The sequence below is a fragment of the Drosophila ficusphila genome, unplaced genomic scaffold, assembly GCF_018152265.1.
Source record: "Drosophila ficusphila isolate 14025-0441.05 unplaced genomic scaffold, ASM1815226v1 contig_47, whole genome shotgun sequence".
NCBI classification, from domain to species: Eukaryota; Metazoa; Arthropoda; class Insecta; order Diptera; family Drosophilidae; genus Drosophila; species Drosophila ficusphila.
In genome coordinates this window covers 1,950,255-2,022,343 of record NW_025064388.1, presented here as the reverse complement: position 1 = coordinate 2,022,343, position 72,089 = coordinate 1,950,255, and the positions used below count along the sequence as shown (strand labels likewise).

General features: G+C 40.7%; 1 protein-coding gene across 1 annotated transcript in view; it reads left to right on the top strand.

Annotated features, from left to right (window-relative positions):
* The first annotated feature begins 71,816 nt into the window (after positions 1–71,816).
* LOC108101717 (thyrostimulin beta-5 subunit) overlaps positions 71,817–72,089 on the top strand; it is a 1,385-nt gene continuing 1,112 nt past the window's right edge. The window contains exon 1 of the mRNA XM_017206156.1: positions 71,817–71,862. Within this exon, the coding sequence (XP_017061645.1) occupies positions 71,843–71,862 (20 nt within the window). The 5' untranslated portion in view covers positions 71,817–71,842. The remainder of the gene's footprint in view (positions 71,863–72,089) is intronic.

The following is a 72,089-nucleotide window of genomic DNA, read 5'->3' as shown; positions in this document are numbered from 1 at the left end:
CCATTGGAGGAAGCAGCCCGATACCACCAATCGACGACAATGAGGATATACCACTACCTAGCCATGACGAGGTCCGAGTTGCTATAACGCGGCTCAAAAACAACAAAGCAGCCGGTGCTGATGGACTGCCTGCAGAGATGTTTAAGGCTGGCGGCGAAGAGCTGATAAGGTGCAAGCATCAGCTCTTGTGCAAAATATGGCTAGAAGAAAGCATGCCCAACGATTGGAATCTCAGCGTCCTTTGTCCTGTACTGAAGAAAGGTGACGACTATATGCGACGATATGCGCCAACTACCGGGGAATCAGCCTGATTACCATCTCATACAAGGTCCTATCGAGCGTAATATGTGAACGACTGAAGCCGTATACCAGCACACTGATTGGACCTATCAGTGCGGCTTCAGACCTGGTAAGTCCACCATAGACCAGATCTTCACATTACGCCAAATCCTGTAAAAAACCCACGAGAATATCATCGACACACACCATCTCTTTGTCGATTATAAAGCTGCTTTCGATAGCCCGACGAGGGATCGCCTATATGCCACCATGTCTGAGTTCGGTATTCCTGCAAAGCTAATACGGCTTTGCAGAATGACATTGAGCAGTACCATCAGCTCTGTCAAGGTAGGAACGTACCTCTCCGAACCTTTTAATACCGTTCGAGGTTTCATACAAGGCAACCCCCTGTCGTGCGATCTCTTCAACTTCGTGATGGAAGGGGTACTGCGGAAAGCCGGTATACAACGATCTGGCACTATTTTTTATAAAAGTGTCCAGCTTCTAGCGTATGCCGATGATATTGACATCATTGGCCGCAGCAAGCGTGATGTCACTGCTGCATTTTCGGCTATCGAAAAAGAGTCCGAAAAAGTGGGTTTGGCGGTGAACGAGGGCAAGACGAAGCAGGGAGGCGCGGCGCCTAGACTCCCATGTGGTAGCGGACAGCTATACCTTCGAAGTGGTCAAGGAGTTCCACGTACCTTGGCACTGCCATTTACACCGAAAATGACGTCAGCCTGGAGATCAAGCGAAGAATCACACTTGCCAATAGGTGCTACTTTGGTCTGAGTAAGCAAATGTGCAATAGAGACCTCTCTCGCCGTACAAAATTAACACTCTACAAGACACTCATCCTACCCGTGCTATTATATGGCGCAGAAGCATGGGTAATATCACTGACGGATGCAGCAGCGCTTGGAGTGTTCGAGAGAAAAATTCTTCGCAAGATCTTTGGTCCCGTTCGGATTGGGGACGACTTTCGCATTCGGATGAACCACGAGCTGTACGAGTTGTACGACGACGTGGACGTGGTCCGGCGCATCACAATACAACGTCTGCGCTGGCTCGGCCACGTTGTGCGTATGGATAAAGAATCTCCAGCTCAGATGGTTTTTGAAGCGAGGGTCGACTACGGGCGACGACGAAGGGGGCGGCCAAAGCTCCGATGGAAGGACCAAGTGGAGGAGAACCTGACTGCACTGGGTATTTCCGATTGGAGGAGGCGCGCGAGGAGCAGAGGCGCCTGGAGGGAGACGCTGAGGTCGGCCAAACCCCGAATCGGGTTGTAGTGCCACCTAATAATAATAATAATACATTCGCAGAAATGCGTCGATAATTTTAGCCTTTATGCAGTGTACAAACAGTGAGTTAAATTCATAAATAAACTTTAGGAACACAAAATAACTCTTGACTTTCGAGGCGAACGGTCGTGTTTTTTTTGTGCGCTCCGAATTTTTATTTGTTTTTGCTAAAGCCACCGGTGGTTTTAAATCAATTCATTAAAATTTCGGCTTTTAAACCAATATACCTTTAAACTCCGTTCGCTTCGCGAGTGAATCTGTTTTTGACTGGGTCTATTTCTATAAATAAATATTAATTTTTCTTGTGCTTCTTGTTTTTTTTTTATCTGTGCTTGCATTTCTCCCTATCCGCAGTGTTGTTGTTGTTGTTGTTAGTGCAAACTAACAGCGCTGTGTTCTCTCGCTTTCGCTCTTTCACAAAACATAAAGTTCCAAGCGTGCAGGCTGCGCTCTTGCGGTACTTTTAACTGCTCGCTTGAAAGTTTTTGTTTTGTTTTTCTTCATACAGTGGTAAGAAGTTAATTAATTATGGAACTAAATGTGGTCTGTTGCCATCAAAAATGTTGTCAGGTAATAAAGCCTGATCAACCAATAATGACTTGTTGGCTGTGTGATAAAATAGTGCACACTAAGTGCGCTGGTTTTAACGGCCGAACAAGTGATGACCTATCTAAGGGTCCAAACCTGAAGTACTTGTGTGATACATGTCTTGGGGTTGCGAACGAAATGAAATCGTTCATGCGCCAAACCAAAGGTGGCTTAAAGGAACCCCAAATTGTTTACCGCCAGAAGGGAACTTTGAGGCCGGTTTACCGGCTCAAGTTGGTGTTGCAGAAATACAAACTGTAGTGCCAAAACCCCTTTCAGTGGTTCCACTTAAGAAACAGATTTTCGTTTCTCGGCTTTCCCCTGATCAATCATCATCCGATGTACTGTCTTATATACAAGGCAAAACAAAGGCCGATACCATTAAAGTGGAAAAATTTAACTTTTCTTACGCTCGGGATATTTCATCTTTCAGGATCACTGTCCCGGACGAGCTTTTTTCAACCATATGTTCGGGCAATTTTTGGCCGGATAGTATGGTGGTAAAAGAGTTCGAAGCTGGGATCAAAAATAAAAAAAAGGCCCGTGGGAATAAAACTTCCTTCGAGTGGCCAGACCACTAAACCTTCATCTACATCTTCCTCTTCTTCCTCTTCCTCAAAAAACTAACATCAAGCCTTCTTCTTTCCTATCAAAATGCAAGGGGCTTGCGTAGCAAGCTAACTAAATTGCATTCTGATAGCTTTTCTTTTGCATCCCATATTATTGTGTTTACAGAAACGTGGTTAAAGTTGGAGATTCTTAACTCCGAAGTTTTTCCAGGTATGTACACAATATACAGGTATGACCGGCCTTCCAAGCGGGGTGGTGGAGTCTTAATTGCGGTTGAGTCCACCCTCACTTCGGAGGAGGTGCTTTTTGATGAGCTCAATAGCATAGAATTTATATGCGTAAAGCTGTCGCTTCCCGATAGTCTTATTTATATAACTTGCTCCTATATTCCGCCATCCTCTGAAACTTCAGTTTATGTTAATCATTTGTCTGTCATACAGTCTGTTTCGGATAAGCTTTCTGATAGGGATCAATTGGTAGTTCTAGGAGATTTTAATATTCCTGGAACTATTTGGTCCCCAGATGAAAGATCAAATGTCCTACTGCCTATAGCACAAAATGACTTTATTGGCGGCTTGCTTGACACTTCATTATCGCAAGTCAATCATATACGAAATTGTCTAGGTCGTTTACTGGACCTCTGTTTTGTATCTAATCCTGAAAATGTGTTTCTCTCCAGGGTAGCACCAATTACTCAACCTGAAGATCCATATCATCCTACTCTTGAGGTGACAATCGACACAGGTACCATAATAAAAGAGCAATCTGTCAAGTCTGCTAAACGATTTTACTGTTTTCGCAAGGCAGACTTTTTGAGGCTAAGAAATTTAATATCTTGCTATAATTGGTCCGATCTTTACACTTGCAATAATATGGCGGATGCCATAAATATATTTTATACTGTAATCCAGACTTTTTTTAATGCTTGTGTTCCGAAATACTATCCGTCTATCTCTAGCAAACCTCCTTGTTTCAATAAAGAGTTGACACACTTAAGAAATGTAAAATCCAGACTTTATAGGAAATTTAAAGATACCGGTTCTTACTCTATCTTTTCAAAATATTTAAAAGCTCGGTCAAATTTTACCGTGCTCAATGCTCAGTATTACAAAAACTATTTAAACCGTTGCAAGGTCCAGTTTGCGCAGGATCCGAAACAGTTTTATAATTTCGTTAATACTAAGCGTAAAACATATTCTCTCCCTTCCTCGTTATCATTTGAAAATACTACGGCAACATCGGATCAGGCAATAGCCGATTTATTTGCCCAGTTTTTTCAAACAACATACTCACCTCACTTACCTCACTATGATCAGCCCCATTCTTATGCTGTATCCAAGTCGAATCTAGTATTCTGTCCCACGTTAAGCGAGGGCTCCCTACTTTGTGATCTTCAGCGTGTTAAGCCTGTATATTCGCCAGGCCCCGATGGAATTCCTGGCTGTGTGCTTAAATATTGCGCGGAAGCCTTGTGCAAGCCGCTTCTCAAATTGTTTACCCTCTCTTTGGAAATGTCACAGTTTCCCCATATGTGGAAGGAGTCTTTGGTCATTCCTCTTCACAAAAAAGGTAACAAATCAGATGCAAGCAATTATAGAGGTATCTCTAAATTGTCTGCCATTCCTAAGCTTTTTGAAAAAGTTATCACCCCTCACTTGCAGCACCTGTGTAGGTCAATAATTTCACCGTGTCAACACGGTTTTATAAAACAAAGATCAACAACCACTAATCTCTTGGAGTTTACTTCATTCGTGATTAGGGGTTTTAAACACAATTTTCAAACAGATGTCATTTACACTGACTTTAGTAAAGCATTTGACTCTGTAAATCATTCACTTCTTATAAGGAAACTTGACTTATTAGGTTTCCCAGTTGATCTTCTAGAATGGATCTTAAGTTATCTGAATGGCAGGACACAAAGGGTCCTTTTTAAGAATTCACTTTCTTGTGTTCTCCGAGTCACCTCCGGCGTCCCTCAAGGGAGCCACCTTGGCCCGCTACTATTTACCTTATTTATTAATGACCTTCCATTAGTAATAACACACTCTCGTGTACTTATGTAAGCAGATGATGTTAAATTGTGCTTGCAGTATAAGGACATTTCTTGCCGTTCGAATTTACAATCCAATCTAGATAGCTTTCAAAAATGGTGCAGAGCTTACTCAACTTAAACGGCTCAAAGTGTAAGCTTATGACCTTTTGTCGAACTGACCCGATACGGGGGGCTTACACTTTAAGTGGATGCTCTTTGGACAGAATAACTCAGGTGGATAACCTTGGTGTTCTTCTGGACCCAAAATTAAAATTTTCTATCCATATTTCGTCTATGGTGAATAAAGCCAGGAGTGTGCTTGGATTTATAAAAAGGTGGTCAAAGGAATTTGACGACCCTTACATAACAAAAAATTTATTTATTTCGCTTGTCCGTCCAATTCTTGAATATGGATCACCGGTCTGGAGTCCCCAATATAGAGTTCATTCGGATCGTATTGAATCGGTCCAAACAAAATTTTTTACTTTTTGCCCTACGGCGCCTAAATTGGGATGCAAACCTTTTATAACCCTCCTACTCTAGTAGACTACTTATAATTAATTTACCCTCCCTAGCCAACCGTAGAACGATGCTTGGAACAGTTTTTATGTTTAATCTTATTTGTGGTATCTTATTCGGGGCTATCAACCCGACTTAGTTAGCAGGCTAAACTTTTCTGTTCCATTTTCCTCGGCCTTTTTCTTATTTTTCTAAGTCGCGACTCTTCTCTCGTGAACCGAGCCGTACGATACACGGCAGCGCCCCTCTGTCGGTTGAGCGGGAGGTGTGGCCGTGGGACACGCGCGTCGTATTTTATTTTAAATTTAAAATTAAAATAAAATTTAACATAACTTAACTTTTCTTTCCTTAATTTTTTTCTTTTAAAAAACGCGTCAAAATTATCGCGAATCGTGCCGTACGATACACGGCGGTCGCCCCTCGGTCGGTTGGGCGGGTAAGTGGGCCGTGGGACTACGCGCAAAAAAAAAAAAAAAAAAAAAATATTTTGTGATAAATTTTAAAGTCGTCCTGTACTAAGCAGTTACTAGAAGTAAGTAATATATCTGTTATCTTTTTGTTTATTTACAATTTTAAGGCTAATTGTTTTGAAGGTTAGGTAGTTCTAATATTAGGTTGTTTGGTAATGACATACCAGTTTCTTTATTGATTTTTGCCGACGATTTTAACATAGTTAGCATTGTCCGATTTAAGTGCTATATGTATCGTTGTCTTCTATGATTTTCTGCCATTTTGATGGTAATTTTTGTCCACCGAAAACATTTTGCATGGCCAAAAACAGATGGTAATCGCTTGGGGCAATGTCCGAACTATAAGGTGGATGCATTAACACTTACCAACCAAGCTCCCGTAGCTTGAGACGCGTCACCAAAGATGTATGGGGCCTGGCGTTGTCATGATGGAACACAACGCCCTTACGATTCACCATGGCTGGCCGCTTCTGTTCAAGTGCAATCTTCAATCGCTCCAGTTGTTCACAGTAGAGGTTAGAATTGATGGTTTGGCCATAGGGCAACACTTCATAATGGATAATTCCTCTGATATCCCACCATCCACTCAGCAACACCTTCTGAGCCGTCAGTCCTGGCTTTGCCACCGTTTGAGACGACTCACCGTGCTTCGACCAGAATCTTTTACGCTTTATGTTGTCATATGTGATCCATTTTTCATCACCAGAAATGAGTCGAGTTTATTACGGTACAACAAAGATTCGCAGATTGATACACGATCGAAAAGGTTTTTGGGATAACTCATGAGGCACCCATACATAGAGATTTTTTGTTAAATTTTTTGACTTTAAATGCCTATGGACGGTTTCCGTGCTTAGTTGCAGCTCCTCTGCGATGGTTCTAATAGTCACATGACGATCTTGATCCACTATTTCCATGATTTTATCCGTATCAAGTATCTATATTAAAATCTTTAATATTCTTATCATATTTATTTTTTCTCTTATCCTTACTGTGTTCAAGCATTTTCCGTGCTCTGTTATATGCTATTTCTAATCTGTATTTTGCTTCTTTAGCGTAATCGTCTACGTTATACATTGGATCTACACTATCTTTATTAATTAAATTTGAAAATTTGTTTGGAGTTCGACTATATATCAACTCACACGGACAATATCCGTGTGTGGTTGAAGGTGTCGTATTGTAACAGTAAGTATAATACTTTATCCAGACATCCCAGTCGACGATCGAATATATTCAATGAGAGTTCTATGGCTTCGTTCAATCGTTCCCATAGACTGATGCTGATGTGCTGTTGTAGTCACCTTCTCAATATTCATGTACTTGCATAGGTCTCTCATTAAAGAATTCTCGTACTCTGTCCCCATGTCACTGATGAACGTCTTCATCGGACTAATGGTGAGTATAACATTTGCGAAAATTGCTTTCGCCAGTGTGTGAGCAATTTTATTTGGGATTGGTATTGCGATTAAATACTTTGTTAGGTCGCAGATTAGTGTAACTGCATATTCATTACCGCTTTCGCTTTTTGGTAATGCACCAATAGTATCAATTAATACTCTTTCAAAGGCTGTCAATGGTGTTGGTGTCTTTGTCAGTGGAGTTTTGGTATGAATTGTTGTTTTCTTCAATTGGCAATGCGCGCATTTTTTAACATACCTTTTTATGTCTCTTGTCATGTTTGTCCAGTAGTAATAACATTTAATCTTAGCTATTGTTCTTGAGATTCCTGCATGACCGCCCTCGACTGGGTCGTCATGATGTCTCAATAATACGGCATCTATTTCTGCAGAATTTTTAGAATCAATTTTGGTCACCTTTGGGAGTAGCGCTACTCGTAAATTCCTAAGAATTTTATTGCCCTGTTTTTTAAATTGATTTAGCGATATATATTTGAAAATGTGTTCGCAGGGTGACATCTTTAGTTGTTTAATCTTGTGAACTCCGGCTCTGTATTAAGCTTTTGGAAAAATTGATCTAAGTCAAATGTTCCATTAGAGTAAATATAATCTACTTTAATTTCGTACTAACATCTTTTTCCCATGTTTCAAGAAACATTTTGAATTAGACAATATTATTTTAACGAATTTTTTCGCATCATCACTAGTGATGACGTCATAGTCTGTGTGTTCTTTTTATACTCTGCGCAGAGTTTTTCTTTCGTTTGGGATAACGTTGTTACTTTCAATATTGAGCACATTTTTATGCTCATGTCTTTTAATTCCTCAATTGTCACAAAGTTATCTTTACCCTTAAGATACTCAACAGTGAAGTCATACTCCTCCAAGTCAAGTCTCATTCTTGTTAATTTTGAGCTTGGATTCTTCATGGAGAACAGGTAGGTCAGGTGGTCTGTGGTCTGTTTTGACCAACAAATATTTGCCATAATTTCCCAATGTATGGCAGCTAGTACCTGCTCTGTAGTTGATTTATTTGATTCTTCCTTTGTGAAAGTTCTTGATGCATATGCAATGGGGAGTTGTTTGTTATTGTGCGTTTGAGTGAGTACCGCCCCATAAGCAAATTTACTTGCATCGCTTATTATCCAGAATTCTTTTTGAAAATCATTTTTTCTTTAAATATTTAAAAGCCGCTTCGCACTCAGAAGCCCATTCGAACACTACATTCTTCTTACAAAGCCTTGTCAAATGTCGCGAATAATCGGAAAATTTTTTTATAGTAACGTCTATAGTAATTGCAAAATGCAACGAATCTTCGTACACTATCAGCGTCAGTTGGCCTTGGGTAATTCTTTACTGCATAGTATTTCATTTCGTCAGGTAAGATTCCTTTGTGTCGTTCATAAAAAATGAACATTTTTCAGGATGTAGGTTCAAACAGTGCTTGCGGCACAATTCAAACACATTCGTTAGGTTTTTAATCATATGTTTCTCGGAACAACCGAACACCACTAAATCGTCCTGTCACGATCGCCATGTGGTGAAAGGCCCAGACCAGTAAAAAATACAACCGTTTATGTTCTCCGTTGAATTGAAACTGCTGTCCCCTTTATTATTTTGATTCAACTTCGCTTATCAACTTATGATATACATAAACTTATTTACTGAAAGTGTAGCGGACATGCACTTGTGTATTTATGCTGATGCGTCCAAACGGCGTCAATGAAGACGAGCGGTGTGGGACCGCAGCTACGCTGCCAAAGTAGCTAGCGGTGGTCTCCTATGTCATTGTATAAACATACAAGACACGAGGACGTGTCGGAGAAGAGGTAATTCAGTCTCTTGTTAGACATGAAACTCTAAGGTATGACCACAGGTCGTGCTGGGATATACCAGTTCTGATATGATGGGGACTCAATTTGCGAACTGAGGCCGTGTGTGGCTTCGTTGTGTTGCTGGTTCTGGTCTCTCTCTATCGTTCCGAGCTTTAGCGTGGTATTAAGTTGAGGGCTGATAAAAGAGTACTAATTATGAGCAACAAGAAAGGAAGCTAGCTTCGGCAAGCCGAACATCGAAGCTATGACAATTTTTCTTTTAATTTTCCACATTTTCGACTATAGTTCATATGGCAGCCTACATAGATTTTTTGATCTTTCCTATGGCAGCTATAAGTTATAGTTGTCCGATTTGTATGAACTTCAATTTAAGGGTTGTTAAAAAACTTGATATTCAAAAAATCATGCTCGTAGGATAAAAAACAACGGAGTTATCAATTTATTTCCATTAATTCTATATATATTTTTCGATCTCTCCTATGGCAGCTATATGATAGAGTTATCCGATTTTGATAAAACTTAATCCGAAATTCAAACGCCATCTGGAAGATCTGATCAAAAACAACGGTGTAAGAATTTTTTATTTCATTATCTCGTATGGGAGCTATCCGATAAAGTCGGCCGATTCGGCCCGTTCCGACTTACTCGTATATACTGCGCGCAATAACTACACACCTTTTGGGAAAGTTTCAGCAATATACCTTTAAAACTGAGAGACTAGTTTGCGTACGACGGACAGACGTATTTCGATTCAGATGGTGATGCTGATCAAGAATATATATAGGGGAGATGTGGGGGTTGTGGGCATAGTTTTGTTTTTGGCTTATAATTACCGAACTAGTGCATATTATTTGGACATATGGGTATCTGTGTAAAGCTAGAGACCTAAGCTAACTAGTTATGAAGAAACATACTTGACTTTGTCATGCGAAAAAATTTCATAAGGACTTTTGTTAAATCGTAATTTTTAGCTAAATTTTTTTTTTGGGGGGGTTGTGGGCACCCTGGGAAAAATGCTGCAAATGGAATAATATGGAAAAAAAAAACCGCAACCAATATCAACAAAAGGACAATTTATTTCTTTCACGATTATTCTGAAAGCCGAAATATAAAGAATAAAGCGTGGAATTCTTAGTGATAATCTATATCTTACGAATATTCTGGAAGCCGAAAAATGAAGAATAAAGTGTGAAAATCTTAGTGATAATCCCTCTCAGCGGAAGAGGATCCTTTTCCAAGAGCCTAAGATTTCTACAAGAATGTTCTAGAGGGTTCCAAACAAATTTTGAAAACAATTTTACAAGAAATTGTAGGTAATAAAAAAATTTGCCAAAAAAAAACGGGTGCCCACAACCCACCCAATTTTGGTGCCCACAACCAACTTTCGCAGGCATTTTAAGAAGTAATTAAAAAATGTGTTTGCATAAATTTTTTGGTTCAAATCGATATTGTTCCATTTAGTATATTGCTTTGACTAAATAAAAATTCATTACACTTACCTTTTTAATCGATTCACTTTAATTGATACACTATTGAAAATCTTTGAATAAAGTTTCACCACCTTTTCCAAGCACAAGAAAAACCAATTCGTTAATTTCAAAAAGCAAACGCGTTCGTTTACTTTGATATTTGGCACAAATCATACATAGGGTAATTGCTTGCGAATGACATTACCAAAAAAATTCAATCTTCATTTTGTGAAGATATACGTAGGGGTGCCCACAACCGACCCATGCCCACAACCCCCCACTTCTCCCCTACTTTATGGGGTCTGAGGTGTCTCCTTCATTGCGTTGCAAATTTCTGACTGAAATTGCAAATCTTCGTTGCCTTTGTTATACCCTTGCAGAGCAAAAGGGTAGCTCTGCAAGCAAAAGGGTAGCTCTGCAAGGGTATAACAAAGCCAACGAACCCTCGCAGTACCAGCCAGGACTCAATATAGAAGAACAACAAGCAATCGAACAAGCGGCTAATGCGAACTTGCGTGGAGAAGGCTTCACTTCTCCGACAAATATATATAATATATAAAAAATGGAAAAAAAAAGTTAAACAATCGTTGTTTTTAATCCCACAAGTATGATTTTCAAAAAATACATTTTTAAGGAGGTGTTTTTATAAAAAAAAAACTTTTAATTTTTGTTAATAATCTTTAATTTTAAGAGGTGGTCATACGATTTCTTTTTTTAAGCGTAAGGCTGGGAAGAGAGTCATTTTTTAAGGCGTGGTTTTTCACACGATTTATTTTAAAACTAAATTTGGGAAATTAAGTTGGTCAAAATTTTGGCAATAATTTTTTAACATTTTTTAAGGAAGTTTTTGAAAGTTCAACGATTTCGCTTTTTTTTATACCCTTGCAGAGCAAAGGGTATTATAATTTCAGTCAGAAGTTTGCAACGCAGTGAAGGAGACACCTCAGACCCAATAAAGTATACATATTCTTGATCAGTATCACGATCTGAATCAAAATACGTCTGTCCGTCTATTGTACTCCGTTGTTTTTGCTCAGATCGACTTGATTTCCAGACGACTTTTTCTAACTACTATTGAATTTCGGATTTAATTTTATCAAAATCGGATAACTTTCATAGGAAAACTTTTATATTTTTAGATATATATAAAAAATGGGAAAAAAGTTAAACCATCGTTGTTTTTAATCCCACGAGTATGATTTTCAAAATATTAAGTTTTCTAATAACCCTTAAACTGAGTAAAAAATTTCATTAAAATCTGACAAGGTGATCTTGTCTGCCATAGCCATAACGGAAATAAAATTATAATATCGTTGTTTTTTTTAAAGACAAGCATGATTTTTGGAATATAGAGTTTTCCAATGAGTCTTGAGCTACAAATTAAATTTCATCAAAATCGGACGACTATATCATATAGCTGTCATATGAACAATAGTCGAAAATATGGAAAATGAATACAAGGTGTGTGTCAAAAGTTTCCGAACTTTTCAAAAAGAAAAAAAACTACAAAATAGTTTGGAATGAAACTTTGCATTGGACTTTGGACCTTTTCAATGGACTTTATGTCATCAAAATATCTTCCTTTCATTGCCAATTTTAATTTTCCGAATAGGAAAAAGTCACACGGAGCTAAATCAGGTGAATATGGTGAGTGGTTGACGGTTCGTGCTTCAATAACGACGTCTTTCGAATGCTGAATGCGAAGCGCCTTTTCGTGCTCTTTGAGTGTGTGTGGAACAAACCGTGCACAAACCTTCCGCATACCCAAATGCTCAATCAAAATGCGATGAATAGACTTATAGGATATCTCCAACTCCATTTCCATGTATCTCAACGAAGATTTTGGTTCTTTTTTGACAAAATCACGAACAATTTGAATGTTTTCATCAATAACAGCACTTTTCGGACGGCCCGAACGTTCGTCGTCTTCCAGGCTTTCACGACCATTTTTAAAACGATTAAACCACTCGTAAGTTGAGGTACGGGATAGACAATCATCACCATAAACTTGTTTCATCAATTTATGAGTCTCGGTGAAAGTTTTACCGAGTTTAAAACAAAACTTAATAACCGCTCTTTGCTCCATGATTTTTCGTCGACCAACTAACATAAGGTACTGTCACTTAAAATGCAATAATTCCAATTCCACTGTTCCAAATGTCTTGAAATTTGGAGGGAAAATCGGTGAATAATTTATCTTTCAAACGCATATACTCACACAAAGATGGCGGCACCAGAAAATGCCCTGCCAGAAAAGTTCGGAAACTTTTGACACACACCTTGTAGTAAAATCGTCATAGCTTCGATTTTGTTTAGCCTTTAAGTATTTTGTTCGACATATCTGAAGTCTGCAAGGGTATGCCGAAGCTAGCTTCCTTTCTTGTTAAATTTAAAAAACAACAAAAATTTTATTGTACACAAATTCATTAAACTTCTAAAAAAAATAAGCTTGTATAAATAATAATATATAATAATCTATATATATAAAAGCAAGTTGTGTTAGTTACACCACTTATAACTTAAGAACGGCTGAACAGATTTGGCTGAAAATTGGTAGGAAGGTAGCTTAGAGCCCGGAATAGGACTTAGGGTACTTTTTATTCCGTTCGACATACCAAAAATCGCATATAAACTGAGTTATTACCTCATCACACTGACAAGCACACACTACCATAGCATTTTAACTCAATTTTTTTGAAGTGAATTGAAGTTATTTGTGATTTTGGTGAATTGAATTGAAGTGAAGTTTTTCGTGCTTTTTGTGAATTGAAGTGAAGGGAAGTTTAATAAATAATGCCGCGACCAAGACGATCGAATCTTTCCCGACAAAGCCGTAATGCAAGAAGACTACGAAATACTGCAAATGGAAGGTCTGAAGAAGAACAAAACAATGAACGTGAACAGAACCGCGTTAGTATGGGTCGACGTCGTGCTTCTCAATCAGCAGAGCAAAGAGAGGCAATCCGTAATACGGCTCGGTTGACAATGCAGAATCGTCGAGCTTACAACAGAGGTCAAGAAATAGATCATTTGCGACGCAGAAGAAATTTATCAAGTGCTGATTTGAATCGAGCAGCGTTTCAATACGATTGCATCACTGATTACAGCTTGCATCCTAGCGTTTGCATTGGGCAAATGGACGTTGTTTGCGAGTATTGCGGTGCACTGAAGTTTTCCGGAGAAACGCCTGGATTATGCTGCTTTAATGGTAAAGTTAAATTGCCATTGTTGACTCCGCCACCTGAGCCATTGTATTCGTTGCTTTGTGGTGAAACACAAGAATCACGCCACTTTCTTGCAAATACCCGAAAATACAATGGTTGTTTCCAAATGACGTCATTTGGGGCAGATATTATCGAAGAACGAGGATTTAATCCGACTTTTAAGGTTTTTTTTGGTATTACATAGAATTTAGTTAAAGAATAACTTACTTTATCTTAGATACAAGGGCAGATTCACCATCGAATTGGATCATTACTTCCTTTCGAAGATACACAAAAAAAATTTAAAAATATACACGTATTTCATGGGCAACATGGAAGAATGCGATCAATGAAGGGATGAAACGAGCAATTCTTCAAGACTTGCAGTGTCTGCTTCATGAACATCAGGTTGTTTAAGAGTGCTTTAGAGCGCATGCCAAATGATGACTATAAAGTTGTCATAAAAGCAGATAAACGACCATCTGGAACACACAAAAGGACATTTAATGCTCCAACAATAGACGAAGTCGCCATCCTGATTGTGAACAATTTGATGAATGAGGAGATACATTATCGGGTTTTACTCTTGATCGAAGATAAGTGTTACCTCATGTGCGGTAATATATTAATCAGGTTAGAATGCCAGCGCCAAATCGTGAAATGAATGAGGCATTTAATCGAGAATTAGAACGGGAACGTGAATATGATCACCAGGAATTAAATTTATTAGTTCAAACGAATGTACCCCTGTTGAATTCCCAACAGAAGAAAGTTTATGATACTTTAATGAAGGCAATCGATGAAGAAAATGGTGGTTTATATTTCCTAGATGCCCCTGGTGGTACTGACAAGACATTCCTCATGTCATTAGCTTTAGCAACTGTTCGGGCGAGATCCAACATAGCTGTTGCAGTTGCTTCTTCGGGAATAGCAGCCATATTGTTAGAAAGATGCCAAACGGCTCATTCAGCATTAAAATTACCGTTAAATCTTCAAATTATTGAGGAACCAACGTGTAATATTGCAAAACACTCGGAAATGGCCAAAGTTTTAATGGTATCGAAATAAAATTTTTCCTTTTCATATATAAAACAAAAAAAAATTTTCTTTATCTTTTAAACACCAAACGAAGTTTTACCTAAAACTATCGCCATCTGGTGGCGGAACGGAGTTCGCTGGGTTTACTAGTATTAGTATAGAAGTATAGATGAATTAAACAATTACGACAGTAACACTATTAAACAATATCAGTAAGAATTTATGTGGTTCATTTGGCATTGGCAGCAGTGAACATGTCTATAGGAAATTTGCCATTACCAATGTCAATGAGTTGTTTAGAAAAGATGTTTCCAGATTGGTAAATGAAGTACTTTGACATGTTTCCACAAATTGGAGGACTTTAGACATGCATTGAGTCCATCAGCTGGCGTTGATCGTGGAACCACTGGCAATGTTTGACGAAAATCTCCTGCTAATAAAATCATTGCACCACCAAATCGGTTATTATTGCTCCGTAGATCTTTTAAGGTTCTGTTTAAAGCCTTCAAAGATTTTTTATTTGCCATCGTGCATTCATCCCAAACAATCAATTTACATTGCTGCAAAACCTTTGCCATTGCAGAGTTCTTCGAAACGTTGCAGGTTGGAGTTTCATTGCTTTGCATATTTAATGGCAATTTTAGTGCTGAATGGGCTGTTCGACCACCTTCAAGCAAAGTTGCTGCGATTCCCGCTTCGCCACCAGATGGCAACGTACTCTTCTAAAATTCACTGTACTACGGTGAAGATTCACAATAGTTTTTGTGAGACGATAATATTTAAACACTGCCAAATTTATAAAACAAATGACACGAGTTAAACGGGAGAAATATGACAAAGTTTATTATCTATACTAATATTATAAAGAGGTAAAATTTGTTTGTTTGTTTGTTTGTTTGTTTGTTTGTTTGTTTGTTTGTTTGTTTGTTTGTTTGTTTGCAGCGAATAGGCTCCGGAACTACTGGTCCGATTTAAAAAATTCTTTCACCGATAGAAAGCTATATTATCGTGGAGTTAAATAGGCTATAATTTATTTTGAAAAAAGTTAGGGATCCGTAAGAAAATTGCAATATTGTCGCATATAAAGTGAGTTGCTACCTCATCACACTGACAAACACGCTCCCATAGCATTTTAACTCAATTTTTGTGTTCACTGTGAAATTGTGAATAAAAAGAGTTTTTATTCAATTTAAGTTGAACTGTGAAAATTATGTGGATCGTGCATTTGAGGATAAATTCACCACTCTGTCCATAGTCCAAAATGCTTAGAGGAGGACGTGAAAACATTGGCCGCAGACATCCAAGCCAGCAACAAGTATATTCACAATATTTAAGCGAAGAAAGAAAAATGAGCACATGGAGATTATTGGCATCATTCAATCGCTTGGCATTCCAATATGACCCCATTGCGAACTACGTGAAAACATTGGCCGCAGACATCCAAGCCAGCAACAAGAATATTCACAAAATTTAAGCGAAGAAAGACAAATGAGCACATGGAGATTATTGGCATCATTCAATCGCTTGGCATTCCAATATGACCCCACTGCGAACTACAGGGATATTGAAAATTTAGATATTGGACCAATGGCGACTATATACCGATATTGCAGTGCGTTAAAGTTTAAAATATAAACGGCTGGATTGTGCTGCGCAAGTGGAAAAGTCAAACTGGAAAAGTGTTAAATCACCATCTATCTATACTTCCATATATTTGAAAAATGTTGCAACATTGACTATTATGTTGTTAAATTGTGTTGACCAGCGAAGCGGACACAGGACCTCTAGTATAATATAAATATCAATGCTTCTAATTGATTTCTTTGTTCAGATTTGCGATACCCAAAGTACCGATAGTATCCACAAGTAAAATGTCGAAGGCTATTAATGGGATTTTAGGTTAACGGAGACTTCGTATGTTTAGTCGTTTTTGAATTTTAGACACTTTCTTAAGATACACGAAATTTAATAATCGCTTTTTGTTTTTGCTTATGTACTACCTGTATTACCTCCTTGAACTTAATCGTCATGGAATGTAAACAGTATTTACCGCTAGGCGCCGCTTTGCAAAGATACTTTGATACCGTCTTCAAAGAGCGAAGATCTGTTCTGGGAAAGTGGTGGCGGACTAAAAAGGCGTAGTCAACAAAGGCTATTGTAAATTTGCGTACCCAACCCGAAGCGGCATTAAGCTACAGACGTAACACGTTGTTTTTAATTTTGGCAATCGTAAGCAAGTTGTGTTTTTCTAAATACAATATAAAATTTCTTCGCAAAGCATTAGTAATTCTAATTAGTCGCTGCCAAGTGTGATTTTTATATCCAAAGAAAACCATTTTTTTTAAACAGCGCTGATAAGTTCGCACGGCTGCATTGAAAAAAGAGAGGAAAGTGCCTGGTTGATGTTACAAATGCTGGTAGTGCGGACGGATTGAGTTGTGCGAAAACCAATGTTTACTATGGCCACATTCCAAGACACCCTTTGAGAAAAGATGGACTAAAGGGAAAAGCAATAAGTAAGGAAGCTATATAGAGTATGTCGAACAAAATACAAGTTAACAGTGCAGTTATCTCCCCTACCCTTGTCGCCCTTTCGACGATCTAAAACTGCACACGCGCATCTGGTTACAGCCCCACGTTCACACGTACCCTGCGCCGAGTCAGCGCTCTTAGGTGGCGCCGAAGCAGCGTTTCCGTATTCGCTGCCCTGTTGCCTAATATCAACAAGTTCGAGGCCAGTTCGAGGACATTTCTCGGGCGCCGTTGACTTGGCTGGAACGGCGGCACAACAAGAGCCGTCAGAGACGGTCGAAACGCCGCAATGTATAGACGTGTTTTTCAATCGCTCAGTGAAAACTCCTCTTTTACCAGCATCCAACAGCGAAATTATAGGCTCACTAGTGCACCCAACAAACCCCATCGAAAAGACGCTTTCCCATATAAAAAACCCTTGTGTTTACCTTATTATACCTAACATAAACAAATAATCAATCCTCAAGCAAAAATGAGTGAGCGTTGCACTCAAACTCAGAGTGCGCGCCCTCGCTCAAGCATCAACAACGCTTACTTTACAATAAAGTCAAGCGCCGATAACAACAGTGCACATATCACCCTCTCTATGCAGCCTCAGAGAGCACGCTCTTGCTCTCCCGCGCATTTACAAGCAACGCCTAACAATAACAATCACAATCAAAACGGTACCACAAAAACACTAGCCGCTCTCCCTAAGGAGAAATTATCTTGCAGCGAGCAATGCACCTCACCGTTGCCCACGCTCTCTACTCTCCCGCCAACACCAACGTCAACACAACCCACAAATTTGTCAACAATGATTTCCAGTAACGCAGCAAGTACCACACTAATAAACTACAATCTACTAACATCGTATCTGCCACTCTCCACAACATCTGAAACAACTACAACAACGACAGCACCCCTAACAACAACAACTGCAACAAGCTACTCATCCGGATCGTCGTGTACTATTACAACAACTACCAAGCAAGTGGATAATATAATTACCGAACGAACTGAGCCGCAACTGAATCAACAAAGCCTTAAACGGACTCGTGATAGGCAGTCGCCTGGACAAGAAAACGAACACACCAACTCAAGCAAAAAACAACGGAGCAAAAACCAAAGATCCACTGAAAAAAACACTTAAAGAGTACTGGCTGGCAGAATCACGCTCAAACAACCGCTTTGAGTTGCTGGCACATGAGCAAAACGATGAAGCTTAAAGCGACAATGGACAGACCGGAACCTAACCGCGCAAATACCACAGCGAAAACCCAAACCTCCACCGATCTACGTACAAAATGTGGAAAATATCTACGCACTAACAACTGCGACAAAGTTCGAACTAAAAGCACTCTCAACGAACGAAATAAAAATACAACCACAAGAAAGTATACACTACACAAACATCCTAAAGTTACTTAAAGACAAAGAGACCAAATTTTACACGTACAGACCGAAAGATCAGAGAGGATTTAAAGTAATACTCCGCCACGTACATCATGCTACCGAAAAAAAAACGAAATAATTAACGAACTAGCCGACCTTGGGCACACAGTACTATACATCCACAACATTCAACGAAATGACACAAAAAGGCCACTCCCCCTCTTCTAAAGTGAACTTAAAACGCAAGACAACAATAAAGACATATACAAAATAAGCCATTTACTACACTGCAAAGTTGTTTTTGAGCCACCGCACCAAAAACGTATAATACCCCAATGTACAAACTGCCAAAAATACGGGCACACAAGAAACTACTGTACGAGAGATCCCATTTGCGTAAAATGATTAATTATGAAACAACTGATTGCACAGATGTCAAGCATGATGAACATAGTTACTATACTTGTATCCAAACTTGACAAACAATAATTTGACTATCGCAATCTGGAATGCAAATGGACTATCGCGCCATATCCTAGAAATAAAGAACTTCCTACAAGAATACCAGATTGAGATAATGCTCATCTCAGAGACCCACGCCACAGACAAAACATACATCAGCATTCTTGACTATACCATATTCTACACAAACCACCCAGACAACTAAGCCCATGAAGGCATCAAAAATGACCTAAAATGTGTAGAGGAAGAATGCTATAAGGCTGCAAACATACAAACAACGACAATATCAATCTTGGACCAATCGGGACAACTAAACATATCGGCTGTTTACTGCCCACCCAAATTTAATAACACGAAAGAACAATACCTTGACTACCTAAAATCGCTTGGGAATCGATACCTGGCGGGAGGAGACTATAACGCCAAGAATGCCATGTGGGGATCGCGTCTGACAAGTGCAAAGGGAAGACAACTATACGAAGCTATCAAAGCCAATAATAGCCGTACAATAAGCACAGGAGAAACAACTTACTGGCCATCTGACACAAAAAAACTTCCCGACTTGATTGACTTCTGCATTACCAAAAACTTGACACACCAAAACATAATAATAAAGTCAAGCCTGGACCTATCATCAGACCACTCACCAATCTTAGTAACCATATAAAGCACACTAGACCTGACAAGCAACACTCGGAGCCACAACCACAAAACGAACTGGAACCTATTCCGGGAAATATTACTTGACAACATGGATACTATGGCCTCCCTAAAAACAAACGAAGAACTAGACTCTGCTATAATGCACTTAAACGACAACATAATCAAAGCTCTATGGCAATCGACGCCGGCTCTGATCCCCGTAATAACCAAAAGGACTCAATCACACATTAAAGACAAAGTCAAACATAAACGCCAACTAAGAAAAATATGGCAGTCCACCAAGCACCCAAATGACAAGACCAAGCTAAACCGTGCAATAAAAGATCTCAAACAAACGCTACAAGAGTACAACGAAAGCCAAATCAGGAGACAGCTGGAAAATCGGGGAACAACGACATCCACAAACTACTCCAAACTACTCAAGAAAGAAAATAACTACCCCAACAAGAATTAAAATAGATGACGAAATCCTGAAACTAAGTACAAGCGCCAAATACCTGGGACTCACTATTGACTCAAAACTCACGTGGAAAAAACATATAATAAACAAACGAAGCGAAGTAAAAAACAAATTTCGACAACTCCATTGGCTTCTGGTGAGACAATCAAACCTAAACGTATCCAACAAGTTACTAATCTATAAAACAATAACAAGACCAATCTGGACATATGGAATAGAATTATGGGGAACAGCCAGCAAATCCAACCTCATCATAATACAAAGAGCCCAGTCGAAATTAAGAATAATAACTAACTCAGTCAGATACACAACAAATGACCACATCCACAGAGAGCTAAGCACACAGACGATCCCCGAGATAATAAAGCAGAGTTGCATAACCCACATCCAAAAATTACTTGCACACCAGAATCAAAGCCTAAGAGACATTCCGAGAAGAGAAACACAACCAAGAAGACTAAAAGGGAGAACTCCCACAGCACTAGCGCATCAATAACTTACCTATACCAATACAATGGTGTTGGTAATAAGCGCGTCGGGATGTGCAAGGACTTAACTGGCGCCCGAGCAGGGACCCATCGAAAAAAAACGATGGGGATTCCCGAAACAAAATGAGAAGGAAAATATATTCGTGAAATTAAGAAGTTGTGTGAAAAAGTAAAAAAAAATGGAGAAAACAGAAAAAAAAATATTAAAAAATGAAAAAAGTGGAGAAAATATAAAATTACTCGTGAAAAGTAAAATTATATAAATGTAAGGAAGAGTTGGTTGCGATCAGGTTGGCAACCCCACACAGCGGAAAGGAGAACGGATAATAAGGAAAGAGAATCTCAGTCAAGAAGAAGGAGTCAAGTCGTCAAGTCGCAAAAAGTTGCCAGTTGCTGAATATCTAATTAATCAAGTCCAGAGTATACAAAAATCAGTCGAAAAGTTGTTATATGTCGCGGAGGGTTAAAAAGAACATGTGAAACACAATAACTTTATAATATTAATATCTTGCTCAATAAAACTATATTACATTTGGGGGCTCAACCTAAAAACCAAACAAAAAAAAAAAAAAAAAAAAAATTGCGCAGTTGCGAAATTTGCAAAAAAATTTCATCATCAAGTGAATACGAGAGTATGAGCGACGAAGAAGAAGGAGGACGAAAGAGTGGTGTCATAACACGAGCGCAAACTAAGAAGAACCAATCATTTAGCCTTGATATCGTCGAAGAGGAACAGCAACAAGGAGAATCGAGTGACCTGGAAAGCGAATTTTCCACAAGTGAGCTGAAAATGGCCGAGATCAACAACCAGAGCTTGCAACAAATAATTGAGTTGCTGTCTCTTAAAATCCAAGCGGATGAAATAAATCAAAGATCGCAAAATGAACCAAAGATTACTGCAGAAAATTTTTCTCAAATTGTGCCAAACTTTGACGGTGAAACAATTCCAGTAGAGCAGTGGTTCTCAAACTTTGAACAAATTGCGGACGCCTATGAGTTAAGCGAAAAACAGAGATACGTACAGGCGCGAGGGAAAATGACGAAAATGGCAAAACTGTTCCTAGAGTCGGTTCTGGTTAGCAATTACTCTCAACTTAAAAGTGCTCTCACTGCTGAATTTAAACGCACGCTAAGAAGTGCCGATATTCATGCAAAGTTGGCAGAGAGAAAGAAAAAGATCGACGAAAACTTTCATGAATATATTTTGAACATGAAGAAGATAGCTGCTATGGGACAGGTGGATGAGGAGTCGGTGATTGGTTATATAGTGGACGGATTGGACATAAAGAATGAATATAAGTTCAATATGTATGACTGCAAATCTTACCAGGAATTAAAAGATAAATTTGACGTGTATGAACGCAAGTGTGGAAAGGAAAGAGAAGAACGACGCTACACCAAAGGTCAAAAAATCGTGTCCACCGACAAAAAAGTTGCCAGATGCTTTAACTGCGGATCAACAGAGCACATGCGAAAAGATTGCAACACGCAGACAAAGTGTTTCAAATGCGATGGTGTTGGGCATATATCTACCAATTGTCCACAGGCAGTCAAGAAAGTAAACCTTATCAAGGATACCAAACGCTGTAAGGAAATATTGCTCAACGGAATTAAAGTAGCCGGTCTTGTTGACACTGGCTCGGATGTTTCAATTGTCGGCCAATCCATTTTCAAATGTTTGGAAAACGTGGATATCCAAAGTAGCAATTCAACTCTTCGTGGACTTGGAAATCGCAAGGTAGAACCTTTGGGCGCTTTCATAGGGACGGTTCTCATCGATGGAAACGTAGCTGAGCAGTTTTTCCTTGTTGTACCCGATGGAAACATGGAAAACGACGTCCTACTTGGTTTTGACTTTGTATCAAAATTCAGCGTTTCTCTAAACGAGGGTGGATTCACATTCCAGAAGTCGTCAGCGGAGCCAGTTAACGCTGAAAAAAACGAGCTAAGTATTTACAATATAGTTGACGCTAAACCTGATATCGATGTTCCCCATCAGTTCCAGCCTCTCATCAAGTCGATGATTGAGGAGTACAAGCCGGCAAACCCATCTTCGATAAGTCCTGTTCAGATGAAGATAATACCCGATGAGCAAATGAAGCCTTTCCGACACCAGCCAAGTCGTTATTCTCCTCTGGAGTGCGATGCGATCAGGAAGCAGATCGATGAGTGGCTTTTAGAGGGAGTCATCCGAAAGTCAACCTCTAACTTTGCAAGCAGAGTGGTGCTGGTGAAGAAAAGGAATGGAGCATACAGAACCTGCGTGGACTTTCGCCAACTGAACAGCATGGTATTAAGAGACTGCTTTCCCGTTCCACTGATCGATGACGTTTTGGAAAAACTACAAAAAGCAGCAGTTTTCATTGTCATGGATTTGGAAAATAGCTTTCTTCACGTGCCCATCGACGAATCCAGCAGAAAATTTACCGCATTCATCACCAGAGAGGGGTTGTTTGAATTTTGCCGAGCGCCATACGGTTTCTGCAACTCGCCAGCCGTGTTCAATCGGTTTGTTAACAGCGTGTTTCAGGAGTTGATCACTAACGATGTTATGCAAATGTACGGTGATGATATCATCATATATGGACAGACCAACGATGAATGCATTGCCAAGCTGAAAACGGTGCTACACGAAGCTGCTAAATACGCCTTAAAGATAAAATGGGAAAAATGTCATTTTCTTCAAAGCAAGATACACTTCTTGGGACACACTGTGAGCGAAGGCAAAGTTTGGCCAGGAGAAGAAAAAACTAAAGCCGTTAAAAAATTTGCCTATCCGAAAAACATAAAGGTCGTTCAGTCTTTTTTGGGTCTCACAGGATTTTTCCGAAAGTTTGTCAAGGGCTATGCCAACATCGCTCGACCGTTGACGGACCTTTTAAAGAAAGGCGCAGAGTTCAAATTCGAGGCTTCGGAAAAAAATGCAATGAACCAGCTGAAGGATATTTTGTCTACAGAACCAGTATTACGTTTATACCGCAGAGAGGCCCAAACAGAGCTCCACACAGACGCTTCAAAAGATGGTTTCGGTGCTGTGCTTATGCAGAAGGTTGACGAAGAGCTGCATCCAGTCGCTTTTTGGAGCAAGAGGACATCCGAAGCAGATGCCAAACGACACAGCTACATATTGGAAGTAAAAACTGCGTACCTCGCTCTTAACAAGTTTCGGCATTACCTCTTAGGTGTTCCATTTAAATTGGTCACAGATTGCGCCGCCTTCTCTATGACAGTGCAGAAAAAGGACGTGCCCCGCGAAGTCGCTCAGTGGATACTGCAGTTACAAGACTTCGAGTTCCAAGTAGAACATCGAACTGCCGATAGAATGAAGCATGTTGACAGCCTCAGCCGCTATCCTCAAGACGTCTTCAACATCACCTCGGAGATTTCAGCTCGCATCGAAAAAGCTCAGCAAAAGGATGAATTCATCGAGTCTATTATAGAACTTTTAAAATCTCGCCCCTATAAAGATTTCAAACTTAAAGGTAACATTTTGTTCAAGCATGTGGATGGAAATGATTTGCTGGTCGTGCCAAAATCAATGGAACACGAACTAATATCTGATGCACATAACATGGGACATTTTTCGATGCAAAAGACGTTACACTCATTGCGCCAACAGTTTTGGATCTCGCACATAGAAAGCAAGGTTGCACAAATTATTAAGTCTTGCATAAAGTGCATTATTTGCAACAAAAAGCTGGGAAAACAGGAAGGTCAGTTGTACTGCATTGGAAAAGGAGACTACCCACTGCACACGCTCCACATAGATCACTTGGGACCTATGGATGCAACCAGCAAACAGTACAAGTTTATTTTTGCCGTTGTTGATGCTTTCAGCAAATTTGTATGGCTGTTCGCAACTAAAACCACTAACTGCGAGGAAGTCTTAAGAAGTCTTACAGACTGGTCAGCTGTTTTCGGGTATCCATCCCGCATTGTTAGCGACAGAGGAGTTGCTTTCACCTCCAACCTATTTACCAACTTTGTGAAGGAAAACGGAATTGAACATGTGTGGACGACGACTGGTGTGGCTCGCGGTAATGGACAGATTGAACGGGTGAACAGATGCATTATTTCCATGATCTCGAAACTGTCCGCTGAGGATACCTCTAAGTGGTATAAGTTTGTAGCGCAAGTCCAGCGCGCCATTAACTCACATGTTCACTGCTCGACTAAGAAAACACCGTTTCAACTAATGTTCGGGGTTAAAATGCAGAACAAAGTCAGCGATAGTCTGGTGGCAATTCTGGAACAAGAGTTGTTGAATGACTTCGACAACGAAAGAGCAAAAGAACGCGAAGCAGCCAAAATAGAGATCCAGAAGGCACAGGCAAATTATAAAGCCAACTATGATAAAAACAGGAAGATAGAAAGCATCTACAAAGAAGGCGATTTAGTCGCAATTAAACGTACCCAATTCGTTGCTGGGAAAAAACTCGCCAGTACCTTTCTTGGACCGTACGAAGTCACAAAGGTTAAAAGAAATGGCCGGTACAATGTTAGGAAAGCTGCTCAAGTGGAAGGGCCAAATATTACAACAACGAGCTCAGACAATATGAAATTATGGAAATACGCCAATTGGAATGAGGATTGCTTGTCGTCTGGGACAGACTCCAGTAGCCAGGATGACCGAATGTAAGGAAGAGTTGGTTGCGATCAGGTTGGCAACCCCACACAGCGGAAAGGAGAACGGATAATAAGGAAAGAGAATCTCAGTCAAGAAGAAGGAGTCAAGTCGTCAAGTCGCAAAAAGTTGCCAGTTGCTGAATATCTAATTAATCAAGTCCGGAGTATACAAAAATCAGTCGAAAAGTTGTTATATGTCGCGGAGGGTTAAAAAGAACATGTGAAACACAATAACTTTATAATATTAATATCTTGCTCAATAAAACTATATTACATAAATGTTACAATAAAATAATAAAAGCATCAGACCCGCCGCGGTGATTTTTTTAAGAAATCACGGGCGCTAATTTTGCGTCACAGAAAATGTAATGTTCAGATAAACGACAACCAATGTTGTAACTTGTTTACGAGCGGCCCCTCATAAAAAATAAGTTTATAACGAAAAAAATAGTGGTGGTAGCTTACTAGATACGCTCAGAGTAACCAAGACAGTAAGGGCCGCCTAGTGAGCTGTGTGGTTAGCCGTACCTTAGTAGGCAGTATGCCAAATGGGAACAATACGGCCCACCGTGCCTAAAGCCTTCTAAAATGGAATTAGAAAAATGATTGTGAAATAAAAATGTCCACTGGGAAAAAATATTAAACCCCGAAAAATAAAAATTATTATGAAACAATTAAGGAAGCTAGCTTCGGGAAGCCGAAGCTTAGATACCCTTGCAGTCATTAAATATGTCTAAGAAAATGCATGGAATCTATGACGATTTCCATATTGTTCATATGACAGCTATATGATATAGTCGTCCGATTTTGATGAAATTTAATTTGTAACTCAAAGCTCATTGGAAAACTCTATATTCCAAAAATTATGATTGTCTGTAGTATTTAAAAAACTTGATGTTCCAAAAATCATGCTCGTGGCATCAAAAACAACGACATTATATTTTTTTTCCATTATTTATATACCTATTTATTTTTTGATCTCTCCTATGGCAGCTATATGATAGAGTTATCCGATTTTGATCAAATTTAATCCGAAATTCAAAAGTAGTTAGAAAACGCCATCTGGTAGAAATCAAGTCGATTTGATCAAAAACAACGGCGTGAGAATTTTTTATTTCATTCTCTCGTATGGGAGCTATCCGATATAGTCGCCCGATCCGGCCCGTTTCAATTTATATACTGCGTGCAATAACTACACATTTTTTTGGGAAAGTTTCAGCCAGATAGCTTTAAAACTGAGAGACTAGTTTACATAGAAACCGACAGGAGGACAGACGGACAGACGTACAAACATATTTGGATTCTGATCGTGATGCTGATCAAGAATATATTTACTTTATGGGATCTGAGGTGTCTCCTTCACTGCGTTGCAAACTTCTGACTGAAATTATAATACCCCCTCTGCTCTGCAAGGGTATAACAAGTCCACTGGGAAAAAATTGTATCCCACACACACACCTAACTTCCCAAATGTTTAAGAATTGATTATTTTGAACGCCACTAAAATCACTCTTTATGTTCAGGATCTGCACGTTGCAGGTGACGGCACCAACAATCAACCCTACATTGAATACGCAAACGACCCATACGAATACACCAAGAACCACACAAAGAAAAACGGAATACCGGTGAGTGAAACGTTTTCCGTAAAACAAAAAAAAAAAAAAAATTATTAACAGAAAATCCTGAACCTTAACTGTCGCTCTGTCATCCTATAATAATATCCTACTAAGTTTTGCCCGTGTTAATCAACCGTAAAATGGAAAAGATGAAAGAAACCCCCAAGAAGTTTGAGAGAACCTTGGCAGCATTGCTTGGCCAGATGGCCAATGTTAAAGAGGATATAAAAAAGGTTACGGATAAGGTAGTGGGGTTAGAGGACGCCCGGGATAAGCAGAACCCAATTATTCCCCAGTTGAAGCCTTTGACGCCCGCGCGCATTGAGTACCAACTAAAAGAGATTGCAAAGCTGCCGGACTGCGTCAAGGAGCTACACGTTTTTGAGGGCGAATTCAGTAGTTATGATTCTTGGATCGGCAGAGCCGAGGCCATCTTAAGGGACTACCAAATAATCAGGGACCGACCCCTTTACCGATCTATGGTCCTTGGCATTAGGCAAAAAATAAGGGGTAATGCCGAGACTACACTTATTTCTTTGATTGGCCAGAAATCAAACGAATTCTCACCCTCCATTATGCCGAAAAACGCGACCTACGCACTCTTGAACACCAGATGGGTCAAATGACTCAGGGAGCGAAAACCGTGGACGCATTTTATTCATGCGTCAATAACCATTTTGCCTTAATAATTCGCTGTCTTAAGAATAGGAACCAAAGCTCCGAGATTACTAATGTTCTTGTGGAAACATACAGGGACCGAGCGTTGGATGTGTTTATTAGGGGATTAAGTGGCGACCTATCAAAATTGTTAATAATTCGAGGCCCGAAAATCTGCCAGAGGCATATGCCATCTGTCTGGAATCGCAAAACCTTACCTCAAAAGCCACGTGACTTACGCGAACCATTCACAGTCACACCAACCCTATTACAAAAAATATTCCTGGGGATCGCAGAACACTTATCCTAAATCTAACAACCAAATAACAGCAGGTAATCATTATCAGAACGCGGGCAAGAATTTCCAATCCGGCCAAAAATACACGAATCCCGGTACTATCAAGATGTTACCAAGATATTAACAAAGCCATGGCAATGGTAATTCTAGTGTCAAGCGCTCTCCGAGTGCTTCAGGTAACCTTACTCCCTTCCGTAAATCACAAAGGCTGTACCATATGGGCACTTCCCTAGGGACCGCTAAGAGCGAGTTCGAGGGAAGCCCTAATGGTGAGACTTATTATGAAGATGCGTACCGGCATAGCGCCACACAACTGTCAAACGGTCAAACTGTCGACCAACTCCACGCTGAGGGCGAGATTGACGGCGCAGATAAGGTAAATTTTATGGCCGACGCCTCCCTAGCGTTCCATACATAGAGTATGGCGTGAAAGACGGGGCTAAGCTACAGTTTCTCATAGACACTGGCGCCAATAAGAACTTTATTAGCCCCCAGCTAGCCAAGGGTTGTAAACCCTTGTTGAAACCTTTTCAAGTTCAAACAGCAGCAGGCGAAATTAACATAACCCATCAACTATCCGGACCGTTTTGCAAGGCTATAGGTAATGACTCCCCAATTACATTTTTTGTCATTCCGGGACTCACCGCCTTCCATGGCATTATTGGAGATGATACCTTAAAATTACTCAAGGCAGTAATTGACAGGGAGAACGATCTACGACATCTACGTGAGAGATTGACTGAAGTGCTGCATTTCTTCACCGCACTTACAACTATGGTATCGGATAATGAAAGAGGCCAAAGTAGGCCCAACCATATTAAACTACCTGCAATCTTTAGGAATCGCCGTATACTACACGCCATCTCAGAAAAGCGAGGTAAACGGTCAGATCGAAAGATTCCACTCGACCTTTCTCAAAATTTATAGGTGCTTAAAGAAGGACAACCCAAATCTTAAGGTTATTGAACTGGTTTTTATATCCGTAGACAGATACAACAACTCTGTCCATTCGGTCACGAACCGTAAACCAGTTGATATTTTTTTCGACCGAACTTCCCGAAAAAAATTATCATGGCCTCACGAATTTTAAGGAGACTACCCAGGATGATATAACGGGGTTATTACAACATAGGCAAAAAATGTCCACCGATAGGCTTAACAAAAATAGGAAAAATCCCAACGTTTATAATCAGGGACTGTTTATGCCGCTAATAAACAAATTAAAAGTAAAGACAGGTACCGCTTCAAACCCGCTACAAATCCCACCTCAAAAACTAATGCCATGAAAACGTTTTAGGCCCTCAAATTCTATTAACACAAATAGAATAAGAACAAAAATACAAAAAAAAAAAGGGGTGTGTCCAGCCTACGCACGACAGAAGTGCAACTTCTAGTACTCCTCTCTCTCTTATCATTTCATTATCTCTTATTTTTTGTCTTAGGTTAGTTTAAAGATTAGAGGTTAAATAATTCAAGGACGAAGCATGGATTTTTGTATCTAATATTTTCTTATAGATGAATGACTATCGATTAATGTATAGTTCCAAAAATTTATTTCCAAGCATACAACATTATATAAATAACAATATTATAATTAACAAAGCTGGCGCAACTTCGTGCAAAATAGTAGGGGAGACCGGGGGGTTTTGAGACGGGTTTTGTTTTTTGACAAAAAATATAATAGAAAAGCCATTTTTCTGCCCGTACAAATTTTTTAATCATAGTTCAGTGTAATTTCACTCAGACAAAAGTATAATTAGTTGAAATTTTAGTTCGACCTTCAAGTTTTGCAAGCCTGCTCAAAAGTTGTTTTTTATGGATTTTCTCAATGTTCGGGGGGTTGTGAGACACAAATTTATAAGAATGAAAATGGCTTAATTTTATCAAAATTTTTTATTTAAATCTTTAATAATTATATATATACATATATATTATATATATTATATGATCTACCAACGGACCGTAGCGGCTTTTTCTCGATAGCAACCTCTTTTATAGCAGCCACAAAAACATTGTCATCAATCGCAGATTTGGCAGTCTGACTATACTTATGACGCACCATGATGACTAAAGAAAGAAAAAACGATCATCAAAAACACTGAATCCATCAAAAATATCAAAATTATCATCAAACGTTTTGGTTGTGTACAGAAACACTATATCAGGCTATAAAATACAATTTTATGTTCCTAGATGACGCGGTAATAGAATGTCTCATAACCCCCCGAGAACGTTGTCTCACGACCCCCCAATAGCTATATTTTAAATATGGCTTCTGCTTAATGGACGCATTAAATGTTTATGCAAAATTTGTTCCGGGTGTCAAAAGGCTACTCACCAAGGAATGTTTCGGATGTATGCACTCTCGCAAATAGCTTGTAAAACAAAGCGAAAAGACAGCAAAAACGAACGGTCTACAAAACTTTCGATCACAAAATTGGAGTTGCCATTTGGGAAGACATAAAGAATCGGCATGAGCGGAATATTTGTGATGTGGAAATGAAGATTGGAAACAAGCAAGAAGTTTCACAGTCAGCTGGTAGATGTCGCGCTTTTTAGTTCAGGGCTGTAAGCGCGTCTCACGACCCCCCGTGTCTCACGACCCCCCGGTCTCCCCTACCTTATGTATCTAGTGCGGTAAGAACGAGATTACACTCGTGTGAACTTCTTGCAGAACCGTTGCTTCTCTCCATCTTACATTAACATGTCTTCATCTTTGCTATTTTTGTCGCCATTTGTCTGCGCCTTCCGTTCTTCGATTTTCTCGAAATTCTCGGAACCGTTACATTTCTTGCCATCTCGCTCTAGCTTGCTGTCTAAATTTGTCGAATTGTTGGTTTTGGCGCCACTGGCGTTGCTTCCATAACTGACGCCGTCGATCTGTCGTTGCAAAGCTTCTAGAAATTTCGGCGCTTTCTCCATTTCTTGGCGCACTCTCTCCTTGGTTTCCAAAGCAGTGTTTAAAAAACTGTAGTCGAATTAGCAGAAGTCGCAAAATTTAAGCTATTCGGTGCTTCGACTGTGTGTAACATTCTAAACTAAGCAATTGCTTCTGCTTTTGTAAAAATCAGAAGTTGCAGTCGAAGCAGTCAAAGGCCAAAATCATGAAAGCAACGAAAATTCCTTATTCTATAAACGAGTGTCATCTCGTATTTACCGCAAGTGATACATATAGTGCTTTTTGTCCGTAAACCCGTAAATTTTGGCTTTTTGAGTGCAAAACTGCCTGTAATACCGATTACGCACGGGTTACGGTTTGGTAATTTTTCTTGCGCATGCATCCCTAAAAAACAGCTGAAATTAGCGATTTACCGCACGGACTAGGACAAAAAAAAAAAGAAATTTTTAATATTTCAATAGCAGACGCCATTTGTCTTGGCCGCAAACTGGACAAGTATCTTGACAGCCTGTCCTGGTTAGCCGGGCAAATTAATTTCGTATTAGCGCACTTTGACAAATTAAAACCGCAGAGTCAACAGCCTGACAGGTTCCACATTTAAATGTTGCCCTCCTGCAAGCAAATCAATGCCAGCCCACAAATTATATGCAAAGAAACAACCAATAAATATTCAATGACTGTCGCATTAATCTTTAAACACCAGCTCCACTTTGCAGTCAGCAGCCTGTCGCTGGTATAGACCAAAAGCAAAAAAAATAGCATGAGCAGTAACAATTACATTATAAATTTGGTCATTACCAATTCAAGCTCCTGGGTGACCTAATTCAGCTCGAACAAGAAAGGAACAGAGTACACAAAGGCTAAAGAACATCGAAGCTAGGACGACTTTTCTATTAATTTATCATTTTTTTGACTATTGTTCATATGGCAGCTCCACTATTGACCAGATTTTCACCTTGCGCCAAATCCTGGAGAAGTCCTATGATAACCAGATCGACACCCATCATCTATTCGTCGATTACAAGGCTGCATTCGATAGTCCCCGGCGAGATCGCCTATATGCAGCCATGTATGAGCTTGGTATACCAGCAAAGCTGATACGGCTTTGCAGGATGACATTGAGTAGCACCATCAGCTCTGTCAAGGTAGGGAACGACCAATCCGAAACCTTTAGTACCAAGTGTGGTCTCAGACAAGGTGACTCGCTATCTTGCATGCTCTTCAATATTCTAATGGAGAGTGTTGTAAGGCAGGCTGGTGTGCATCGGACGGGCACGATTCTGTCAAACAGGTGTGTCCGCTGATGATATTGATATCATTGGCCGAACCAAGCTTAATGTTACAGCAGCCTTCACAGACTCCGCTGGCTGGGTCACATCGCCCGTACGAAAGAAGACGCTCCGGCCCGTAAGGTTTTGGACGTTGGCAAGACCAGGTGATGGAAGCCCTGTCTGCATCCGGTGCTGCCAACTGGAGAAGGCGCGCCCAGGACAGGGATGCGTGGAGGCAAATCGTGCAACAGGCTGTGACCCGCCAAGGGTTGTGATGGCCAATTATTATTATTATTTATATGGCAGCTATATGATATAGTCGTCCGATTTTGATGAAAATTTATTTGTTATTCAAGAGTCGTTAGAAAACTCTATATTCCAAATACTCAAACCCAAAGAAAACTCTATATTCCAAAAATCATGAATTTCTGATGAGAAATAACGATGTTATTATTTTATTTCCGTTAATTCTATATAGATTTTTCGATTTTTATAAATCAAGGCTAGTTAAAAAACTTGATACTCAAAAAATCATAGTCGTGTGAAGAAAAAAAAATGTCGTTATCAATTAATATCCATTAATTCTATATATATTTTTTGATCTCTCCTATGGCAGCTATATGATAGAGTTATCCGATTTTTTTCAATCTCTCGTATGGGAGCTATCCGATATAGTCGCCCGATCCGGGCCGTTCCGACTTATACACTGCGCGCAATAACTACACAACTTTTGGAAAAGAGAGACTAGTTTACATAGAAACCGACAGGAGGACAGACGGACAGACAGACAGACGGACAGACGGACAGACGTACATAAATATTTCGATTCAGATGGTGATGCTGATCAAGAATATATATACAGGGTGCGCCATCTCGAGCTTCGGTATGAAAATATTGAATAACTTTCGAAAAAAACAAAAATTCATGGAAAATGTTTTACGTTTATTTAGATTGATCCTTTACAATTCATTTGAGTTAGTTTTTGAAGGGTCTAGAAAATTTCTGGTTTCAGCAGGACGGGGCCCCATGTCACACAGCAAACGAAACCATCGAGTTTTGCAGCGAAATTCCCTGGATGCGTTGTGTCAAAAAGAGGCGATATCGACTGGCCGGCGCGTTCGCCGGGCTTGACCCCGCCGGATTTCTTTTTGTGGGTATACATAAGCACACCCTAGACCATCACAGAGCTCAAGGAGAGTATTCGCACCGAAATGGCCAATATATCGGCCGATTGCTCAAGAAAGTAATGGAAAATGCTCGAAAAAGGACACTTTTTGCCATCAAGAACAAAGGAAGTCACTTAGTCGATATTGTGTTCAAAAACTAACTCAGATGAATTGTAAAGGATCAATCTAAATAAACGTAAAACATTTTCCATGAATTTTTGTTTTTTTCCAAAGTTATTCAATATTTTCATACCGAAGCTCGAGATGGCGCACCCTGTACTTTATGGGGTCTGAGGTATCTCCTTCACTGCGTTGCAAACTTCTGACTGAAATTATAATACCCTCTGCTCTGCAAGGGTATAATAAGAATTCTTAAAGATGTTCCTACTATTCCAGCTCAAGCTCCAAAAATAAAATACAAAGTTCCAATATCGTTATGATTTGTAGAAAATGGTCATTGTCGCGATTATTTTAAATTAAGCGGCTGAAGTTTAGGCGCTAGATTGTAAATCTATTTATTAGAAATATTCTTCTTAATTAATAAATTATAGGTCTTATAGTCAATAATGACATCAAACTGCAATTTTGAAGGAGTAAAAATTTTACTAAGGCTTAAAGGAATATCCTATATTTACCTACAGATTTGAAGCCTATTAGTTTAATTAACTTAAAGCCTTAAAATATAAAAAAAATTAAGAAATTAAAAATAATCCAAAATTTGAAAAGAAAGTTATAATTAGACAAAAATTTATATTAGTACTATTTATATTTATTTCCATGATTCAATTATTTTCAATAATAATTTACTATAAAAGCTGAATAACAAATTTGTAAATAAAAAATAATGTAATTAAAGTTGATATTATCATAATAGTTAATTAAATATATTGAGTACATAAATGTTAATTGTTGGATTACAATTCATTTAGGTGAAAATCCTAAAAATGGAGGTAAACCTCCTTAAGATAAAAATCATCTTCTCGCTCAAGTAAGCATACATACGCACTTGCTTGTTCTCACACACGCAACCGCATTCTATTTTTAGATTTTTACGCTCTCAATTTTGTGCGAACGCGCTGAGAGCGAGAGAGGATAGAAGAGGATAGAGAGATCGTTCGTCAGCGGTTAGAGACGGATGGGGATCCTCGCTTTTTCGTGACGGTCATGAATCGGTTTTACTCCGTCCCCGAAAATCCATAACGCGCCTAAAGAAGTGTCACTTCAAAAAAAACAAATACATAAAAAAACACAAAAAATTAGAGCAATAAGTAACAAATTTTCTCCAAGAATCGCGATCGTTCACATCGCAACAACCCTCCACATCTTCCAATATGATTCACCGGTCGTCCCACTACAACGAGGCGTGGTATGGCGCGTAAATGGAATGTTCAAGCTAGCACATGTAATCGATCTGAAGCAAATACAACAGATGATCAATAGGACCACCAACTACGCGTTACTGATCACCGATACCAGAATTGGATCGCTGTTGGAAAGGGCTACAGATGGCATTGCTAAGATGACCACCACCGTAGGCCACGTTCAATCGACTGGCTGGGGTCTGCCTGGAACTGGGTCGCTGGGACACCCGATACCTCGGACTGGAACACAATTCTTCAGTCACAGGATAACGTTGTCCGAAACAACAACCAACAAATCAAAATAAACACGAGGTTGTTCGACGCAACGCATGACGCTTTGCAGAAACTAGACGACATAATGGCAAGGGTGAACGCCATCGACGGAGTCGTTTATGTAGCCACAGTATGCACAAGGCCATGATCCTCGCGAACTTGGTGGACGAAATCACGAGGGCCTGCCAACTAGCGAAGACATCAGCGGTAAACACGAACCTTCTGGAACAAAAAGAAGTGGAAACCTTATTGGCAGAAACGAGCAGCTTACCCTACCAAAATTTAGTAGAAGCAGTGGAATTCGCACAGCAATCGATTTTAACCAATGGAACCTCTCTATTATACGTTCTGTCAATGCCCAAGGTCATCGATAAAAAATACCGATTGATGCTTCTGTACCCAACAATCAATACTGGGAAGCAGGTGGTATTGGAATTTAAGTTTTTTTTTTGTTTTTAATGCTTTGCTTATTTATTGAATCTTCTCCTTACGAGACTAACAATAAGTGGATCAAATCTTATACTATAACTTAACTATCAGTCATATAGACTGGAACAGTAAAAATGGCCCTGACAATTTATGGCTGGGTTGGAAGGTCTTTACGTTGCAGGCGGGTTCTTCTGGAAACCCGAGTCAGATCCCTTGCGAGAAGATTTGGGTGGTCTGAGAGTTTTTCCTTGTATGACGCTTTTTGCTTCTCTATTTCATCTTTTACTGCGAGAATGCCGAGGTCCCTGTGGATGTTTTGGTTTCGAATATACCATGGTGCCCCAGTGATAATTCTCAGGATCTTTGCTTGAGCGCGCTGTATGATGTCTATGTTAGTTTTGCTCGCGTTCCCCCAGAGCTGGGAGCCATACGTCCAGATTGGTTTAAGAGTGGAGTTGTAGAGCAGTACCTTGTAGTCCAGACACATGGGCGATCGGGCGTTTATAATCCAGTGGAGGCTGCTGGCTTTTAGTTTTAGATGTAGTTTCTTGCATTCGATGTGTCTACGCCATGTTAGACGTCTGTCGAGGTGGACGCCGAGATACGTTACTTCGTTGACTTGGGGGATCATTGTGCTATTCAAGTGGATCGGAGGGCATGTTTGTCTGTTGAGAGTAAACGTTACGTGCTTACACTTCTGTTCGTTTATTTTGATACGCCAGTCGGATAGCCACTTCTCTACTACCGTGAGGTGGTTGGCTAATTGGGATGTTGCACGGACTGGGCATCTGGAGCGGCTGATGATCGCAGTATCGTCAGCGAAGGGTGATGTTAGTAGTCGGTCGCTCGTGGGAATATCCGCTGTGTAAAGGACGAATAGAGTTGGTCCAAGTGCGCTTCCTTGTGAGACTCCAGCTTCGATTTTATGGTTTTCGGATGTTGTTGTGTTGCACCTCACTGCGAAGACTCTGTTGTAGAGATACGACTCGAGTAATTTGTGAGTGTACCCGGGAAAGTGTGTTTTGATTTTATGCATAAGACCGTTGAGCCAGATGCGGTCGAATGCTTGGGATACGTCGAGGAATATCGCGCTGCAGTATTCTCTATGTTCGAAGGCTGTGCGAATCTCTAATGTTATTATGTTGACTTGCTCGATAGGTCCATGTTTTTCTCTGAAGCCAAATTGATGGGCTGGGATAATATTATGAGCTCCCATATATGGTAATATGCGTGTTAGAAGGCATTTTGCGAACAGTTTGGACAGGCATGATAATAGACTTATTGGTCTGTAAGAGGACGGTATCGTGTGATCTTTTCCGGGCTTCGGTATCATTATAATTGTTGACTTTTTCCATTTTTTTGGGTAGTAGCCAAGACATATGATCCCATTGAAGAGTTTACAAATGACCTCAATAGCACAGTTTGGAAGTTCAATTATCATTTTTGGAGTTATTTGGTCACCGCCGGGAGCCTTTTTCGCTTTTAGCCCCCGAATGACTTTGGTGATCTCGTTCGGTCGAAATGGTGTTATTGTAGATTCACTTTCAGTTGGGATTTGCGGTAGAACAAAAGAACTTGCAGCGGGATTCGGTTGGAAGACGCCTCTGAGGTGTGAGGCAAATGTTTCGGCTCTGTCTGTGTCGCTGCGCGCCCAGCCACCTGAAGAATTTCTTATCGGGGAGACGGTTTCGACCGTAGAGCTTAGGTTAGGGTGAGCCCTCCACAAAGGATGCTTTGTACTTGTTGGAGAGAGTTTCTCGATATATCTCAGTTGTGCGTTTTCTGCATCTTGCTTTAGAGCCCGGTTTAGTTTGCGGGTGGCTTCGTTTAGACGTTGCTTTGAGCATGGCGATCTGCTGGTTTGCCACGCCCGTCGCAGACGCCTCTTTTCAAGAACGAGCTGTTCAATTTGCAGGTTGGTTTTGAACTTCTTTATTTGCACATCATGTCGTTGTGGTGTTGAGATCCTGGCTGCTGTGACGAGTACCTCTTCCAGGGCGGCGGTAGAGTAGTCGATGTCCGCTTCGGTATTGAGCTGGGTGGTAAGCTCAATGTGGGAACTGGGCTTTGAAGAAGGGTTATCAACAATGGAGAGTGGTCTGATGAGAGATCCGGTAGGGCCGTGGCGCTTATTAGGTTGCGTGGGTTGTTTTTTGTTACCGCGAAATAAATTAGATCTGGGATCTTTCTGGGATCTGCTGGCCAATATGTGGGGCTACCAGGAGAAACGTAGTCCAACTTATTTCTCACATTTATAAGTGCATTATAAAGTTGCCTTCCCTTGGGAGTAACAAGGCGTGATGCCCAGTGCGTATGCTTGGCGTTATAATCTCCAGCAGCTATGAAGCGATCCCCAAGTGAGTTGTAGAAATCCATGAATTGACCTTCAAAGATTGTAAAGCGTGGTGGGCAGTAGACAGCGGCGATGCAAAGGTTGTCGTTTCCTGACTGCACTTTTATAGATGTGGCTTGCAAGTAATTTGTTTCAAACCTTTGGTGAAAATGGTGTTTAATGCGTTCTCTAATTAAGATGCCGGTGCCGCCGTGGGCTTTACCATCGGGATGATCTGTGCGGTAGAAGGTGTAACCCCGTATATGGAAGTTATATCTGTTTGTGAGGTGGGTTTCAACCAGCAGCATGGCGTCGATGTGGTTTACATTTAGGAATTGTGTTATTTCCAGTTAATGCCGTGAAATGCCGTTGGCATTCCACATGGATATTCGTAGATTAGTCATTGATTATTTGGACTGTTGTGATACCAGCAGCTGCATCAACATATTCTGGTTCTGGACCAGCGTTTGCATGGTCGCTTTCATAAATGACATGAACTCCGTCATACTTTGTTGCATCGTAAACATCATAGTTTCCAAATTGCTTTGTGGCTGGACTGGGATCTGTTGAGCGTTTTCTGAGTGTGGCTGGGGTGGATTTTCCATACCCGTTCGTAGAGCATCAGCGTAGGAGATGCCTTTGGTGGTACTGAGCGGACCGAAAGATGATCTGGCTGCCTTAGCGAAAAATACGTCTGGCGTAGTTTTTGATTTAAAATACACATTTTGTGTATTTTGTTGACGCGTAGCTGTCGCTTGTCGCATGCGACTCTTCAGCTCCTTGTAGACCAGACAGCCTCTGTAGTTTGCCGTATGGTTTCCTCCGAATTTAATAAATTAGCAATGGATCCCATAGAAACCTATGCAGGGTTGGGAAACTGCCTCTCCATTGTCATACGACGGTTTGTCAGTAGAAAACTTAAGGAAATTGGACGAGACAAGCTGCATTCCTAGACTGTTAAAAGGAGGCTATGCCCTTTGTGACTACCTAAGAAACGACCAGGAGGTGGTAGAATTGGTGGACGACGGCAACCTGTTCCTGACCAGCTTCAACGGTACATTTATCGCGGACTCTGAAAACCGTCAACTGCTCGGCTCATTTATAATCCAATACGATAATGAGACCGTGAGCATCGGGAATAAGTCGTACAGCAGCTATATGTCAACTGAAATACGTTCATGACTTTAGCCTTCAAAACCTAAAAAGACTATCGACTGTATCTAATAATTTTTTATTTTCAATTTTAACAGATCTTCATTGTGGTCGCTCTACGGTATGTCGTGTGGCGGAAAATAACATCTACCAAAGGCATTTCGTCGCATCGGGGCACAGACCTGGAAGCATACTGTGCCAATTCGACACACAGCGGTCAAGAATTGCAATGTCTGCAATTCGGCCGCTAAGCGCAACGCCGCTGCTAACGTCGCCGCGAGCTCTGCAGGCGAGCAGAAGCTTGGTAAAGCCTGGAACGAGCAGACAGGGGCACTTCTTACTAAACTGGAGAACTGGAGAATTAATTGTTCTTATTTAGTTACTTAAACAATAGATTTATAACGATTATTCAAAACGAATCTCTTAACTTGCGAAAGCGGATCTTAACTTGGGAAAGCGGAGCAGAGCTACGAATCTCTGGGGGAGAACCTTCAAGAAACCTGGACATGTTTTGGTAATATACATAAAGGCGAAACAACATCGATTTGAAATTGAAGAGTCATTAGAAAACACTTTATTCCAAAAATTATGCTTGTCTGATGAAAAACAACCATGTTATTATTTGTTTTCCGTTAATTCCATATAGATTTTTCGATCTTTCCTATGGCAGCTATGTATATGATAAAGTTGTCCAATTTTTATAAAGTTTTTTATAATTCAAGGCTAGTTAAAAACTCGGTGTTCTAAAAATCACGCTCCTGGGATAAAAAGCAACGACGATCTAATTTGTTTTCCATTATTTTAATACAAATTTTTTTATCTTCCCTATGGCAGCTATATGATAGAGTTATCCGATTTTGATAAAATTTAATCCTAAATTCAATAGTAGCTAGAAAACTTAAGCTTAAACCTTCAAGCAGACCTAAACAATTTTCAAAACTGGTGTAACGAAAATTTACTGAAATTAAACAGCTCTAAATGCAAGCTGATGACGTTTTGTCGGGTCAATCCACAAAATGTCACTTATTCACTAAGTGGTGGTGCCTTGGAAAGAATAGCGCTTGTTGACGATCTTGGCGTCCAATTGGACCCCAAACTTAAATTCTCTGCTCATATTTCGAACATGGTTAATAAAGCTAGGGGAATGCTTGGATTTATTAAACGATGCTCGAAGGAATGTGAGGATCCTTACGTTACCAAGGCTTTATTTATATCGTTGGTCCGGCCAATCCTTGAGTATGGGGCACCCGTTTGGAGTCCTCAATACGGAGTACATGCTGATCGCATAGAATCAGTACAAAAAAAACTTTTTAATTTTGGAATGCAAACCTTTTACTACCCTCATATTCTCATAGACTGCTCCTCATTAACTTGCCCTCCCTTACTAACCGTATAACGATGCTTGGTACTGTATTTATTCATAACCTAATACGTGGTGAAATTGACTGTCCTAACTTGCTGAGTAGACTAAATTTCTCGGTACCAAGTAGATTTACTAGAAATTAGGCTCCTTTAGTTTTAAATCTTTGTAGATCTAATTACGACGTGCATGAGCCTTTCAGGGTACTTTGTTCAGACTATAATAGACTGTATTCTATAGTATCTTCTTCTGACTCTCTGGAACTCCTAAAAAGATCAATACTAACATTTCTGGCACACAATTAGATCGTTAAATTTAAAATTAAAATAACTTTTAACTTTCTTTCCTCACCTTTCGTTTTTTAATTTTTTTTCTTGTAAAAACCGCGTCAAAATTTAGCGCGAATCGTGCCGTACGTTACACGGCGGTCGCCCCTCGGTCGGTTGGGCGTGGATTGTGAAAAAAAAAAAAAAAAAAACGCCATCTGGAAGAAATCAAGTCGATCTGATCGAAAACAACGGAGTAAGAATTTTTTATTTCAATCTTTCGTATGGGAGCTATCCGATATAGTCGTCTGATTCGGGCCGTTCCGACTTACTCGTATATACTGCGCGCAATAACTACACACCTTTTGGGAAAGTTTCAGCAAGATAGCTTTAAAACTGAGAAACTAACTTGCGTAGAAGGGGACAGACGGACAGACGTATTTCGATTCAGATCGTGATGCTGATCAAGAACATATAAGTTAACACCGGCCAAGCGCCCCCTTCTCTTCACCGCCTCTCGACCCGGATACCAGACACCGCGACTTCCCTCTCAACCAACTTGACGACCAGCAGAGACGCAGCAGCGGTAGCGCAGAGACCAAACGTCAGCGGCGTCAGAGCGACAGTGTAACGACAGAACGTCAACGCCAGAATTGCAACGGCAGTAACGTGAGAATGGAGGAGCAGTGACCGCCCGCTAGCTGCCTCAACAATAGCTGCCACTACCCCTTCCCATCGCCGCGGCCAATCGAACTTTTTTTTTTTTTTGTTTAATTACGGTATTTAATTATCGAACCTTCTCACAATGAGACTAACGACAAGTATTCAAATCTTAGCCTAATACAAGTAATTAATTAATTAAAATTAAGTTTTTGGTATAACGACCCTAGCTATTGTTGCTGGGTGGGGAGATCTCTTCGCCGGAGTCGTGTGTGGCTAGTGTTCCACGTTAAAGACCGCGCCAGCCTGTTTGGATGAGCCTGTAGCTTGATCATATACTTTGCTTTTTCTTTGTCGATTTCCTCTTTAACAGATCCCACGTTTAAATCCTTGTGAATATTTTCATTTCGTATGTACCACGGTGCACCCGTTATTGTTCTTAGTATTTTTGATTGGGCTTTCTGGATCACTTCTAGGTTACTAACGCATGCGTTCCCCCATAGCTCGGAGCCATACTTTCAAATTGGTTTGAGAACTACATTGTACAGAAGTACCTTGTACTCCAATTTAAGCGGAGAGCGAGCATTTATTAGCCAGTGTAGGCTTCTTGCTTTTAATTTTAGTTGTGTTCTCTTGGCTTCGATGTGCCTTCTCCAGGTAAGCCGTCTATCAAGGTACCAAGATACGTTACTTCCGTTGTTTGTGGAATATGGATGTTGTTCAGAGATGGTGGGGGGCAAGTTTGTCTATTAAGGGTGAAAGTAACGTGTTTGCACTTTTGCTCGTTAACCTTTATGCGCCAATCTGCTAGCCATTTCTCCAAAAGCCCGAGATGAGCTGATAGATTTTGCGTTGCTCTCGTGGGGCACTTAGATCGACTTAGAATGGCAGTATCATCAGCAAATGTTGAGGTTATTGTAAGGCCGGTTGTCGGAAGGTCTGCTGTGTAGATTAAATACAGCGTTGGTCCAAGCACGCTTCCTTGAGGTACTCCAGCTTCGATTGGATGGTAATCGGAGAGGAAATCTTTACACCGTACAGCGAAACTTCTATGCACAAGATATGACTCCAGTATTTTGTGGGTGTTCTGTGGTAGCAAATTTTGAATTTTATAAATCAAGCCGTCTAACCAAACGCGGTCGAAGGCCTGGGCGACATCCAGAAAGACTGCGGAACAGTACTCTCGACTTTCAAATGTATTTCGTATCTCTGCGGTTATTCGGTTTACTTGTTCAATGGTTCCGTGTTTCTCGCGGAAACCAAATTGGTGGCTTGGGATGGCATTATGGGACTGCAGGTATTCTTTTATACGATTCAGCAGAAGCTTCTCAAATATCTTTGATAGGCACGGCAGAAGACTGATTGGCCTATATGATGAAGGCTGGGACTTGTCCTTTCCAGCTTTATGGATCACAGTGATAACGGACTTTTTCCATTGTTGTGGATAATAGCCCCATTTCATCATGCTGTTGAATATGGTGGTGAGAAGATTTACTGCACAGCTTGGCAATTCCATAATCATTTTTGGGGAGATTAGATCGTGTCCTGGCGCTTTCTTTTTTTCCTGAGCCTCGATCACTCTTGTCACTTCTCTTGATTCGAATGCGATAGGCAGGGTAGCCTCTGGAGTGATGATTGTTGGGAGCACAAAGCTGTTTGTTGATGGAAGCGGTTTGAAGACGTTTTCCAGATGCGCAGCAAATACATTCGCCCTCTCTTCGTTGCTTCGAGCCCACTCTCCTGTTTGTGTGTGTAATGGCGATTCACTTTTGATTGGTGGACATATACCCGATTTATCTTTCCACAGTGGATATCGTCTGCTGTTAGGGGAGAGATTCTGGAAATAGAATAATTGAGATCGATTACTTTCATCTTCTAGGGCTGTGCGTAGAAGATAGTTGGCTGTTTTAAGCCGCTCCTTCGAGGCAGGCGATCTGTGGGCTTGCCACTCCCTCCGAAGCCTTCTCTTATTGCGTAGCAGTTCGTTGATATGCCCAGAAGCTCGACTGTTGCTAAAATTAGAATTAAACTTACAAGCGGGGACGGTGGTCCAGCAGGTAGAGCGCTGGCCTCCGGTCCGGAAGGCCCGGGTTCAAGTCGAGCCCCAGGCTCCCCGAGAAAAAGAAACGGTCTCTTTTTCCAAATCTCCACCACTTCTATGCTCTATCGCTCACTTAACATTAGTAACAAATTTCGGCTCCCCGGACCCGCACACCCCCTCGTCCACGTTGCTATGGACCCAACAATAGAATTTTCGTCACTCCTAGATGGCGCCAGGTGGCATCCCCACCGCTAGGATAAGTCGCTACTGGCTTATCACCGGTACGATCGAAAATCAATGATAACGAATCTTCCACAAGAAATTGTAGAGGCTCTAAGCTCCCGGGTGGAGTAAAAGAATGTAATTTTTTTTTTTTTTTTTTTTACAAGCCGATATAGTAGGTGTGGAGTGTTGAGCAGCTAGTGACATAACAGACACTAGTGCTTCAACTGAGCTATCAATCTCTTCTTTTTGGTACATGTTTGGGAAGCCATCAATATGGGTACTTACATACTTTCTGTATTTCAGCCAATCTGTTTTACTGGAAGTTAGGAGATGTGTTTGTTTAAAAAGCTGTGGATGGTCGTAGAGAAGAATTAAAATGGGCGAATGATCCGATGAAAGATCTGATAAGTGTTCCACATGAACATGACCTCTAGGCACTCTTCTTGTGACGGCAAAATCCATCAGGTCAGGCTTCTTGTTAGGATCTGTTGGCCAATATGTAGGCTTACCTGGAGAGATAAGGTCAAGCTTGTTTCTTGGTGTTATTATGGCGTTATACAGCTGTCTTCCTTTCGGATTGGTGAGTCGAGAGCCCCAATGGGGGTGTTTCGCATTGTAATCACCAGCCGCTATAAAACGGTCGCCTAATAGGCTAAAGAACTGTACAAATTCATCTTCGGAAATGGAGAAACGTGGTGGGCAGTATACAGCAGATAGGTTTAAGAAACCGCTTTGGGAATCGATGTGTATTGATGTAGCTTGTAAAAAGGTTGTTGCGAATGATGGCAACTCATAATGCCTGATGCGTTTCTTGATCAGTATGCCAGTGCCGCCATGAGCCTTGCCATCAGGATGGTTTGTTTTATAAAATGAGTAGCCATTTAGGTAAAAGTAGTTTTTGTTAGTTAGGTGAGTTTCTGATATAAGCATGGCGTCAATGTCATACTGATCTAGGAACTGCAAGAGCTCATATTTGTGCTGAGAAATGCCATTCGAATTCCAGAAACATATTTTTAAGGTAACCATCTAAACCGATTTTTGTTTAATTAATAGCTCCAAAAGGAGATTTTGAGAGCGCATAAGTTCCTGCAGCGCTTGCTGTATTGCTACCATTGTGTTGGTTATAGTTACCAACATTGCTTCTACGCCATTAGGCAATTGAGTATTTGCATTCGCATGTTGGCCAGTAGTTTCTGGAGTCTGGTTCAATAGCTGTTGCCGCACTGTATCAGCAGTGGTTTGCCGAACTGTCACCTTAGATACTGGGGCGTTCACCCCGTTGTTGTTACTTAAAGCCTGTGCAAAAGAGACTCCCGGGATCGTGGTCGTTGATATAAATGGAGAACTGTTTCGAGCTGCAGTTATGTGTTGGCCTAGTCGACTTTTCAACTCTTTATAGACAGGACAACCTCTGTAATTTGCAGTGTGGTTTCCCCACAATTACTACATTTTATTGCAGAATGGTTATCCTTGTTTATTGGGCAGGCCTCAGTTGAGTGTGCAAATTAATGTATTTCTCCCGCGAAGTCCACCCGGCAGGTATTAAACTTCTTCAAGGTTCCCGCGCAGCCGTCACTGTGTGGGTAGCCGGCTGGCTGTTATCATCTATTGATGATATAGGATGATTATGATGGAAGGGTGACTGCCCTTCTTTACCTGCTGGCCTAGAGACTCAGTCAAGTTTGGAATAATAAAGTGTTTAACGGCGGTTGCCGGAGTTATTCAATGAATGAGCTTGTGCTCTTTATTCAGCTTCTAGAATGGAACTGAATACAGGGAATATTCTTAAGGGGTTACATGGGTTTCACGGTTTCAAAAAATCGATTTTTTTTTTGTCTTATTAAATTGTATAACATTTCTAGAATATTGTCCTAAATTTTCAAGTTTATCCGAGTAATTGTCTCGGAGATACAGCCTTGAGAAGGTGGACACTTGAGACCACTTTTATTGTCTCTTAAAACTTTAAACGCGTTTTTCTCAAAACTATGTTTTCAAAGTCGGTTGTCAAAATTTCTCGCGAACTACTCAACCGATCCTAATGAAATTTTACACAAGTATTCGAGACATCATTTACAGTCGAATCCCGATAATTCGTACCCCGCTAAATCGAAAATCGCGTTAATTCGTAAAAAATTCTGTCCTCTTGAAAAAAATCGTTAATTCGTAAAAATTCCATACATTTTGGTCCCCTCGTTAATTCGTAGTATTTTGCGCAAAGCAAAGAATATTCAACCTCTTATAAATCGTAATTTTGTTTCGTAACCTCTTATAAATCGTAATGCGATGCGAAATTTTTGCAGACAGCTATTCCGCCTTTATGTCGCCTATGCATTATGAATTTTGTGTTTCTCTCGCTGTTTTTGTTTAGTTGCTGATTTTTTTCGGAGAGTAACAACGTTCTGTGAAAATGTCCCAAAAACGTACGCGTAAGACGTTATCAATCGCGCAAAAACAAAACATTGTTTTAGCGATTGATAATGGAAAAAGGTTTAGAAAACGCAATGGAAAAAATAAGAGAAAAAAACACCAAGCAATCAAAAATTACCAATTATTTTAAAGATTGAATTTCTGTTTTTTATAATATAATTCTGCTGAATTGTTTAATTTTTTGTTATTATAATATTATGTTATTGTTTAATTTTCCTTTAATATGAAAACGTACAAATGAATGTACATACTTATGTTTGTTTAATTTTAATAACGCTAAATACATATGTAAACATGATGAGAAATGTAAAAACCCCGTTTATACGACTCTTTCATTTTTGAGCCCCGTTTAATAGAAATCTCGATAAATCGAATTCCCGTCTAATTCGTAAAAAAAGTGATCCCCTTGCCATTTCGAATTATCGGGACTCGACTGTACAAGGTATTGAACGAAGGATTTTTTTTTTTTTTTCAATTACAACTATTTAAAAAAAAAAAAATGTCGAGAAATTTTTATCGAAATTTGCATTTTTTTGTAAAAACGTCTGCCAAAAATCCAATTTTCATTTTTTTTTTTTTTCCTTCGTCCAATACCTAGTTTATTGTCTATACTGAAACACGTTTTTTTTATTTTTACTTTGAATGATCCTGAAAGAAGTTCTGCTGACAACGCGGAGGTACCTTTTATCCGAGGGACTGCCGGAAATGGCGTCGTAATGGCCGACATTTTGATATTTTTTTTTGAAAATTTCACAAAATCTTTATTAAATATGTATCTTTTAAATAATAAAAAGTTTCATTGAAATATTTCATTTTTTATATGCAAAAAAAAATGTTTGAAAAAAGTCCGTTTTTTACCCGAGGAAACCCATGTAACCCCTTAAGGCTAACATAAGCTCACAGCGGTCACGCAAATATGCTGTGTTTGCCGTCTGTGCACGAGCGTCCGGCCCATTGCTTGGTCGGCAGTTTGGCCGGCGCGACAATGTTAACGTAACTATGGTCAACGACTCTGGTCTTGCTGACCACAGTTAACTACTCCCCCCTCTAGGTCAAGGCCGCCCTCGGCCGTTCGTAGTTCGGCGATCATTTCTCCTATCTGGATCGCAGATCTTTTTGCCCCAGTAAGACGGAGATATATTGCTCCGGCAATAATTACTGCGAGATGCGTCTGGTGGTCGTCGATTTCTTCTCTGAACTCCTTGATGAACTCCAAATTTCTTTCACTCAAGCGATGAAGATAAGGGAGGCTGAGGACATCCTGGCTGGCGCTGATGTTCAACAGAGGGAAGCTGGCCGCCCCTGGGGCTCTCTTCTGAGTGTTAGCATGATTGCTGAAAAGGGTGTCGTTTATCGTGGCTTGTTTTTCAAAGGTGACGAGATGTGTGCCATGTATCCAGACTTCCGTCCCGCTGTCCACTCGGACTTTGGCAGCTCGATTGTTGATAATTACGATCCCTTCGTCCACATAAGTTATTGGTTGAAGATCGCTGTCTTGTATTCGGCAGTGCGCCACCCCACCTGAATGCAGTTCTTTAGCGCATGAACTCTCTGTTGCCAAGCGGCAGAACGTGGCTCCTGGTGATACGGAGCAGTTCTTAATGGCGTGGATTTTTTCATTGCATTCCGCGATGACGTTATCTTTTATCTGCAAAATCGTCTCACCATGGGCGACCGGGAAAATTGTTATTTTCTTACAGGCTAGTTTAATTTTAGGAAATTTTATAATGAAATGTAACATGTTAGCGGACTGCAGAATCTTTACGGACGAGACAGACAAAAGATCCCAATGGGTGTGTTGGTGGGTTCCTCGTGCCAAACTGATTTTAAGTCTTCGTGATCTAAAATATTCGGACTAACAATATTAATTTTAGCAAGGGTTATTGCAAGCATCAAATTCTTTAATTCTGTCATTAACATTCGGTTTCTAGCAAGTAGTGTCTCATATAAATGTCCAGTATCCATCTGTGACTTTTTGGCTGATCTCAAAATTAAATTGACGGTAGAGGTTAGTTGATTGATTTGGTTTTGAATTTTAGTATTGATTTGGATTTGTCTATTGCTCGACTCAACTAACTTCATTTCAGTGAATCTGATTTTTTCTAAGTCACCGGCATCCGGTGTCCCTGCTACGACCTTTAGCATTGATCCTAAGAAGTCCAAACTCCTAGCTACTCTGTGATGAACGCCCAAGGACTCTAGAAAATCTTGGAGGTGAGCGGTATCCACGCTTAGAAGCTTCTTCATGTGGGATAGCGGAAACATGTCGATCATGCTGCTCGTCTCCTCTATCACGCGCGCATATTCTGAGAGGTTCGCTGTGTGTGTGACGAATGCGAACTCTTCCCATACTAGGACTTCACCATCAACGATGGGAATGTACTTGGCCTGTGAATAATCAGTAATGTGAGCCGACGCCAGGGATATAAATAGACAAAGTATGGGTCCGAACCTGTGGGATTAAACTTTAGCTTTTTTTTTTGCTCATAAAGAGGTTTCCACCACCACCGAAATAAACTTAAAACAAACTATGCCATTGGCTATGAACCTTATAGTTATGGTAGTAATGAATTATGCCAAGTGGCTTAAAAGTGTGATAAAAAAAGGTGTTATAAAAAATGAATTAAAAAAGTAAAGGACATTGTTTGATTTTATCATCTGAGATTGTCCTTGTGGACCATCCTCCCCTTAATGAGGACCGTGGTCCCCAGGTCCGCTTCCACAGCTCTTTCCTCACATAAGGGTGTGAGTTTATTCCCTAGCCTTCTGTTGGATTTTACCAATACTTTTTCACCAACGTCGAAGACCCTATTCTGACGAGACGCATTTTCCCTATTTCTGAGCTTTTCTTGTGCTTTTTTTAATCTATCTTGTACTTCTGCGGGACTGTCCGTTTGAGTCTGAAGCACATCAGCTGGTCTCTTGTCGATGACCGAGTGAATAGACTTGTTATACCTGGCAGTGGCCAGTAAAATAAGCTCAACAGTGTCGCTGATGCCTTTGTCAATTTTAAGGCATCTGGCGAGTTCTGCCAGAGTGTTGTGAAAGCGTTCCACCTGGCCGTTCGATACACTGTGTAAGGGTGGTGCATTTGCGATATTAACTCCAAAGTGGTTAGTCAACATGGCTGAGATTGTATGTGAATTCAATGACGGTTCATTGTCACAATAGATCGTCTTGGCCTTTGGGAAATAATTCATTAACTGTAACAGTGCAGGCTTGAGATCTTCAATCGTTCTAGAGGGGATAGGCTGCACGACTGCGAACTTTGAGAACTTATCGATGCATGTTAGAAAGTATTTTCTGTCCGTTGAGAAGATATCAATATGTAACATCTCCCCTGCACAGGAAGGGATCGGTGACTCGCCGATTTCCTGTTTCTTAGGATGCCTATCATATTTGGCCCTCGCGCAGGTTTTGCAGTTTTGAACGATTTCATTGGCTAGTTTAGCCATTTTGGGAAAGTAATACTCGGAGAGTACCTGCTTGACGTTTTCCTGTGCCGATCGGTGTGCCCTATTATGTTCGGCAGTCATGATTTCGCGCCTCTCCGTGGCTGCGAAAATATCCGTTACACGGTTTTTACAGTGCCAGAATTTGGTGGCTGGGAATTGCCGAACTAAATCATCCTGTATCATCGCTAGCGTGTGCAGATCGCAATGAATGGCGTTTACGCCTTTAGCAACAATAATGTCTGCGAGCTCATCCAGTAATGACTCTTTGCAGGAAAAGTTGACCGCGTGTCGTCTCTTGTTTCCGAAGAGTACGAAGCTGCGTTTTAACGGAAAGCGTGCCTCTTCTAGAGTTATCTGATTTTGAAAACAGTTTAAGGGCTTATCCGTTGTTTCGATTGTGTGGGTCAGGGAGAGTTCGCTGTGTATAGTGGCAGCGCACGATTCAGCCTCTTGTTCCCTTATCACATTTAGTTGCTGCCGAGAAAGTGCATCGGCAACAAGATTTTCTTTACCAGGCTTGTAGTGAATACGCGCACCAGACTCGTCAATGCGAGCTTTCCACCTTTTGATTTTTGCATTCGGATTGGATTCCGATACCGCAAAGGTTAATGGCTGGTGATCGGTAAAGATATTTATATCTTTAACGGCATATAAGTAGTGCCGTAGCTTGGCCAAAGCCCATACGATGGCCAATAACTCCCTCTCATTGGTGGCATAATTGATCTCTCTGTCTTTTAATGTTCTCGAAATCATTGTTATGGGGCGTCCTTCTTGAGATAGGACTGCGCCGATACCATAGGCCGAGGCGTCCGTCGTTAGATCGAACGCCTTTTTGTAATCTGTTTATCTCAGTATCACGTCTTCGGATGCCAAGATGTTTCGCAATTTCTGAAAAGCATGTTGCTGTGTTTCAGAGAATTGTACCGGAATGTTTCGTGACCTATGCCTACTAACACTTCCGTTTTCGCCTTTTAAGATGTCTGAGATGGGTCTTGCGATTGCTGCGAAGTCCTTTATGAAACATCTATAATAGCTTGCCAGGCCGAGGAACGATCTGACTTCAAACACGGATTTTGGTTCCGGGAAGTCTTGAATGGCTTTGACCTTCTCTGGGTCGGTTGTTGCACTGCTACTGCTGACTATGAATCCCAGAAAATGTACGATTTTTTTAAAGAAGCGCGATTTTTCTACTGACACCCTCATGTTGGCTTCATAAAGACTTTTTAGTACCCAATTTACATGTGTGACGTGGGATTCTTCGCTTTCTGAATAAATAATCACATCATCCACATATACGTAACAAAATTTGCCGATTTGCTCGCGCAAAATGTCATCAATCGTCCTCTGAAATATGCTGGCTGCATTTTTCAGGCCAAAAGGAGTCTTCGAAATGCATCCTTCCCTCCGTTTACCGAAGGAAGTTTTTTCCCGATCACGTTCCGCAAGCATGATCTGGTGGTAGGCCGATTTAAGGTCCAGTGTCGTGAAATATCTGGCCTTGCCCAAATTCCCCAATATCATAGAGATATTTGGCATGGGGTATTTGTCAGACACCGTTCTTTCATTAAGTTTGCGAAAGTCGATTACTAGTAGCATGTTCCTGGGTTAGGGTCCGCAAAAGCCTTTTTTCTGCTCTTTAACATTTTCATGAAGGCGTCTCTAATGAAAGGGGGTGCACTAGAGCACTCTACGTTAGTAAAGTTGACATCAGCGCAGGTGTGGAAGGAAAGTTTTTCGACTTCCGTACCCCATTTGAGAATCCCAGTTTCTAAGCAAAGCGATGCTCCGGCCTGTTTTAACAGGTCGAAACCGATTATCCCATCGAACGATGCTAAGTCCGGTAGAACAAAGAATGTGGCCGTAATGTTAAAAATTGAGACGAGGCATTTCTCCGCTATGTGAGATGTGCCATGGATTGATTGGATGCTGAAAGGGGATTCTACTGGACGGACGCCTTTTAGCCCCTTGAAAGGCTTAATAAAGCTTTTAGAGGCGCCCGTTTCTACGAGGAAGTTTTTAACGTTCCCCGCTACTCTCCGTCTGAGGTAGGGTAGCAGGGAGTTTGATCTAAAAAATTTATTACATCTGAATCGTATTCCTCACTGGCATCTTCGATTTTCGATGCTGCACTGGAGGCTACGCTGGCATAATTTTTTCCTGCCTGTTCTCCACCCTGTGAGATGTGGTTAACCCTTTGCTTCTTTTGTATGTTCGTTCGGTCAGACGTAGCTGGCCTCCTACTCTGGTAAGCTGGGGCTGGGGGATGCTGTAACATCTTAGAAAGGGATGGGTCAACATCCATAGGTTCCTGTTGGGGCCTATTATTGCGTGGTTCGGTATGAACCTGCGCCTTGTGTTGCTTACTAAAGTGCGGGTTTTTGTTGGTGCCAAATTGTTGGCCTGGCTGAGAGGGGATCTTGTTCTGCTGACGTTCTGGCGTCTTGTGAGCTGGCCTACGATCCTTTTCCTCTTGGCTTCTTGCAAACGTTGTTGCGAAGATGTACCTCTCGTGATTGGATTCTACTTCTTGTGCCAAGGCGAGAGCCGTCGGCATGTCTTTGGGCTTCGCTGAGAAGAGCACATCTGTAAGGCTGCGTTTGAGCCCGGAGATGAACACTCGCAAAGCATCCTCGCGGAATTTGTCGCACAATACTTTGGCCATAGCTGCTTCGTAAGACATGTTGACCTTGTTTGTTAATAGGGTGAGCTTCTTCTCGACCTCATCATAATATTGTAACAAGGTTAGGCCACCCTGTCTTAGGGTGCCCAACTCTTGCTCGATGACATGCATCGGTCGCTTGTCACTGTACGTGAAGTCCGTGGCTGGGGGGCTGCAACTTACGGGTGAAATTTGACCTTGTTCTTCACTCTCAGACCCCGAGTCACTTGAGTATTGGGTATTCTCCCTATATTGGAGGAACGGGGAGCTCATATGAAGCTATAAAGAGTTTTACCAATAAAGAATCCCAAATCGCTGAAAGAAAGATTCATGTCTTTGCCTTATTTATTATGTCTTTTATATTGAAGGCATAGATCGCCCACGGGCAGCTGAATTTAACTGCACGGAATTTTGCGCGCGTATGCAAAAGCGCTGCACAAACAAAACAAAGTCGGAGGGCCCTGGGATCGTATTTCCTTCGAATAAGCGGAGCAATAAAAACAAAACAGTGTCTGCAGGGTGACAAAGTATGCGCCACTGCATGAATTTTTATATTAACTACACAGTGAGAAAAAAGAGTCACTGAAGTATTAGGCGAAATATCGATGCGCCGTTACACAGAAAAAAATTATAGGGCAAGAATAAATTTCACCACTCACTATAACTAACGTGTTTATTTTTTATTTCTTTGTCAATTAAATCTTGTTAATTAATGTTGTATTTCTAAGTTTTTAATATTGGGGATGTTGGGTAAATTTCCTCCACCGGACACAATAAAAAATAAACCAACTGTGGCCATCAATTTAAATAATGAGATTTTTCGAAAGCTCACTACACACTTTATTTATTTGTATTTTTTAATCTTGGTCCACTTTATTGTTAGAGGGACAGAATTTAATGCTTGTGTTTTTTTTTTTGCACTAATCCGAATTAATAATATTTTTTGAAGACCTAAAAGGTTTGGCCGAAGGGCCCACTTACATTTTTTGTAAATTGTGTGTGTTGATTTTTCTTTGGCTGCGTTTCTCCCACGCCGCCGTCACTTTTATTTAATATTTCCACGTCCGGTAGGGTAACTAAATACCACTAGTTGAGCGCCAATTAATGTATTTCTCCCGCGAAGTCCACCCGGCAGGTATTTAACTTCTTCGAGGTTCCCGCGCAGCCGTCACTGTGTGGGTAGCCGGCTGGCTGTTATCATCTATTGATGATATAGGATGATTATGATGGAAGGGTGACTGCCCTTCTTTACCTGCTGGCCTAGAGACTCAGTCAAGTTTGGAATAATAAAGTGTTTAACGGCGGTTGCCGGAGTTATTCAATGAATGAGCTTGTGCTCTTTATTCAGCTTCTCGAATGGAACTGAAAACAGGGAATATTCTTAAGGCTAACATAAGCTCACAGCGGCCACGCAAATATGCTGTGTTTGCCGTCTGTGCACGAGCGTCCGGCCCATTGCTTGGTCGGCAGTTTGGCCGGCGCGACAATGTTAACGTAACTATGGTCAACGACTCTGGTCTTGCTGACCACAGTTAACTTGCATCTCCGCAGGCAACGCAGACTGCACGTAGAGTGCAGTAAGTCTTCGTATGACCGTACTCCTGACAATTCATGCATTGCACGGGCCCATTCCGCTTGTGGGGCTCATCAACGGTGATCCTACGGTGCAGCAGATATTAAAGCTTATAAATTGGGTGGACTTCATTATTTTTTAGTTTCAAAGTTTCCGGCTCCAACTCTACCTTGAACATTGGCTGCGGAACTTTGTTTTTATTTAATATGTTCATAGCCTGTTTGACATTAAAGCCCTTTTCTTTAAGTCCAGCTATGATCTCAGAAATAGGGACTGTTGCTTCGATGCCTTTTATTACTACTTGTAGTCCTTTGCAACTTTTAAGTTGGTAGGTGTAGTAATTTATTTTTCCGTCAAGATGTTTGGCAACAGATCGATAGTCTTGTTCGTTGTTCACTTGTATTTTTGTTTCATTTATGTTTCCCCTTTTAAGGATTTAACATAGAAATTGTTTGCTCCTATTTGATCAGTTATTTTTTTGACCAATTCAGAACAATTTGCCTGACGTACAAAGATTGGTGGTGGCCTTAGTTGCTTGGTCTGAGGTTTTTGAGCGGTATCATCTTCTTTTGGGTCACTCAAGATAGAAAATCTATTTCTTGTTAGCGCATTGTTTGATACAGTGGCTTCAGCTTTCTTCGTGAGTTTTGATGCATTTGTTTTTTTATCTGCTTGTGGGCTTAATTTTCTTTTAATTTGCACATACCGATCGATTCCGGTTTGAACTAACGATCTGTTAACAGTCAGTAAGGGCTGACGAAACAGAAACTGCAGTTGATGTGGTTGTTGTAGTGGTTGTTGTCGCCGCTAGTGTCGATGTCACCGTCTTAAACGATGGCATTGTGCTGGTCGTTGTTGTTATCAGCAGATCGTTGGTAATGTTGTAGGGGTCGGGGGACGGGCATTGGGCACTCCACGGCTGTTTTTGTGATGCGCCGCTTGGACATAATAAGGCGGGAGAGAGCGAGCGTGCTCTCTCCGTACTCACTTTTAGTGTTGCAGTTGTTGTCGGTTCTAACTCTTCCGCTCTTATGGAGAAGTAAGCGTTGTTCCTAATTGACGAGAGCCGACGTTCGTCTTGTTGTTGTTGCCGAGCCGTGCTCATTATCGCTTTTCGTTACAGAGCTGGTGCTCTTAAACGTTGGCTTTGTTTATGATCAGCTGTATTATTGTTTATTTTCGTAATTTGAACACAACTTTAAATATTTCCATAGGCAACACGAGTACATGTACCCATGCGTTACCTCAGCGTCTTTTCGCGAAATGGAATTCGGATATTTACGATGTATTTTTAATTACACGGCGGAGCGATATAAAACACGTCTGTTCTCATTGACAGTGGCAAGAGAATATGTCGAACAAAATGCATAAAGGTTAAACAACATCGAAGCTAAGACGATTTTTCTATTCATTTTCCATATTTTCGACTATAGATCATATGGGAGCTATATGATATAGTTGTCCGATTTTGATCAAATTTAATTAGTAATTCGAGAGTCGTAAGAAAACTCTATATTCCAAAAAATCATACTTGTCTGATGAAAAACAACGATGTTATAATTTTATTTCCGTTATTTCTATATAGATATTTCGATCTTTTCTATGACAGCTTTAGGATATAGTTGTCCGATTTTTCTGATACTTTTTTCTCAGTATAAGAGTTGTTAAAAAACTTGATATTCAAAAAATCATGCTCGTGGGATAAAAAACAACGATGTTATAAATTTATTTCCATTAATTCTATATATATTTTTCGAACTCTCCTATGGCAGCTATATGATAGAGTTATCCGATTTTGATCAAATTTAATCCGAAATTCATTAACAGTTCGAAAACGCCATCTTGAAGAAATCAAGTCGATCTGATCAAAAACAACGGCGTGAGAATTTTTTATTTCATTCTCTCGTATGGGAGCTATCCGATAGAGTCGGCCGATCCGGCCCGTTCCGACTTATATACTGCGTGCAATAACTACACACCTTTTGGGAAAGTTTCAGCAAGATAGCTTTAAAACTGAGAGACTAGTTTGCGCGGAAACGGACAGACGGACAGACGTATTCCGACTCTGCTCGTGATGCTGATCAAGAACATATATACTTTATGGGGTCTGAGATGTCTCCTTCACTGCGTTGCAAACTTCTGACTGAAATTATAATACCCTTTTGCTCTGCAAGGGTATAAGAATGGAGGAAATGAAAGAAGTTTTAAACCGTCTTTATGCTACCATTACGGCCTTGACCACTCAGATGGTGGGCATAAAGGAAGAGGTTAGGAAACTAGGGAATAGAATAGAACATTTTAAAAACTGACTTCGAGCGGCCCAACCCGGTACCGGATATACCACCACCACTAGCGCGTCCACGTACGGAGTACGAACTTAAGGAATCTTCGGCCGTACCGGACTGCGTAAGGGAGCTTCTGACTTTCGAGGGAGATTCCGAGAAATACAATTCTTGGATTAATAGGGCTCAATCCATTGTTAATGATTTCGAGGTCGTTCGGGAAAAACCCCTATATCGGTCAGTCCATATTTGATTAGACAAAAAATTAGGGGCAACGCCGACATGGCACTCAACGCCTACAATGTGCGGGAGGACGATTGGACAGAGGTCAAACGGGTATTGGCATTACACTTTGCCGATAAACGAGATGTCGGTACGCTAGAGTACGAGCTAGCTTAAATGACCCAGGGAAACCAAAAACTGAACGACTTCTACCTCAGGATCAGTAATCATGTCTCGCTTATAATGAACAAAATTAAAGATATGAATTATTTTACGGAGATAACCAATGCTTTTCTTGCCAGTCAAAGGGACAAAGCTCTTAATGCCTTTATTAGGGGGTAAACGGTGACGCTTCTAGGCTACTGATAATCCGTAAGCCTGCGGATGTCCACGAGGCATACTCTATTTGTCTAGAATTACAAAAGATGGAACTGAGGATCCCTGCGCCAAGGGCGCCTTTCTTAAAACAGACCTTGAGTCAAAGTCACCAGAATTATAGACCTTATATCGCACCAAGGTATCCCCAAACGCATCAGTTTAACGAAAACCATTTAAACCATAGGGTACAAACGAAATACTGGAAACAACTTTGCTCCAAGCGGAAGCGCACAGAGCACTCCAAGATATCAGGGGGCTAGAGCAGCAATCAAGCACGAGTCAAACCAATCAGGCCAAAGTTATAGGTCAAATTTTAACTCGCATCAAGGAGAGGCCGGCGGCATCAAACGAAGCCCGAGCACTAACTCCAATTTAAATCCCTTCCGTAAAGCTCAAAGGCTTTATCATATCCAATCCACTCCATCATCAGACCCCGTTCCCAATGAGTGTTATCAACGACTTTCTAGTAACGAGGGGGAGGAGCTGGAACACGGGGAACACAAGGAGTAGAACATTGTTCTCCCTTGGAGAAGATACAGTGTATTGGCGATGGTGAACAAAATTTTATGACCGACGCCTCTCTAGTATACCATACATAGAGTATGGGACTAAATCAGGGGCCAAACTACAATTTCTTATAGACACCGGCGCTAACAACAATTTTATAAGCCCCAAGAACTCCGCCGGCTCTATAGCATTATCAACACCGTTTGTCGTTCAGTCCACGAGGGGTAATATAAAAATAACACATATCACTGGACAATTTTTTAAGCCGATTGGGAACGATACCGTTCTCACCTTTTTTGTCCTTCCCGGACTAACATCATTTGACGGCATCAAAGGAGACGACACCCTAAGAACTTTAAAAGCCCTGATCGACAGGAAAAACGACCTTTTGACAATATCACCCGATATTAAGATACCCCTTCTTGCTAAAAAATCCTTGAATGTACACCTATTGTTAGATAAAAAACACGCTGAGTATGCAAAGGAAGCTTTAAACGCGCTTATAAGCGAATATTCCAAAATTTTCGAGCCACTCTCACACGAAGAGGCCGTAGACACGAGCGTTAGGGCTGAGATTCGCACAAGCACCTCAGACCCTATATACACAAAGAGCTATCCCTACCCTACCAACATGAGAGGGGAAGTGGATAGACAGATAGAGAAACTCTTGCGGAATGGGATCATCAAACCATCTAAAAGTCCCTATAACTCCCCGGTCTTGGTAGTACCAAAGAAACCCAAACCGAACGGAGAGAAACAATACCACATGGTCATCGACTTTAAACGCTTGAACGCCGTCACGATTGCAGATACTTATCCGACACCGGACATAAATTCCATTTTGGCAAGTCTAGGGAAAGCCAAATATTTCACTACTCTCGATTTAACCTCGGGATTCCATCAGATTTATATGTTGGAGTCTGATACCCCAAAAACAGCATTCTCTACATTGAATGGGAAGTACGAATTTCTTCGCCTTCCGTTTGGTTTGAAAAATGCCCCAGCGGTGTTTCAAAGAATGATCGACCATGTGTTACGGGAACACATTGGCAAAATTTGCTATGTGTACATCGAGGACATAATAGTCTTCAGTGAGGACTATGACACCCACTGGAAAAACCTTCGCGCTGTCTTCAACAGCCTGGAGAAAGCCAGGCTGCAGGTCAACTTAGAAAAACTAATTTCCAATCAACTCATGTTGAATTCTTAGGATATGAAGTAACTGCAGATGGTATCAAAGCAGACGAGAAAAAGGTAGAGGGTGTTACAAAAATGAAACCACCTACCAATGTAAAGGAACTAAAGAGTTTCCTCGGCATGACTTCTTAGTCACTGACAGTGGTCAGTGCACTGACTAATTTGACTCGAGGAGAGTTCGCTAGAGTTAAGTCGTCACAGTCAAAGAAAGTTCCCATTGAACTCGACGAGGTCGCGATGCAAGCCTTCAATGATTTAAAATCTATCCTTTCATCCTCAGAGGTTTTGGCATTCCCAAATTTTTCTAAACCCTTTCACTTAACCACAGACGCGTCAAATTACGCTATCGGGGCAGTCCTTTCTCAAGTAGACGCTGGCAAAGATCGGCCAATAGCGTATATCTCCCGATCTTTGACTCAAACGGAAGAAAACTATTCCACCAACGAAAAGGAAATGCTCGCCATAGTGTGGGCCTTAGATAATCTCCGGTCTTATTTGTATGGTGCTGGATTCATTAAGATTTACACCGATCACCAGCCTTTATCATTTGCACTAGGTAATATAAATTTAAACGCCAAGTTAAACGATGGAAGTCCCGTAATGAGGAATACAATTGCGAATTAATATACAAACCGGGGAAATCTAATATAGTGGCCGATGCCCTTTCAAGCGGTCCAACGTACTGTAATCACCTGGGCTCTGGCACTGATACCGCCTCCGAGTCAGAATCTATAACTACAATTCATAGCGCTCTTCAAGACGCACGTTAAAGCACGTTTTTCATCCGGGCCTGACCGATTATTCATGCAAACGCCCACATGCTGGATACGTGCGCCACTTAATTCCAATTATCGACTGTTCCTCTTCAAACCTTCTAAACTCACAACAAAAGTACTTGAAACCTTCGGTAATGAATGGGATTAAAATTCCGGACGATTACCTACAACTCCTTCAAACCTGTTGCTTCCAGAATTTTAAATCGTTCAAAATCCGCATAACACAGCGCTTAGTATAGGATATTACGGATGAATAGCAAATTTGCGAAGTCATCGAGACAGAGCATAGCAGAGCGCATAGAAATTCAAAAGAGGCCCGTATTCAGATTCTAGAGAAGTACTATTTCCCACGGATGGCTAATATTATTCGCACGCAACTGTCGACCTGTGCCACTTGAAAATTGCACAAGTATGACAGGCACCCAAATAAACCACCACTGCAGCCAACCCCTATACAAAACTACCCATGTGAGATACTTCATATCGACGTTTTCACACTAGAGAAAAAATATACCTCAGTTGCATCGACAAATTTTCTAAATTTGCTAAACTTCCCCTTACAATCGAACTCAGCAATCCATCTTCGCGAAACACTATTGGACGCACTTCATTACTTCACGGCGCCTAGAATGATAGTAACTGATAACGAAAGAGGCCTTCTATGCCCAACTGTCCTAAACTACTTGCGAACATTGGAAATTGAGCTCTATCATACCCCAACTCAGAAGAGCGAAGTAAACGGTCAGGTAGAAAGATTCCATTCTACCTTCATAGAGATATTTCGATGCCTAAAAGGCGAATATCCCACCATTAAAACAACCGAGCTTATCCCAATTGTCGTAGACAGGTAAATAACTCTGTTCACTTGTTGACAAATAAAAAACCAGTTGACATTTTTTTCAACCGGACTTCTAGAATAAACTACCAGGGCCTATCTAATTTTAAACAGCAAACTCTTGAGGACATTCGAGGCCTCATTGAACACAAACAAATCTTAACCAATAATGGGCGCAAATAGAGGCGACCCAATTTCTTATAAACAAGGTGACACCGTGTATGTCGCCAATAAACAGATTAAAACCAAAGAAAAGCAACGATTCAAGGCAAAGGAGGTTGAAGATGACCGAAGGGCCACTATCAAGACAAGGTCGGGAAAAATCTTTCATAAGTCCCATCTAAGAAATTAATTTTTTGACCAACACATGTAGTTTTTGTTTTCTCGGCAGGGAAGACTGGCAACAGAATATCATAAATCCTCAAAATATTAAAATTTATTCAAAATGAAAGGGCGTACCGAACGTTTCACTGACTCATAACCTCCTTCAGAGACAAACAAATAAATACAAATAAATAAAATAAAGACATAACATTAGGGTTAAGACAAAGAAACTATTTTATTATAAGAATCTACAATTTCATGTGCATGTAATCCCCTGCCGACGTTACAAGTGCGTCCACAATTTACGTGGCGACAACCATCCATATTTTTAAATATGTTGCACCAGTTGTCGCGTTTTCAAACTGGCGCACGTCATCAATCTAGGGCACATGCAGCAACTCATCGACCTGGTGGCAAACGAGGCTATGGTAGTAACCGACCAACGCCCACTATCTGGAACACGCTTCAGAGGGAATCTCGCGCATGGTTAGCGCACCAGCACGAAGGCAACGCTCAATCGACTGGCTAGGATCAGCCTGGAAGTGGCGGGATCACTGGACAAATCGGATTGGAACGCCATCTTGAAAGAGGAGGACAGCTTGGCAAGAAACAACAATCAGCAGATTCTTATAAACACTAAGTTGTTTGACACAACACACGAGTCACTCCAGAAGTTGAACGACGTTATCGGGAGAGTCAACGCATTAGATGGGGACCTCCACGTGACGACGGCCGTTCTCCACAAGGAAATTATAATAGCGGATCAAGTCGACGAAATGCTGAAGGCCTGCCAACTAGCAAAGACTGGAGTGGTCAACACGAATCTCCTGGACCACGACGAGGTCGACACGATACTGGCGGAAGTGGACAGCCTCCCTTATCAAAACGTCGTTGAGGCTGTCGAATTTTCCAAGCCTACAATCCTTACAAACGGGACTGCTCTTTAATACATCTTGGCGATGTCCAAGGTAGTGGACAGGAAGTACAGATTGATGAGGATCTACCCAACGATATCCGATGAAGAGCGAGTTGTTTTGAAGTACAGTACACTGGCGATGGACCGCCTGGAAACATACGCCCTCCTCGGAAACTGCATATCCATTGGTAACACAACAGTTTGCCGAGAATAAATTGGAGGAGGACAGTTGCATACCTAGACTGTTGAAAGGAGGGCAAGCCGAATGCGATTATCTGAGGACCAACCAGGAAACAGTAAATCTGATCGATGACGGCACACTCTTCTTAACCAACTTTAATGGAACAATATCCACACCAGCCAAGAATTACCAATTAGAGGGCTCATACGTCTTACAATTTGACAACGAAGCGATCACAATCGGTGACCGGAATTACAGCAGCTACTCATCAACACACCTTATGGCAATGCCCGCCGTGCTAACCCAGGTAAAAACAACGGGTTATGAGCTATCACTGAAATATGTCCATGAATTCAGCATGGAGAACCTGAAGAAGTTATCAGTCATGTCCGATGAGATTTTGATATCCTTCTCAGTGGAAATAATAATAGCTCTCTCCATTATGTCTACGGTGTACCTCGTTTGGAAGAAGATAACGTCGACCAAAGGAATCCCTAAACTGCGGGACCCGCCTACAAACCTGGAAGCGCAGGATACTCTGGAACCCGCAATCAAAGCCTAATAATCTGTGGGACACAGATCTTGTGATGGGGAGGAGTTAACACCGGCCAAGCGCCCCCTTCTCTTCACCGCCTCTCGACCCGGATACCAGACACCGCGACTTCCCTCTCAACCAACTTGACGACCAGCAGAGACGCAGCAGCGGTAGCGCAGAGACCAAACGTCAGCGGCGTCAGAGCGACAGTGTAACGACAGAACGTCAACGCCAGAATTGCAACGGCAGTAACGTGAGAATGGAGGAGCAGTGACCGCCCGCTAGCTGCCTCAACAATAGCTGCCACTACCCCTTCCCATCGCCGCGGCCAATCGAATATTATCCGAAGTTTAGCAACACGTTAGCCCAAATATCCGGAAGCGCTGCTATTAGCAGCGCGACAATGGAAGAGCACTGACCGATCGCTAGCTGTCTCAGCCATACCCCAGCCCACAAACGGAAATACAACGCTAGCACCTGGAGCAGCAAGTCAACGATTTGTGAACTAATAAAATAATTGTAACGTTAAAGCGCTTATTGTTTAATTTTAAAAGTAAACTCGTACGACTAGAGATCGAAGTCGTAGAAGAAAGGACGAACGCAACAAGGACCAGAGCTACAAGGATGCAGCTAACCCTTCCTAGGTATTATTCAGGGGAATACTCCCCCCAGTGGCCATGACTGACCATAACTTATATACTTTATTGGGTCTGAGGTGTCTCCATCACTGCGTTGCAAACTTCTGACTGAAATTCTAATACCCTTTACTCTGCAAGGGTATACAAAAAAATATTACTAATCTATATATATAAAAGGAAGTCGTGTTAGTTACACCACTTATAACTCAAGAACGGCTGAACAGATTTGGCTGAAAATTTGAGGTAGCTTAGAGCCAGGAAAAGGACATAGGATACTTTTTATCCCGTTCGATATAATAATATATATATAATATATATTAGGTATATAATATCTAATATATAAAATTCTCGTGTCACAGTTTTTGTGACCTTACTCCTCCGAAACGGCTATACCGATTCTTATGAAATTTTGTGACCGTATTGAGTAAGTCTGACAATTACCCAACGTCTATTTTTCATCCTCTTAAATCCAGTTCGACATACCAAAAATCGCATATAAAGTGAGTTTCTACCTCATCATACTGACAAAAACACGCTACCATAGCATTTGAAATCAATTTAAACTGGGGCAAAAATCATTCATTATTAAGTAAAATCATTAATTCTATTTATGAGTGTTTTGTCCAGTGAGCAATGCCAAGAAAACGCAAAGGGGGAGATTTGAGCCGTGATACAAGTAGATCTCGATATATGCGAAATAGAAGATCTGAAAGAATGGCGCAATTGCATCAAGAAGAGCCAGAAGATACACGAACTGAACGCAATGAAGTCAGAGAAGAGCCAGAAGGTACACGAGCTGAACGCAATGAAGTCAGATAAGAGCCAGAAGATACACGAGCTGAACGCAATGAAGTCAGAGAAGAGCCAGAAGTTACACGAGCTGAACGCAATGAAGTCAGAAGATTACAACAACGACAACCACGCCGTGTCATAGTCAATAGAGGCAGAACAAATGACCATCAACGACAACAGGTACATCGAGTATTTATATAAAATTCATTACTGCGTCTAGCATTCCAGTATGAGCCCGATATTGAGTATTATGCTCACTCAAAAGTGGAAGTCTGAAATTTAAAAATGAGCCAGCTGGGATATGTTGCGCGTCAGGAAAAGTGCAACTACCAGAAATTGAAACACCACCTGAACCATTAAATGGCTTACTTATCGGCACGGATCCAGATTTTAACGTGTTCCTGAAGTCAATTCGAACATTTAATTCATGCTTTTGAGCTAATAAGCTTTTTTATTAGCTGTTGAAGTAATTATGCACGAAGAAAATTTTGTTTTCGAATTCTGTAGCAGCGATTTTATTTTCGACGAAAAAGAGTTACAAATGGTCCGCGGGATCGAAAAGAAGTAATACAATTGAATTGAATCAAGACGCGGATCAACCGATTGCTGACCCAAAGTATAAACCAACAAGCAACGTGAAAGAGCGAATAGAAAGATAAAGAGAGAGAGAGAACGATGGTAATTATGCAGATAAGCTAAGAGCTAACATTAAGAGAATCTGAATATCTGCTGCGGCTGGATGACCCGACATACTCCCCCGTTGGAAGCCTGGCTTTCAACAGCATCCTTAAGGGGCAGCAGACACAGCTTATTAACTGCTCGTTTTGTCACTTCAGATGTTGTCTTGAGGACGGCAACTCGAGCAACTCCATCTCGACCACACAGAAGCTCAACGACTCTCGCTAGGGGCCACTTCATCGGAGGCAAGTTCTCATCCTTGACCAGCACCACGTCACCGACAACCAGGCCAGGCTTCGGGGTACGCCATTTGGAGCGCTGCTGCAGTAGCGTCCGGTAATCTTCCTTCCATCGGGTCCAGCGGACTTGCTGCAAATAGGCCACACGTTGCCATCCATCCAATCGTTCCGTCTTCCTCCCCCCATAGGACAATACTGGGATCGAACTATGCAGAATAGAGCCCGAGGTCTAGTGTACAGATTACGCTCATGAAAGTGAGTGGCGGCAGTGACAGGATGGCTTCGTGACAATATGATTGGATGACGGCCATTGAAGTCCAGCGACGAGTTTCTTAGTCGGCCATCCACTCTAAGAAGCCCAAACTGATCCATAAAGGGAAATGGAGATCCAAACGAACTAGATGGGGCTACTACTCCTTTAGACTGCAAGGATTTTATGGTACTTTGGATATCTGACGCATTAAGATCGGGCTGACGAATGCAATTGATAAACTTGTAGACGTATCCGAAAAACCTTTGAAGCGCAGCGAAGGAATTTGCCAATTTGGAACAGGCTACGATGTCTGCGTATGGTGATTTTATTAGCAGAACCTTCCGACGATCATCAAGGCGATCCAAGCTATTCTCCTTACTAACGAGAGGTACAGCAAGTGGCGAGATTAATGAAGAGCCATTGGAGACGCCATATCCTCCGGAAACAACCCATCCCAGTCAATTCTTTTGCATAAGCGGTAATCCAGGTGCGAGCTTAATTTGTCCAACGCACAACAGCTCGTAAAACAAACTGGCTCCAAAGATCCACACGCTGAGGGATATAAAATGAAGGGTCAGCTAATTTAATGTTTTGCGGTATTTTCCAGCTGCCGATGTCCACATTGAAACTAGGCTGTAGCTCAGTTATATTGGGGGCAATAACTGCGGTTAGGTTCACCGTGTAATCAGACGTTCGGGACTGCATCGTAATATTAACTGAGTGACCATTTGTAACAAAGCTCGAATCACCGATTCCAGTAACAGATGCCGAGGACTTTATCTTCTTTGTTTGAAGCTGATCTGCAAAGCGGGATGTTATTAGATGCAGTTGAGAGCCCGAATCAAGAAGGACTCGACATGGAACGAAAACTCCTGACCGATTTTTTACGAGAACGGTGGCAGTGGCTAGGAGCACATTGTCAGTACTGAAATCCTGAGCAATAAGACCAGTGAATGTGGAAGGCACGGCAAATGGTTTTACGACAGCATTGAGTGAGACAGCGGCAAGAGCTTCTGGAAGCTGTGATCCTGCCTGTGGAGAAGCTGAGGCTAAATTTCCCAAGTGAAGGAGAGTGTGGTGTTTAGCTCCGCATGCACGACAATTGCTGGAATTGCACTGCCTCAATTGATGCCCTATCTTAAGGCAGTTTATGCAAAGAGAGAGCCTCTTTACTTCTCGAAGCCGATTTGCAGGGGGCAGGGCATTAAAATCTTGGCAGGAATGAATGGAGTGACCAGAAGCATTACAGAACGAACAAATCCAAGGGTTAATATTTGTGGCAACAAAAGCGGATCTACGAGGATTAGACGTTTCGTTGTTTCCCACCTGATTGCCAGACGCATAACTTGCCATGGCGAAATCCATAGTCTCCAACGTTCTGCATCGCTGCTCCAAAAATTATGCCATGGATTCCCACGTCGGAATTATATTGACGACTGCTGGATCCTCTAACCGCTCCTCCCATTTGGCCTGGCTCGCAGGATCTAGCTTTTGAAGCAGTATTTGGACGATAATGCAACCTGCGATTTGTTCCGTCGTGCTCAATCCCTTTAGAGCACGAATATGAGCGTTAAACTTATCGGACAGCTCACGAAGCATCGAGACGGAACCACTCTGCACTGCCTTAAGCCCCAGGATCTCAGTAATGTGTGCCTGAAAAACTAAACGACGATTATCAAATCTTTTTTGCAATAAGTCCAATGCCACAGAATAATTGCCATCCGAAATTTCCAGCGAACGAATGGTTTCCAACGCAGAATCCCTCAGGCATGAACGTAGATGCTGCAGCTTTTTTATGTTGGTCAGGTCAGGATGACTATCTATGATCGTTGTAAACATAGAATAGAAATCTGCCCAATTCGCATAACCTCCAGCGAATTTCGGAAGTTCAAGAGCGGGAAGTGGAATAGCTCGGCGCAGAGCTTGTCGCTGCTGATGGCCGAAATAACCGGACGTATTAGCATCAGCAAAGGTTGAAAGGCTGAAGCAATTGCGAGGAGCGCTTTGTGATCTCCGATCGGACCGTCGACTTAAGAATTACGACGACGTCATCAAATTTCGTTTTCAATTTCGTCAAAATCCAACTCCTCAAGCTCGCTAAGAACCTTTTTAAATGATCCTTGAAGTTCCTAAATAAGCTCTAACCTCACATGAAGGCCAGAATCGTCAAACGAATTCAACGCCGAAGTTGAAAGAGATTTCATTAAACGCTCCACTCTATTAAATAGTGAATTTGCCTTGCGCTTCAGAAATGTCACCCTGTTTGAGCTGCTCTTGCCGGTGACGATTACCGAATTTTCTGAAGACATGTTAAGCAGCAACAACAACAAAATAAATTCCGCAGATTCGGCGGGCAAAATTCGGCTTCAGCGGGAAGATGAGCGCAAAGGAGAATGCGAAAAATCGGTCCGCTTCTGGTCTATATACCGCCTTATGTAAAAGCTTGTGTAACCAAGAGTGTTATTATTTTCACAACTCAATTTATAAACATTTGTGGTAAACGCACAATGTAGCTGCAACACAAATAAAGCAAAATATGTAGCCTGGTAAAATAATTAATTTTTGTGACTTGCACAAAGTCCCTTTTATGCACAAATCACGTCGGATTCACCAAATGTTGAGCTAATAAGCTTTTTTATTAGCTGTTGAAGTAATTATGCACGAAGAAAATTTTGTTTTCGAATTCTGTAGCAGCGATTTTATTTTCGACGAAAAAGAGTTACAAATGGTCCGCGGGATCGAAAAGAAGTAATACAATTGAATTGAATCAAGACGCGGATCAACCGACTGCTGACCCAAAGTATAAACCAACAAGCAACGAGAAAGAGCGAATAGAAAGATAAAGAGAGAGAGAGAGAGCGATGGTAATTATGCAGATAAGCTAAGAGCTAGCATTAAGAGAATCTGAATATCTGCTGCGGCTGGATGACCCGACACATGCTTTCAAATGACATCGTTCGAAGCAACAGAAATAGTTCGAAATAACAATGCAAATGGTCAAAATTACAATTCTACATTCAAAATTAGAGGCCAAGTTTATCATAAAATGGGCTCACTGCTGCCAATGCCAAATGAACAACATAAATTCTTACAAATCTACTTTATGGGGGGAGAGGATTCCGGAAGCCCACTTGCCAATCGCGTGAATGCACGTTGTGATTATAATAACCTTGATTCATTTTAAGCCAGACGCAATTATAATAACTTAAACATACACACATACATACATATGTAAGTCTAGAACTGACTAAATTTTGTACAGAAATTATAAAGTCATCTGGTGGCAAAACAACGTTTGCCGGGTCAGCTAGTTATAGGTATTATATAATCTTCTAATACATAAAATTCTCGTGTCACAGTTTTTGTTACCATACTCCTCCGAAACGGCTATACCGATTCTCATGAAATTTTGTGAGCGTATTGAGTAGGTCTGAGAATCAACCAACATTTATTTTTCATCCTCTTAAATCCTGGTCGACATACCAAAAATCGCATATAAAGTGAGTTACTACCTCATCACACTGACAAAAACACGCCACCATAGCATTTTAAATCAATTTAAACTACGGCAAAAGTCATTCATCAAGTAAAATCATTAATTCTATTTATGAGTGTTTTGTCCAGTGAGCAATGCCAAGAAAACGCAAAGGGGGAGATTTGAGCCATGATAAAAGTATATCTCGATATATGCGAAATAGAAGCCGAAAGAATAGCGCAATTGCATCAAGAAGAGCAAGAAGATACACGAGCTGAACGCAATGAAGTCAGAGAAGAGCCAGAAGATACACGAGCTGAACGCAATGAAGTCAGAAGATTAGAACAACGACAACCACGCCGTTTCACATAGGTCGTAGTACAGTGATTGCTAGAAGAGTACGTTGCCATCAGGTAGTGAAACGGAGTTCGCCGGGGGTTGCTAGTATAATACAGATATAAAGTAAGTTACTACCTTATCACACTGACAAACACACGCTAGCATAGCATTTTAACTCAATTTTTGTGATTTTGGTGAATTGAAGTGAAGTGAAGTTTTTTGTGGTTTTGGTGATGGCTTCGTTTTTTGTAACATTTCGACATCGTTCCCGTGTAACGGGAAATCTTCTCTAAAAATCTTCTGTACGTGTGTTGGTCATAGAACTCCTCCTAAACGGCTGAACCGATTTTGATGAAATTTGTTGTGTGTGTTTCAGGGGTTTTAAGGATGGTTTACATTCACAATATGTTTTATTATTTTTGGGGTTTTTAATGTTTAAATATTTTTATTTTTTTACTTGTACATCGCAAACTCAGTAGATAATTATACATAAGTCTAGAACTGAGTACATTTTGTACTCAAGTTTGGAAGACTACGTTGATGGGACATAGGTCGTAGTACAGTGAAAGCCAGAAGAGTACGTTTACAAAGATATGAAATGCCGCGTCTCCGCAGAGGAGCAAAAAATTTTGGGCGACGTACTTATGCGCAACTGGCCCGTGACCGTCGATTAAATTAAACAGTAGAAGAACACAAGCCATGCCAACGTCTAATTGTTACAGCTAATTTCCAAAAGTTAACAGGACAGGACTTTCGGTTAAAGGACTTATGCCGAATTTGATTGAGGCCAGCATTATTAGCGGAAAGTACGCAGGTGAAAATGTTCGTATTCCTCGAATACCAATGATTCCGGCTGATCTTCCGTTTGACTTCAAAGGATGGCAATTTCCAGTTCGCCATGCGTTCGCAATGACAATTAACAAGTCGCAAGGCCAATTGCTTAGTGTTTGCGGGATAAATTTAGAAAATCATTGTTTTTCACTTGGTCATTTATGCGTATTCACGAGTTAGGAACCGCTTTGTTTGTGTTAACGTCAGACTATATAAAAAAAAATTTGGCTTAGCAAAGAGCACTTCAATGAAACGGATAATTTGCGGACACGTATAACGCTTCGATTCAGTATTTTCATTGAATTCACTTTCATTAACTTAGAGAAATTCAACTAAATACCACTTTATTTTTGTAATCGAAATGAGTTCATTACTGTTGTGAAATGAAATAAAATTTTTCTTTTTCATACATAAAACAAAAAAAAATTTTCTTTATCTTTTAATTACCAAACAAAATTTTTCGTAAGACTATCGCCATCTGGTGACGAAACGGAGTTCGCCGGGTTTACTAGTATATATATTACTAGAGGTCCTGGGTCCGCTTCGCTGGTCAACACAATTTAACAACATAATAGTCAATGTTGCAACATTTTTCAAATATATGGAAGTTTTGTGAATATACTTGTTGCTGGCTTGGATGTCTGCTGCCAATGTTTGCACGTCGTCCTCTAAGCATTTTGGACTATGGACAGAGTGGTGAATTTATCCTCAAATGCACGATCCACATAATTTTCACAGTTCAACTTAAATTGAATAAAAATTCTTTTTTTTCACAATTTCACAGTGAACACAATACCCGTTTGTCCATGAAATTAACTGAGCAGAGAACACTTAGGTTTGCAAATTATGTGAAAAAATTTAATTCACCTGGAAATGATAAATGTAAACCACAAAAATTGAGTTAAAATGCTATGGTAGCGTGTTTGTCAGTGTGATGAGGCAGCAACTCACTTCATATGCGACAATATTGCAATTTTCTTACGGATCCCTAATTTTTTTTCAAAATAAATTATAGCTTATTTTACTCCACGATAATGTAGCTTTCTATCGGTGAAAGAATTTCTTAAATCGGACCAGTAGTTCCGGAGCCTATTCGTTGCAATCAAACAAACAAACAAACAAATTTTACCTCTTTATAATATTAGTAGGTAAGTAGGTATATTATATATATTATATATATATATACAGTCGACTCTCGTTAATTCAAACCTGCGATAATTCGAACCTCTCTAAAAATCAAAGTTATCACGAGGTCCCTACGAAATCTCTTTATATTTCGAACTAAATCAATACATTTTCATACACTTGGTAATTCGAACGAAAAAAACATTGATATTTAACAAAACCACGCGTTAATTCGAACTCATCAGCGTCTAACACTCGACAATTCAAAGTTGCAGAGAAAAAATTTTGCGACAAGTTCAAACTTGCCTTTGTTTTTGTTTTGATTATGTAGTTTTTGACGCACACACTTCTTACGAATTGTTTTGTGTAGTTATTCAGTTACTGTTACTCTTTCGTTGGTATGCATATTAAAAGTTAATGTTAGCTATGAGCCCTAGAAAGCATAAAGAACCTTTGGCAGAGGTGTCAGTTAAGGAAGCAAGATCCTCATTTGATACCTTACAAAGCTTATGTCTACAAAACGAAAGTGATGAAAAAGTATTTCAGGCACTTTTTCTCTTAAAAAAAGTTATTGAGCAGTGTGAGCAGCAGAATTGTGCTTTAAAGCAAGCCAGTATAACAAAGTTCTTTCGCAAATTTCGAAATTTCGAACCATTTAATATTTCAAACACTCGATAATTCGAAATATTTCAAGAGTCCCTCGAGTTTCGAATTAACGAGAGTCGACTGTATATATAATATATAAAAGGAAAGTCGTGTTAGTTACACCACTTAAACCTCAAGAACGGCTGAACAGATTTGGCTGAAAATTGGTAGGGCCAGGAGAAGGACATAGGATACTTTTTATCCCGCTCGACATACCAAAATTTTAACTCAATTTTTGTGGTTTTCATTTATCATTTCCAAGTGAATTAAGTTTTTTCACGTTAATATGTGCAAACCTTAGTGTTCTCTGCTCAGTTAATTTCATGTGACAAACCGGTATTGTGTTCACTGTGAAATTGTGAAAAAAATAGAATTTTTATTCAATTTAAATAGCAGGCATTTGTCTTTAAGGTGGTAAGTTGAACTGTGTAAATTATGTGGATCGTGCATTTGAGGATAAATTCACCACTCTGCCCATAGTTCAAAATGCTTAGCGGACGTCGTGCGAACAATGGCAGCCGCACAAGACATCCAAGCCAGCAACAGTGTATTCACAGAACTTAAGCGAAGAAAGACAAAATATAATAGGAGAATGAGCACATGAAGATCATTTGCATCATACAATCGATTGTCATTCCAATATGATCCCAGTGCGAACTACAGTCATAACGAAAATTAAGATATTGGTCCAATGACGACTATATACCGATATTGCAGGACGTTAAAGTTCAAAAGAGAAACAGCTGGATGGTGCTGCGCAAGTAAAAAAGTCAAACTGGAAAAGTGTTAAACCACCATTTAATATTTAATGTTGTTAAATTGTGTTGACCAGCGAAGCTGTGAGAAGGTACTTAAGTAAAGAGCAACCTATGTACTAAAATAACAGAAATAATAATGAATGATTAATGTAGGTATTTAATTTTTTTTGTATTTTTTCCACTGAAAAGAAAACAATCTGCTTTTTTATTGCCATTAGTTCACAATGTAATTCATTTAACTGCCGTTTAAATAATTAATTTAGCATACAAAACGGTAATGGCTAGCACCAAAGAAATTTAATATGCAAAAGTAAGGCTGAAGCCATGCTATTTTTGGACGCACAAATTGAGTTGGGCCGAATCTTACCATTGCACGCAGCGCAGACTCAGTGCATATAGAGCGCGTATATATAAGCGAATAACATTGGTACCAATTCAGTCAGCAAGAAGAAGCCCACCACACAGCGAAGCGCAAGGGACGATGGGTGGTTGTTCAGTTTGGTAAGGCAAACTTTATTAACTGCGCACCTTTTTATACCCTTGCAGTGCAAAAGTTTGTAACGTAGTGAAGGAGGCACCTCAGACCCTATAAAGTATATATATTCTTGATCAGCATCACGATCTGAATTGAAATACGTCTGTACGTCTGTCCGTCGGTCCGTCTGTCCATCTGTTTGTTTCTATGTAAACTAGTCTCTCAATTTTGAAGCTATCTTGCTGAAACTTTC